General features: G+C 36.8%; 3 protein-coding genes across 9 annotated transcripts; all 3 read left to right on the top strand.

The window, feature by feature from the left end:
- Positions 1-29719: 29719 nt before the first annotated feature.
- LOC132609520 (B3 domain-containing protein REM17-like) lies at positions 29720-58319 on the top strand. 5 transcript variants are annotated; one of them, XM_060323547.1, is made up of 10 exons: positions 29720-29921; positions 31512-31824; positions 32715-32848; positions 33045-33273; positions 34254-34328; positions 34444-34568; positions 55688-55916; positions 57396-57520; positions 57618-57846; positions 58120-58319. In XM_060323547.1, the coding sequence occupies exons 1-10, from the start codon at positions 29856-29858 to the stop codon at positions 58161-58163; spliced, it is 1569 nt and encodes a 522-aa protein (XP_060179530.1). In that variant the 5' UTR covers positions 29720-29855; the 3' UTR covers positions 58164-58319. The 5 variants fall into 5 exon arrangements, with proteins under 5 accessions (XP_060179530.1, XP_060179528.1, XP_060179532.1 ...); XM_060323545.1 differs by having other exon boundaries at positions 34435-34568; XM_060323549.1 differs by lacking the exon at positions 34254-34328.
- LOC132609522 (B3 domain-containing protein REM10-like) lies at positions 38557-49823 on the top strand. 3 transcript variants are annotated; one of them, XM_060323555.1, is made up of 7 exons: positions 38557-39305; positions 42741-43050; positions 43476-43606; positions 43720-43945; positions 47151-47281; positions 47381-47609; positions 49485-49823. In XM_060323555.1, exons 2-7 carry the CDS (start codon positions 42903-42905, stop codon positions 49538-49540), a joined length of 921 nt encoding a protein of 306 aa, XP_060179538.1. In that variant the 5' UTR covers positions 38557-39305; positions 42741-42902; the 3' UTR covers positions 49541-49823. The 3 variants fall into 3 exon arrangements, with proteins under 3 accessions (XP_060179538.1, XP_060179536.1, XP_060179537.1); XM_060323553.1 differs by lacking the exon at positions 38557-39305 and adding an exon at positions 41944-42272; XM_060323554.1 differs by lacking the exon at positions 38557-39305 and adding an exon at positions 41944-42276.
- A 10397-nt stretch (positions 58320-68716) lies between the features above and the next one.
- On the top strand, positions 68717-70385 carry LOC132609525 (copper transporter 6-like). The gene is made up of 2 exons (XM_060323556.1): positions 68717-69048; positions 69993-70385. The coding sequence occupies exons 1-2, from the start codon at positions 68904-68906 to the stop codon at positions 70307-70309; spliced, it is 462 nt and encodes a 153-aa protein (XP_060179539.1). The 5' UTR covers positions 68717-68903; the 3' UTR covers positions 70310-70385.
- The last annotated feature ends 1704 nt before the right edge of the window (positions 70386-72089 follow it).

Here is a 72089-nt window from a genome sequence, read left to right as displayed (position 1 = left end):
TATTTTGCACATTTAAATGATAGCGTTTGTTATTAAATATTATTGCACGGTCATTTGCGACATCATATAATTTTTTACCCGGGTCTTTTTATAATTATATACTTCCGTATTAAGTGATATTCTGGCACCCTTAGTACATCGTTAATCAAGATGTGTCTCCTATTCAAATTTAGAAGCCAAACTATTTCTTGCACTTAGTCCGTATATTGACTTATCGGACCCCAAATCAAAGTCCGATTAATTCCTAATATTTTTGGACTAGACCATATTTTTTATCTCAATTTCTAGATCAGTCCATGTTTAATTTAATAGTCCACTCTTTTAAATACCCAGTCTAAAATTTGACCCGGTCCACAAATGGACCGGGTCCAATTCATTTCTCAGCAAAAATAAGGGAAACCCTCCTTCACTTCATTTTCGCGCCCCCTTTTCCCTTCTCCTTCATCTCCGCCTCCCTTCACCCTTTACCCCGAAACCCTCGCCGCCGCTCCCACTCACCCCTCTTTCCCTCCTTCTTCTCCGCTCCCCACTCACCCTTGTCCCCCAATTTTCTCTCTCTCCCGCTCCTCCTTCCCTTTTTCAGTACAAAAAAACAACAAAACAAAAACCTATAAAGGGCAACAGTAGACGAGAACGAAGGGGGGAGAGGGAAACGAAGGAGAAAAACACGAACAAAAAGGAAAAAGCCTGAGAAACCCCCCTAAAAACATATCAGATCTTGAACCAAGATCCCCTAAAAAAAATCATTTTTTCTTTCCTCTTCGGCAGTAGCAATCTCATCTTGATATCGAATCCGAGTCCAAGTCGCCTTCCTTTTTTTTTTTGTTCTATTTTCGCGGATCTGAGAACATATAAATCAAAGATTCGAGTTTGTTTCAACGAGATCCGAGGTGCTTCGAGCGTACATCGCAAGATTAATACCCACTTCGCTGCCCCTCGAAGAAGGTAATCACACTCGTCTTCACTTCGTCTTTAATTTTGGGAAAGTAGAAATGTAATCGTTCAAGTATTTCTCATCGTTTATTTGGTTTAGTCGGCTGGAATGTGTTCTCTCCTTGTTTGTTATAAATTAGTGTGAAACGACTAATTTAATCAAATATGTGTTTAAATCCTTCGCTTGGCTACTCCTCCGTTTTAGTCATTTTTTTTCTTAATGTATGGTGTCCCTATGTCAAGTTGGTTTAATTTATTTAGATAAGTATGTCTCGTAGTTTAATGTAGTGAAACATGTTGGTGTATTAGCCTTAGTTCAGTTTGATTATCAGTTAAATACGCGTAATAAGTCAGTATAGCTTAATATGTTTTAACCAAGCATGTTGTGATGGTTTGGTTCAGTTCGATCTTGGTACTCATCCTGCCAAGTGTGTTTAATATAGTTAAATCCCCTATGGTCGATTATCTTGCTGTCTGATTATGCTAAATCTTCATTCATGTTGGTCTATTATCTGTAATCTAAATATATGATAAGTTGATTCTTAAATCTTTCTATGTGACAGTATGATTAGTACACTTAATTCTTTTAGATCAGAATAGTATGTTAGACTGATGTAGTATCTGAAATATGCCTATCTATTTGTTCAAGTGCTTGAGTTGAAAATCACTAATGGTCTCTATTTGGATACAATAAGATTATTTTTCTTCACGGTGTATTGAGTTCAATAATGTCTTCATAGTGTTCTACGGATAACCAGTAGAGCCCTTAAGCCTATGAGATTAAAAAAGTGACGAGTTGGCTAGGACTAAATGGCATTTGCTTGATTTGAAAGTAATCACAGCCTCTGTGTGTCTCCTTCTTATGACCCTTTTTTTTTTTTCTTCGAACTATGGGATTTGTGTTTTAGTTTGCAATCTGTCACTCGATTTAATAAGTGACCAAAACTCTTGTATGCTCCTTATTGGTTCCGCTTCAGATTAAGAAGTCCACGATATGAATTTAGGTTGATTGGTTTTGAATGAGTGTAAAAAGATCTAAAGGATTTTAGATGCAACTTGTAGCATCTATGAATTTATCTAGTACTCTGGAAGCTTGTGAAACAAGTGTAGGTCTATATTTGCAGCCTGTTTGAGTCCTGATGATTGCTGACTGCCTATAAATATGATTTGCGTGTTCAAATTGATCTATTTATGGATGTTTGAGTCTGTAATTTGTCTAAATACATACTGCATATTGTCTAGATAAATATGAGCCATTTACTTGTGATGTTTGAGATATCATGTAAAAAATAGCATGTGAGGAATCCCCAAAACCGCATGCCTGGGTCTGCATCATTAGCTGTGTGTTTTCATGGATTCTATAAAGCCGTATGACTTGTAATTTGGGTAATTATCCCAACTGCCACCACTGGTTTAAGCCCGTATGTTCCCATTTAAGCAAGGAGGTGTCAAATATACTTGGTACAATTTGAGGCCCTGGACTGTCGTACTTTGGTCAGCTGTGATTACCATTTTTTTTTGGGCTGCTGCTTGATGCTAACAGCCACAGTGTCTATACTATAATCCAAATGCTGTGTTTTCTGTAGTAATTGTTTTCAAGGGTCTATCCATACCAGTATTGCCATGTTCTGAAACCAGTTAAGACCAGGAGGCGTGTTGGTTTGGATAAGTGGCAAAGGATGGCCCTATTTGGTTAAGATTAAAAAAAAAACGTAAATCTGTCATTTAAATTGTTTTCCCTGAATTAAGTGTTGAGTGTCCCTTTTGCGTTTGACTTTATTCCTTGATTATATTACTAATCCTTTTCCTTTTCATTTTTTATGCGTGACCACCGCGCGTGAGTCCGAGGGACTCATCTTCTCCTGCATTCGATGTTGGGCTAAATCCCAACGAAGCACTTTTATCGAGTCAGCCCCATCAACTAAAAATCTGGGCCATGGCCCACAACAACAGCAACAGTCCGCAGCAGCATACTGGGCCGAAGCCCACAGCAATTCCCAACAGCAGCAGTCCTAAAAAATGGGCTGAGCCCATTTAATTTTATTTATGCCTCTGCTTTATTTTATGCCTTTAACTTGTATATTATTTGACTAACACTTTTTCCTTATTTTGTTTTCCCTTGGCTTAGATGAATTATTGGAAATTAGTATGGATAGTTTAGCAATGGGTAGTTAGATTAAAGAAGATTAACAATCAATTCCATAAGTCTATTTTTTATTTTTTTATTTTTTATGTGTTAAAACTATTTATAATGTCTAATGTTATTTTATTTGGAATGATTGATTTGCAAAACAGCACGACTTTATATTTCGAGTTAAGAGAATCATATTTTATTCTTATTATCCTAGAAAATTCCAAAACGTCACTAATATGTAAACATAAATTCAAGTATATTTTAAAAATAGCTCTTCAAGTTTGAATCAATCATAAAATTTTAGCGAAGCACATTTAATAAGAAGTAATGAAAAGGATAAAGAGGGTTTTTATTAGCTATTTTCGTATTTTTATACTCCTAAAATTAATCAATATCCTGGCATTTCAGTTATTTCAAATATTTATTAAACATTGCACAAATTCACATTTTCTTCTACTTATATATTTTAAGCAATCATTTTTTTTAAATAGCATTATTATCTAAAGTTTTCGCAACATTTATAAGTTTATTTTAAATGGCATTTGAAGTTTCCTTTTATGCAAATTATTATAATTTCTACAAATCCCATTCTAAATAGTATTTTAGCCCTAGCAACTTTTAGAAGTCTTATTTTAAAAGGCATTTAAAATTTTCTTTTTATGTAGATTATTATATTCTTTCTAAATCCTATCTTAAGCAACGTTCTTATATTTTCTTAAAATCTTAGCAACATTCCCTAGCCCTATTTCTTAAATTTCAGGCCTCTTATTTAAGCATTAATTAATTAACCTAAGTTTGGTCGGATAACCGTAAGTTAACGGATTCTAAAGGATGCCTAACCCTTTCCCTTTAGGATAATATGGAACCCTTACCTAGAATCACATTGGTTAAGCAGATCATTAACAGAGGTTTAGTTTTAACTTTACCTTAGTTAATAATTAGGTGTCCTAATTCACCGTAAAAAATCAATTAGGTGGCGACTCCTTAAAACAAACAATATATAGGAATCTCCAATATGTTGTACTCCACTTCAATTCCGGTTAAAATGGGGTATAACAGCTTGGCGACTCCGCTGGGGACTTCTAGGTTCTAACCATAACAAACTTAGGTTAATAATTAAATTGTTGGATGTTTAGTTGTTTTCTTTATGCTTGCTTTTATTGTTGCCTTGTTTGTTTCTTTTATGTTCTTTTAAGTATTTGCTTTATTATGAGAAATTTTCTGTGTAATAATATGTTACCGCTTTCTTTAAATTGGCATTCCGTTCATATTTCCTCCACTTTTGGAAAACTCACACTATCACACGTACACGCGAGGTGTGTTTTGCGCACCCGCAAATTTTTTTCGTAGAATCCAAATTTTAGGAGAGTTGGCGTATGCGCGGGGTGCCCGAGTAACGGGGACCGTGTAGCCTTCTCACTCGAGTAGTCCGCTCGGGAACCTTGTGTCTAGTAAGCCAAATCTCAGAAAACCTTAAGATAGAGCTTTGCCACCAATCTACTTAAGTCATGCATGCATAAGCCTTAGGTGGATCGGTCCTTGGTATCGACTCCGCAGTTAGGAAACCTACCAAAATGTTGACGGGTTTCATAACCCAACAACCATAAGCATATTGTGTGTAACGTGATAATGATAGAAGGGTCGAAGCCTAAACATGACTTTTCGAGTTTGGAGAAAATCTTTATTTTTTCCTTTTCTTTGTAGGATGGATTTCACCCCGCAGACCCCTAAAATCAAGATGGTTAGTGGTGTCCCAAGCAAGTTGAGCGTATGGTGGGAAGATTTAGATTTGGGTAGCAGATTGGCGGTCACAAGGATGATAATGTTCCTCCCTTTGTTGTTTCAGATCACTCCGGACAAGCATATAATAAGGGCTTTACTCCAATTTCGGGACCCTGACCGAGTAGTGTTCAAATTTAAAGACTTCGAGCTAACGCCCACACTAGAGGAGATAAGCTACTTTACAAACTTGAAATACCAAGGGAGGGGTCAGATTATCCCGCACAGTCAATCGGGGAAGAAATTTCTCCGCTATTTGGGTTTGAACCACACAAAGGAACTTCGGTGTTTCGAAAATAATTGGGTATCTCTGGATTATTTGTATGAGAGGTATGGGCGCCAGGATGGGTATAAATTGTTCAAAAAAGAATTTTCATGCACTCCCGCTCATTGGCAAGCTAGACGACCCGTCGTATTCGTTGTAGCCTTACTTGGGATCTTGGTATTCCCGCGTGAATACGGCCAGATCAGCACTTGCATTTGCTCTGTGGCTCGAGCACTTTTTGAAGGGGTTGATGGCGCGCAACTCGCTTTACTTCCAATGATTTTGGCAGAAATATTTCGGGCTTTAGGGAAATGTAGACGAGGGAAATCGAGTTTCTTTGAGGGTTGCAATATTCTCCTTCAGATGTGGGCAATGGAACACTTTTATCAGCGTCCGAATATGGCGAATATATGCTTAGGTGAGTCAAACATGATTACTAGTTTTTATGAAAGGATGAAAGCGTTCGTATCTCCAGTTGGCACTCACGATTGGTATGGGTTCTTAGCTTCCCGCACTGGCAGTCAAATTCAATGGAAATATCCCTTGTTATCCCGTGCCACGGCTTACATAAGAGGAAAGGAAAATTATTACATTAAGCTTATTGGACTGAGGGGCCTCCAGCCATACGCCCCGGTGCGCGTACTTCGACAGTTTGGTATAGATCAAGTAATCCCTCTCCAAGCTGACATGAGCAGCTCTGAAATATCCTTTGGGCAGGATTTTAGAGTCCCTAAAGCTAGCTTAATCCTCGATGAATGGGTTAACATTAATCCCACAGACATTGGGGCTGGACCGGTAGAAAGTAGTCCAGAATATCGCGCATGGCTTCAGGAAGATTATGGTAGCATAGAGCCTAGCCCAGCAGGCGAATCGGGTTTTGAAGATAGAGTAAAAACGATCTGGATAAAACATGCTCGCTTAGGGACCATGGTTGTCACTCCTGAGATGTGGGATCAAATGACGAACATCATGCAATATTTCGGAAATATGGGAGCACAACCTAACGGTGATGGAGCATCATCTTCAGCTCAGCCGCCAGCATAATCAAATTTAAGCCTAGTTTATGGATTGTCTTTGTATTTTGTTTACTTTGGAAGTACTCGCTGTTATTTTATCTAATGGCATTTGGCCTTTTATCTCCAAACTCGAATGGTTACAATTAAATGGCTTGGATCACTCTATCATAATCCCGAATATGTAGCGTTAGGCTTACCTCTGGCGCAAAAAAGAGGTCCCTTGCATGATAGGACGCGTTGATATGTTTTGCTATTCAATATATGTTTGTCTGCTATATGCGTTTCGTTCGCTACACAATATATGTTGTTTCGACATGCAATATGTGTTTCTTTCAACGTTGTTTACTAAATTTTCACATTAATTTCGCAGCAAGCATTTGCCCTGTACTAACGCAGATTTTCTTCATTTTTGAAGGTTTATTTTATTTCTTATTATCCCCCAGAGGTTGATTCGCGTTGACTGCGAACTGGCAGATCACCCATACTTCACGAGATCAAAAGCACGAACATCCGGCAATATGAATGATTCAGGGGCATCCGAACAAACCGGCTTGGGACTCGTCACTCTTCCAAGAGAGGAACATGAGGCTTCATGAGGGGGAAATGATGAGCTCATTGCTCAATTGTTACAGCAAATGGCCAACATGCAAACCGAAATTGAGCGACTACGAAATCTCACCAACCTGTCCATCACCCTGAACGCTCCCCACCCTGAACAAAGAACAAACACGACAATTCCACCATCCTTTTCGCCTGTCGATTCACCCGCTCCACAACCTTCTCCCTCAAACCCTCCGCTTTACACAGTCCATCCAAATACCTCCAATCCCCAACAAACTAACCAACAACAATCCACTTCCCAACAATCGAATCCACAACAGGCCATTCCACACCGGATCCACCCGCAACCCACCATCCCGCAACCAACTGTCCAACAGCAAACCATCCCGCAGCACGCCAACATACAACAAACTACTTCACAACCAAATTACCAGCAACAAGCCAACCTCCAGCAAATTAACTTCCAACAAACCAATTCACAACCTTTCGCTACTCCTTACATTCCTCAACCTGCAGTTACCCAAATTAACCCACATACCCAAAACTACCAAGCAGTTCACCATACACCATTGGCGCATATTGCCAGCCATAACACACAGTATGCGGCAGAAGCTCATCCTTTCACTACCCAGGCACAGGCCTTGCAACATCCAGAAGTTGACCCCTATGAAGAGTTGGAAAGGGAAGCTAGGGCAAGAGCGGACGAAGATGTGGCAAGAGAGCTTCGCAGTCTGAGGGAAGCAGTCAGGAACATCCAAACCAACAGGGGATGTGAAGGACTTGAATATGAAGATCTGTGCATTCACCCGGACATTGAGTTACCTGCTGGATATAAGGTGCCGAAGTTTGACATGTTCGACAGGAAGGGAAACCCTCGGGCTCATTTGAAATCATATTGCGATAAGCTTGTCGGAGTGGGTAAAAATCAAGCTATCAGAATGAAACTGTTTATAAGGAGCTTAACTGGAGAGGCACTCGATTGGTACACATACCAAGACCCGTAGAGGTGGCACAGTTGGGGAGATATGGCCCAGGAATTCATGGACAGATTCAGGTTCAACACTGAGACTATCCCGGACCGGTTTTATTTGATGAAGCTGGAGAGAAAATCAACAGAAAGTTTCCGGGAATACGCTATGCGCTGGAGAGCAGAAGCGGCAAAAGTCCAGCCTCCAATGGCAGAGAGTGAAATGACGATGCTTTTCGTACAATCTCTAAAGGACCCCACATATTATGAGAGAATGTTAAGTGTCATTGGGCAGAAGTTTGCTGAAGTCATCAGGATGGGGGACTTCATAGAAGAAGGGATAAAAACAGGAAGAGTTACAAATCTTGCGGCCTTGCAGGCCACAAGTAAGGCCATTCAGGCGGACCCTGCTAAGAAGAAGAGAGACGGAGTATCCCCGGTCATGGCCATCCAAGATCAAAGACCCACCCCAAAATCAACCCGCTAATATTCTTCACCCCAGCCCTCGCACTACAGCCAGTACACCCAAATACCTCAGCCTTATTACCAACCCCCACTCACCCCGGTCACCTTCCTACCAAAACCCACCACAACACCGTCCAACCTATGCAACGCAACCCCAGTACCATTCACCAAACCGCCCACAAAACACCCCTAGACCACGCCCAAATGTCGAAAGAAGACCAACCAAAACTTACACACCATTAGCCGAACCTTTAGCCCAACTGTACGAGAGGCTGAAAATGGCAGGGATACTCCAACCGATTCAAGGAAGAACTCCTGATCCCATCCCGGGATGGTATGACGGGACTAAACATTGTGCATATCATTCAGGAATTGCAGGGCATGATACCGGAAGCTGCTTTGCTCTCAAGGATAGAGTTGAGACGTTGATCAAGGAAGGGGTCATACAGCTTAAGGAAGCTCCCCCGAACATAAACAACAATCCGCTGCCGAATCACGGCGATGTAAATGTGCACATGATCACCCTTGATGAAGATTGCAATCTGGAGGGGACTATCGTGCCAATTAAAGAAAGGGAGGAGGTTGAATCGTCGGCTTGTGTTGCTCCAATAATCACGGTTCAAAAGAGTGCCCCATTCGAAGTGCTCACCCCAAGGCCCAGGATCACAGCTTTTGTTGCCCCAACACCTTCTCGCAACACCAAAGCAGTCCCCTGGGATTATCAATCTGGTGAAAGAGACAAAGGGAAAGGAAGAGTAGTCGTGGAAGCCGTTGCCACCGGAATGACTAGGTCTGGACGGTGCTATGCCCCCGAAGAGATAGCACGAGGGGCGTCAAGCAAGGAAAATGGTCCGAAGAAGGCCGTTACAGAAGCTGAAGTCGAAGAATTCTAGAGAAAAATGCCAACGAAGGAATATTCTGTTGTAGAACAATTGAAGAAAACGCCAGCTCAGATTTCCTTATTCGCATTATTGATGAGTTCTGAAGCTCATAGGAGCGCTCTAGTGAAAATACTGAACGAAGCCTACGTTCCGGCCGAGACTTCCAGTGAGAAATTATCGGCTATGGTAGGGGAGATCCTTGAGGCCCACCGGGTCTCTTTTCATAACGACGAGTTGCCACCTGAAGGTTTGGGGCATAACAGAGCATTGAACATCACCATCAAATGCAGAGATAAGTTCATCTCCAAAGTATTGGTCGACGGAGGCTCTGCTGTGAATATATGTCCTGTTGCCACTCTACGAGCACTAGGGATAGACGTCGGGAAACTCCGCGACAGTCAAGTCAGTGTCAAAGGATTTGACGGAGCCCAAAGAGATGTTGTTGGAGAGATCGATTTGTTTCTGGAGATTGGGCCTGTGGAGTTCATTGTGAAGTTCCAAGTGATGGACATATCTACTTGTTACAACCTGCTGATCGGGAGACCATGGATCCACATGGCTGGCGCGGTTCCTTTCACTTTGCATCAGAGCCTGAAGTTTGTGTGGAATCACCAAGAAATAGTGATCCACAGAGAAGGCAACAATTTTTTATACCCGGAATGTTCAATTCCTCCTATTCAAAGTGTGGAAAGGCTAGACGGATCGGTTTTTCATATTAAGGAGAATGTGTGCACTGCTCAAGCGAAGAGAATGGAATTGCCACAAGTACTTATGATGGTGGCGTGGGAGATGCTGAAGAATGGCTTCCGACCCGGTCAAGGCCTTGGTCCGAACTTGAATGGAATTGTGGAACCAATTCAACTGCCCGGGCACAAGCATACTTTCGGTCTCGGATATGAGCCCACCCCCGAAGAGATTGCTTCGGCTAGTCTCAAAAGAAGAAGTGACATTCCCTTGCCAAAGCCTGTTCCTTGCCTGAATCAGTCATTTCTTAAGGCTTCCGCTGCCCGAGCACCAGAGGAAACGCTTGAAGACAACCTCCTGGAAAGTTTTAAACACTTATTCATCACCGAAGAAGAAACTGAATGCAGTATGGTTTCGGATGGGTATTCTGAAGACCCGACTATCCGAGATGCAGAGCCAGGATGTCGTTTGAACAATTGGATTTGTAACCCGCCCCCGTTCCTCCGGGAGTCTTGGTAGACTAATTGTATTCAGCATTTGATGAAACAGACACGATTTGAAATTGAGGCCTGAATCGTGTCTATGCTTTTGTTATTTTTGCCTCTAAACTTTGAAGTTCAAATGCAATTTTCAAGCCATGCTTTTATTTATATTTTTTCCGTCTTTGCTTAATTAATTTTCTTTTATTTTTCAGCAATCAAATTAACAAATCTGCCGATACTGTGAATGTGACACATAATGAAACAAGCAAGCCCGTAGGAAATGCCGAGCAAGATTCCGAAGAATATGAAGGAGATATGCAACCCGAGGGATTAACTAAGGATTTTGAGTATTTTGAAAATAAGCCGAAACCAAATTTGGATGAAACGGAAATTATAAATTTGAGTAATTCAAAAATCATGATGGAAGTGAGAATCAGTGTCCATTTGACCCCGTCACAGAGAGAAGAATTGATCAAACTCCTGAAGGAATATATAGATGTGTTCGCTTGGTCTTACGATGATATGCCCGGATTGAGCACTGACATTGTTTCGCATAAGTTGTCTCTTGATCCATCCTGTCCTCCGATAAAGCAAAAGAAAAGAAACATTAAATCAGACTTGAGCTTAAAAATCAAGGAAGAGATCTCCAAACAATTTGATGCGAAGGTCATTCGAACTACGATGTACCCCACTTGGCTAGCCAATATCGTTCCCGTGCCAAAGAAGGATGGCAAAGTTAGGGTATGCGTGGATTATCGGGATCTCAACAAAGCCAGTCCAAAAGATGACTTTCCCCTCCCGAATATCCATATGCTCATTGATAATTGTGCGAAGCATGAGTTGCAATCTTTCGTTGACTGCTACGCGGGATATCACCAAATCCTAATGGACGAGGAAGATGCAGAGAAAACAGCATTCATCACACCTTGGGGGGTGTACTATTATCGGGTGATGCCTTTCGGGCTCAAAAACGCAGGGGCCACGTACATGAGAGCCATGACCACCATTTTCCATGACATGATCCATAAAGAGATTGAAGTCTATGTGGATGATATCATCATCAAGTCGCGAAAGAGCTCAGACCATCTGACGGATTTGAGAAAGTTCTTCGACAGGTTGAGGCGATACAATCTGAAGTTGAACCCCGCAAAATGTGCATTCGGCGTTCCTGCAGGGAAGTTGTTGGGTTTTATTGTGAGCAGAAGAGGCATAGAGTTAGACCCCTCGAAGATAAAGGCCATTCAGGAGTTGCCTGCCCCAAAGAGTCGGAAAGATGTGATGAGTTTCCTCGGGCGTCTCAACTACATCAGTCGATTTATAGCGCAATCAACGGTGATATGCGAACCAATAATTAAGTTATTGAGGAAGGACGCTCCTACCAAATGGACTGAAGATTGCCAAAGAGCCTTTGACAAAATCAAAGAATATTTGTCTAGCCCGCCTGTTTTGGTGCCTCCAGAAGCTGGAAGACCTTTGCTATTGTATTTGTTTGTATCGGAGAACGTGTTTGGATGTGTATTAGGTCAACATGACGAAACAGGAAGGAAAGAGCGAGCAATATATTACTTGAGCAAAAAGTTCACACCTTACGAGGCACGATATACGTTATTGGAATGCACCTGTTGTGCTTTGACATGGGTTGCACAGAAGTTGAGACATTATTTGTCTGCATATACTACTTACCTCATCTCGAGGATGGACCCACTCAAGTACATCTTCCAGAAGCCTATGCCTACGGGGAAGCTAGCTAAGTGGCAAATGTTGTTGAGCGAGTTTGATATTGTGTATGTTACTCAAAAGGCTGTCAAAGGACAGGCGATAGCTGATCATCTTGCAGAAAATCCTGTGGGCGAGGAATACATACCCCTTAAAACCTATTTCCCGGATGAAGAAGTGTTGTTCATCGGGGGAGATATCGCAGAAGAGTACCCAGGGTGGAGACTGTTTTTCGATGGGGCGGCAAATTCTAAAGGGGTCGGCATTGGAGCAGTTTTGATTTCAGAGTCAGGCCAGCACTATCCCATTTCAGCCAAAATCAAGTTCCCGTGTACCAATAATATGGCAGAATATGAGGCTTGTATTCTTGGCCTCAGAATGGCCGCTGATATGCACATACAGGAACTTTTGGTTATAGGCGATTCAGACTTACTGGTTCATCAAGTGCGAGGCGAATGGACCACTAAGAACGGGAAAATACTGCCATACTTGCATTGCGTGAAAGATCTATGTAAGAGATTCATCAGGGTGGAATTCAAACACGTTCCAAGGACACAGAACGAGTTCGCTGATGCTTTGGCCACTCTGTCCTCTATGATTCAGCACCTGGACAAGAATCGCATAGATCCTATCAAGATAAATGTGCACGATCAACAGGCATATTGCTTCTATGTGGACGAAGAGCCTGATGGAGAACCTTGGTACTATGACATTAACAAATATCTTAAGAGAGGAGACTATCCGGAAGGCATAACCAGTGTTCAGAAGAAAACGCTTCGGAGACTAGCAAACCATTTCTTCCTAAGTGGAGAAATCCTGTATAGGAGGACTCCGGATTTAGGATTATTAAGATGTGTTGATGCTAAAGAAGCGGCTCGTTTGATTGAAGAAGTGCATGGCGGTACATGTGGGCCTCATATGAATGGCTTTACTCTGGCCAAGAAAATCCTTCGCGCAGGCTATTTCTGGATGACTATGGAATCAGATTGTATCCGTTTTGTGCAGAAATGTCATCGATGTCAGATTCATGGTGATTTGATTCGGGTTCCGCCAAATGAATTAAATGTGACAAGTTCTCCGTGGCCTTTCGCAGCTTGGGGTATGGATGTCATTGGTCCTATCGAGCTAGCCGCGTCGAATGGACACAGGTTCATTTTGGTAGCCATTGATTATTTCACAAAGTGGGTGGAAGCATCTTCGCACAAGTCGGTAACAAAGAAAGTGGTAGCAGATTTCGTTCGGAGCAACATTATTTGCCGATTCGGAATCCCAGAGTCAATTATAACAGATAATGGAGCTAATCTTAACAGTGATCTAATGCGGGAGATTTGCGAGACATTTAAGATTACTCATCGCAATTCCACTCATTATCGCCCTCAGATGAATGGGGCAGTCGAAGCAGCCAACAAAAACATCAAAAGAATACTGAGGAAGATGATCGATAATTACAGGCATTGGCACGAAAAACTGTCGTTAGCTCTCCTCGGTTATCGCACTACTGTGAGAACTTCAACAGGGGCAGCACCTTATCTTTTGGTCTATGGGACAGAGGCGGTGTTACCTGCTGAGGTAGAAATACCATCTTTGAGAATCATCCAAGAAGCTGAGTTAAGTGACGCTAAGTGGATGCAGAATCAATACGAACAATTGATGCTCATTGACGGAAAGAGATTGAATGTCGTTTGTCATGGACAGCTTTATCAGAACAGAATGGCCAAAGCTTTCAACAAGAAGGTAAGACTGAGGCAATTCAAAACAGGGCAATTGGTACTGAAACGCATATTCCCATGTCAAGATGAAGCCAAAGGAAAATTTGCACCTAACTGGCAGGGACCTTATATGGTTCATCGGGTATTGACTGGAGGAGCATTAATCCTAGCAGAAATGGATGGCGAAATTTGGCCGAAAGCTATCAACGCAGATGCCGTCAAGAGATATTATATTTAGAAACCTTCTTTTATTTGCATGAAATATTCTTCAACACTTTTCCATGTAATAGCACTACTCTCCCGTAGCGGGACGCATGACAAACCTATATCGGGTTAGGTCTTTAAGATAGAATTTCTCTCAAATTTTATTTCTTTTTGTAATATGAACTACGCCTGACCTGATTCCCATGGGGGATACGTAGGCGGCCCGCATAGGCCTCGGTCACATCACTTCAAAATTCCAATTTTATTTTCGCTTGTAATATGAACTACGCCTGACCTGATTCCCATGGGGGATACGTAGGCGGCCCGCATAGGCCTCGGTCACATCACTTCAAAATTCCAATTTTATTTCCGCTTGTATTATGAACTACGCCTGACCTGATTCCCACGGGGGATACGTAGCTGCATAGGCCTCGGTCACATTCTCACAAAACCTCAATATCCTTTTTGTAATATGAACTACGCCTGACCTGATTCCCACGGGGGATACGTAGGCGGCCCGCATAGGCCTCGGTCACATTCTCACAAAACCTCAATATCCTTTTTGTATATGAACTACGCTTGACCTGATTCCCACGGGGGATACGTAGGCGGCCCGCATAGGCCTCGGTCACATTCTCACAAAACCTCAATATCCTTTTTGTGAATTGAACTACGCTTGACCTGATTCCCATGGGGGATACATAGGCGGCCCGCATAGGCCTCGGTCACATCATTTATTCTCCCCAATTGCATTTCCGCTTGTAATTTGAACTACGCTCGACCTGATTCCCCTAGTGGGATACGTAGGCAGCCTATGTAGGCTCGGTCTCGCCATTTTGAAAAGATCAACATCCCTTGCACCAGAAACTGGGACAATTTTTTTTTTTAAAAGGGATCACCGTAAGACAACATCGACAGACTCGGGAGAATATTGTTCAACAGAGTCGTCGGGCAGAAGAAACTTCGGAAAGGGGGCATTCGCTTTGTTTCACAATGTGTCACAGTTTCGAGTTCAGCAAAATTATTTATCACCATACATATAGTTTACTGTGTCTATTTTTTTTCGAAATGATGTGATTCTAATCAGACTGTTTACTAGTCGGCCAAGACTTAAAATGAGCGGAGGTTACAAGTTCATACGAAGCTGGAGGCACGAAGCGCAAGAGCCAGATCCCCAAGTCAACGCGAATCAACCCCCTCCCCAAACTTACAAAATTTTCTTTGGATGCAGGTTGCCAAGTTGCAGGAGCGAAATAGGCACGACCTTGAAATGATGGCGCGCCAAACGGTTTGAGCATTCTTCTATCAATTATGTCTTCAAATATAAATAACTTTCGGCGATCACAATAAGCTAATCTTGCAAATTATTTTCTTCAAATATATATCAACGCACAAATATTTTGTATTGCCTTCGAATACATAGCTTTTATTTTTTGCCACTGCGTGTGCTTACAGCCGCATTGCACTGCACCTGCATTAATCACCGTTTTTCATATGATGCATGGGCTGCGCACCGCCCTTTGCATCGCTTTCATATGTTTACTGGGCCATGCACCGCCCTTTTGAATTTTTGCATAAGGCCATGCACCACCTTTCATATGATGCATGGGCTGCGCACCGCCCTTCGCATCGCTTTCATATATCGCCTGGGCCATGCACCGCCCTTTTAAATTTCAGCATAAGGCCATGCACCGCCTTTCATATGATGCATGGGCTGCGCACCGCCCTTCGCATCGTTTTCATATATTGCCTGGGCCATGCACCGCCCTTTTAAATTTCTGCATAAGGCCATGCACCGCCTTTCATATGATGCATGGGTTGCGCACCGCCCTTTGCATCGCTTTCATATATTTACTGGGCCATGCACCGCCCTTTTAAATTTCAGCATAAGGCCATGCACCGCCTTTCATATGATGCATGGGCTGCGCACCGCCCTTCGCATCGTTTTCATATATTGCCTGGGCCATGCACCGCCCTTTTTAAATTTCTGCATAAGGCCATGCACCGCCTTTCGTATGATGCATGAGCTGCGCACCGCTCTTCGCATCGCTTTCATATATTGCCTGGGCCATGCACCGCCTTTTTAAATTTTCGCATAGGCTGTGCACCGCCCTTTGCATCGCTTTCATATATTTACTGGGCCATGCACCGCCCTTTTAAATTTCTGCATAAGGCCATGCACCGCCTTTCGTATGATGCATGAGCTGCGCACCGCTCTTCGCATCGCTTTCATATATTGCCTGGGCCATGCACCGCCTTTTTAAATTTCCGCATGGGCTGTGCACCGCCCTTTGCATCGCTTTCATATATTTACTGGGCCATGCACCGCCCTTTTAAATTTCTGCATAAGGCCATGCACCGCCTTTCGTATGATGCATGAGCTGCGCACCGCTCTTCGCATCGCTTTCATATATTGCCTGGGCCATGCACCGCCCTTTTAAATTTCTACATAAGGCCATGCACCGCCCTTTGCATCGCTTTCATCTATTACATGGGCCATGCACCGCCCTTTGTAAATTTCTGCATAAGGCTGAGCACCACCTTTCATACATTACATGGGTCATGCACCGCCCTTTTAAATTTCTGCATGGGCTGCGCACCGCCCTTCGCATCGCTTTCATATATTACATGGGCCATGCACCGCCCTTTGTAAATTTCTGCATAAGGCTGTGCACCGCCTTTCGTATATTATATGGGCCATGCACCGCCCTTTTAAATTTCTGCATGGGCTGCGCACCGCCCTTAGCACCGCCTTCCATATGTTACATGGGTCATGCACCGCCCTCTTAAAATTTCTGCATAAGGCTGAGCACCGCCTTTCATATATCACATGGGTCATGCACCGCCCTTTTAAATTTTCGCATAAAGACATTGCACCGCACATGCCTTGTTTTGTTATTATTTATTAGTACCCTGCACATGCTCGCGGCCGCATTGCACCGCACTTGCGTCACTGTATTTCAATATTTATTCTTACTGACTATTTTCATCTAGTTTTAGTTTCGCAGGAGCTTTAGCGCAACGTGGAACTATTTCTTCGGCAGCGAACTGGGGCAATACGTCGGGAAGGACAAGCAGACTTCTCGACAAGGGTCAAAGATCTACCTCGAACACTCAGCTCCAAATTCGAATTTCCCGTTCACATTCCAGCACAATCAATTTTCAGGGTTCTATCACGATACCCAGTGTCATCATAATTCGACACTGGGACAATATTTTTTTGCGAAGATTCGCATCAAATCGTGAGTTGCCAGTCATAGGTGGCGTAGTCTCCCCAGAACTACACACGGCCTGATTCTCGTGCAACCTGAGATATGTAGGCGATTCAGAGACCAGAATTCGGCCGTAATTTTCTTTACCCTTAGTCCTCCACAATCCTTTAGCCGGGACAAAATAGGCTACTAAGTCAACGTCTTTGCCCGAAAATTCTTTCATCATTACCAGGCAAAGAGGGACAAGTTGTTGACACCCAATTTTGTCCCGCCTCTCCTCCGAAATACCTTTTTATACTTCTGGTATTTCGAGAAATTAAAAAATATGCATTTAAGTTTTGCTATAATTATTAGTCTTTTATTAACAACCACGTTTTATTTATTCTACTGCAGTTTATTATTATTATTATTATTATTATTATTATTATTATCATTATTATTATTATTATTATTATTATTAAATTATCATTTATTACTAATTGTCATTAATTATTATCATTCTTGTTATTTCCATTATCATTATTATTATTATTATTATTATTATTATTATTATTAATTACTAATCATTATTATCAGCTTTATTTTGTTATCAATTATTAATCATCATTATCATCGTTATTTTATTATTAATTATTATCATTGTTTTATCAATAATTGTTATTTATTATTATTATTATTATTATTATTATTATCATCATTATTATTTCTTATTATTATTATTATCATTATTATTTTATTATTACCACTATTATTGTTATTATTATTAATTTATTATCATTTTGTTATTACCAATAATTGTTATTTATTATTATTATTATTATTATTATTATTTATTATTATTATTATTACTAATTATTATCATCTTTATTATTATTATTAATTATTATCATTGTTATTTTTTGTTATTAATTATCAATATTTGTTATCTACTATTATTATTATATCTATTATTATTTTTTTATCACCATTATCATCAGCATTATCATTATTACCATTATCATTATTAACAGTATTACTACCGCTATTTATTTGCTACTGTTATTTTAGTATTATTGAAACTTGCATTTCTCGACGTTTCTACCAACTTCCGCACACACATCGCATTTATTTTGCACATTTAAATGATAGCGTTTGTTATTAAATATTATTGCACGGTCATTTGCGACATCATATAATTTTTTACCCGGGTCTTTTTATAATTATATACTTCCGTATTAAGTGATATTCTGGCACCCTTAGTACATCGTTAATCAAGATGTGTCTCCTATTCAAATTTAGAAGCCAAACTATTTCTTGCACTTAGTCCGTATATTGACTTATCGGACCCCAAATCAAAGTCCGATTAATTCCTAATATTTTTGGACTAGACCATATTTTTTATCTCAATTTCTAGATCAGTCCATGTTTAATTTAATAGTCCACTCTTTTAAATACCCAGTCTAAAATTTGACCCGGTCCACAAATGGACCGGGTCCAATTCATTTCTCAGCAAAAATAAGGGAAACCCTCCTTCACTTCATTTTCGCGCCCCCTTTTCCCTTCTCCTTCATCTCCGCCTCCCTTCACCCTTTACCCCGAAACCCTCGCCGCCGCTCCCACTCACCCCTCTTTCCCTCCTTCTTCTCCGCTCCCCACTCACCCTTGTCCCCCAATTTTCTCTCTCTCCCGCTCCTCCTTCCCTTTTTCAGTACAAAAAAACAACAAAACAAAAACCTATAAAGGGCAACAGTAGACGAGAACGAAGGGGGGAGAGGGAAACGAAGGAGAAAAACACGAACAAAAAGGAAAAAGCCTGAGAAACACCCCTAAAAACATATCAGATCTTGAACCAAGATCCCCTAAAAAAAATCATTTTTTCTTTCCTCTTCGGCAGTAGCAATCTCATCTTGATATCGAATCCGAGTCCAAGTCGCCTTCCTTTTTTTTTTGTTCTATTTTCGCGGATCTGAGAACATATAAATCAAAGATTCGAGTTTGTTTCAACGAGATTCGAGGTGCTTCGAGCGTACATCGCAAGATTAATACCCACTTCGCTGCCCCTCGAAGAAGGTAATCACACTCGTCTTCACTTCGTCTTTAATTTTGGGAAAGTAGAAATGTAATCGTTCAAGTATTTCTCATCGTTTATTTGGTTTAGTCGGCTGGAATGTGTTCTCTCCTTGTTTGTTATAAATTAGTGTGAAACGACTAATTTAATCAAATATGTGTTTAAATCCTTCGCTTGGCTACTCCTCCGTTTTAGTCATTTTTTTTTCTTAATGTATGGTGTCCCTATGTCAAGTTGGTTTAATTTATTTAGATAAGTATGTCTCGTAGTTTAATGTAGTGAAACATGTTGGTGTATTAGCCTTAGTTCAGTTTGATTATCAGTTAAATACGCGTAATAAGTCAGTATAGCTTAATATGTTTTAACCAAGCATGTTGTGATGGTTTGGTTCAGTTCGATCTTGGTACTCATCCTGCCAAGTGTGTTTAATATAGTTAAATCCCCTATGGTCGATTATCTTGCTGTCTGATTATGCTAAATCTTCATTCATGTTGGTCTGTTATCTGTAATCTAAATATATGATAAGTTGATTCTTAAATCTTTCTATGTGACAGTATGATTAGTACACTTAATTCTTTTAGATCAGAATAGTATGTTAGACTGATGTAGTATCTAAAATATGCCTATCTATTTGTTCAAGTGCTTGAGTTGAAAATCACTAATGGTCTCTATTTGGATACAATAAGATTATTTTTCTTCACGGTGTATTGAGTTCAATAATGTCTTCATAGTGTTCTACGGATAACCAGTAGAGCCCTTAAGCCTATGAGATTAAAAAAGTGACGAGTTGGCTAGGACTAAATGGCATTTGCTTGATTTGAAAGTAATCACAGCCTCTGTGTGTCTCCTTCTTATGACCCTTTTTTTTTTTCTTCGAACTATGGGATTTGTGTTTTAGTTTGCAATCTGTCACTCGATTTAATAAGTGACCAAAACTCTTGTATGCTCCTTATTGGTTCCGCTTCAGATTAAGAAGTCCACGATATGAATTTAGGTTGATTGGTTTTGAATGAGTGTAAAAAGATCTAAAGGATTTTAGATGCAACTTGTAGCATCTATGAATTTATCTAGTACTCTGGAAGCTTGTGAAACAAGTGTAGGTCTATATTTGCAGCCTGTTTGAGTCCTGATGATTGCTGACTGCCTATCTATACATAGGATTGATCTCAACCATCCTTAACCTGAAGTTAGGCTCTTTGTTCTAAACAAACCTGCTGTATGCTTCATACATGACCAATTGCGATGTTCTAGGCCAACTTGTTTATAAATTTTGGTTTTTCCTGTGATTGGTTGAAATTGAATCAACTTGTGAAAGGTCCTGTACATATCCATGGTCATAAATATGATTTGCGTGTTCAAATTGATCTATTTATGGATGTTTGAGTCTGTAATTTGTCTAAATACATACTGCATATTGTCTAGATAAATATGAGCCATTTACTTGTGATGTTTGAGATATCATGTAAAAAATAGCATGTGAGGAATCCCCAAAACCGCATGCCTGGGTCTGCATCATTAGCTGTGTGTTTTCATGGATTCTATAAAGCCGTATGACTTGTAATTTGGGTAATTATCCCAACTGCCACCACTGGTTTAAGCCCGTATGTTCCCATTTAAGCAAGGAGGTGTCAAATATACTTGGTACAATTTGAGGCCCTGGACTGTCGTACTTTGGTCAGCTGTGATTACCATTTTTTTTTGGGCTGCTGCTTGATGCTAACAGCCACAGTGTCTATACTATAATCCAAATGCTGTGTTTTCTGTAGTAATTGTTTTCAAGGGTCTATCCATACCAGTATTGCCATGTTCTGAAACCAGTTAAGACCAGGAGGCGTGTTGGTTTGGATAAGTGGCAAAGGATGGCCCTATTTGGTTAAGATTAAAAAAAAAACGTAAATCTGTCATTTAAATTGTTTTCCCTGAATTAAGTGTTGAGTGTCCCTTTTGCGTTTGACTTTATTCCTTGATTATATTACTAATCCTTTTCCTTTTCATTTTTTATGCGTGACCACCGCGCGTGAGTCCGAGGGACTCATCTTCTCCTGCATTCGATGTTGGGCTAAATCCCAACGAAGCACTTTTATCGAGTCAGCCCCATCAACTAAAAATCTGGGCCATGGCCCACAACAACAGCAACAGTCCGCAGCAGCATACTGGGCCGAAGCCCACAGCAATTCCCAACAGCAGCAGTCCTAAAAAATGGGCTGAGCCCATTTAATTTTATTTATGCCTCTGCTTTATTTTATGCCTTTAACTTGTATATTATTTGACTAACACTTTTTCCTTATTTTGTTTTCCCTTGGCTTAGATGAATTATTGGAAATTAGTATGGATAGTTTAGCAATGGGTAGTTAGATTAAAGAAGATTAACAATCAATTCCATAAGTCTATTTTTTATTTTTTTATTTTTTATGTGTTAAAACTATTTATAATGTCTAATGTTATTTTATTTGGAATGATTGATTTGCAAAACAGCACGACTTTATATTTCGAGTTAAGAGAATCATATTTTATTCTTATTATCCTAGAAAATTCCAAAACGTCACTAATATGTAAACATAAATTCAAGTATATTTTAAAAATAGCTCTTCAAGTTTGAATCAATCATAAAATTTTAGCGAAGCACATTTAATAAGAAGTAATGAAAAGGATAAAGAGGGTTTTTATTAGCTATTTTCGTATTTTTATACTCCTAAAATTAATCAATATCCTGGCATTTCAGTTATTTCAAATATTTATTAAACATTGCACAAATTCACATTTTCTTCTACTTATATATTTTAAGCAATCATTTTTTTTAAATAGCATTATTATCTAAAGTTTTCGCAACATTTATAAGTTTATTTTAAATGGCATTTGAAGTTTCCTTTTATGCAAATTATTATAATTTCTACAAATCCCATTCTAAATAGTATTTTAGCCCTAGCAACTTTTAGAAGTCTTATTTTAAAAGGCATTTAAAATTTTCTTTTTATGTAGATTATTATATTCTTTCTAAATCCTATCTTAAGCAACGTTCTTATATTTTCTTAAAATCTTAGCAACATTCCCTAGCCCTATTTCTTAAATTTCAGGCCTCTTATTTAAGCATTAATTAATTAACCTAAGTTTGGTCGGATAACCGTAAGTTAACGGATTCTAAAGGATGCCTAACCCCTTCCCTTTAGGATAATATGGAACCCTTACCTAGAATCACATTGGTTAAGCAGATCATTAACAGAGGTTTAGTTTTAACTTTACCTTAGTTAATAATTAGGTGTCCTAATTCACCGTAAAAAATCAATTAGGTGGCGACTCCTTAAAACAAACAATATATAGGAATCTCCAATATGTTGTACTCCACTTCAATTCCGGTTAAAATGGGGTATAACAGCTTGGCGACTCCGCTGGGGACTTCTAGGTTCTAACCATAACAAACTTAGGTTAATAATTAAACAGATTCCCATGCGATCCTTAATAACGTGTTGCCTTAAGTAGTCCGAAAACATACCCCACGTACTAATGCTCTCATTAGCTGCAATTGCAAAAGCTAGAGGGAATATAACTCTATTTGCATCCATTCCAACTGCTATTAGTAGCTTTATGTCATACTTCCCGTACACATGTGTTCCATCAATTGATATTACAGGCCAACAATGAGCAAAACCATCAATGCATGGTTTGAATGCCCAAAACACAAAATCAAAAATATTACCGGGCACACCAAGTTTCGATTTGAGATTCCATTCAACAACAGTACCATGATTGAAGTGTTGTAGAGCCGCCATGTATCTCGGCAACTTCTTGAAAGAGCCCTCCCAATTGCGGTAGACCATCTCATGTGCACGCTTACGCCCAAGATACGTCTTCCTCCTAGTAATAGTTTTGTTATATACTTTCAGGACGGCTGTAATACAATCTTTAATAGGGTACCTGAAAAAGTTGAAATATTAGCATATAGCAACGACGAACATTAAATTAACACCAAAAATAAAATGAACATAGGCGAAGGGGATACCTTGGGATTTTTGCAATGTCGCCAACTAACACACGAGCAATCATATTGGTATCTAGATTGCAATGATCATCTGGGAGGTCACCCATATCACAAGTGTGCTTTGTGTAGAACTTTGAAATAGTCCACATCTTTTCAGCAGTTTCCTTACCACGGAGCATCCATTCACAGCCTTGATATTTTCGCTTGCAGACCAATCGCCAAAGTTTTCATATGGAATCGTCAACTTTAAGCTCCCTCATCCACTGGATGCAATAAATCTTAACAACCCTTTGCAATGATTTTTTCGAGCTGAAAATCATCCCTTTTTCAATATGAGCTCTTTGTTTTAAAAGATCCACTGACTCTTTCCACAAACTTCGCCGAATATGATCATCATCCCTAGTAAAGACAAAGGCATCTGGGCGATCTTAAAGATGATCAAGATAGGGGATCTCATCGGAATGCCACTGAATTGGTGTCGACTCTTGCTGTTGAAATTGGCTTTGCGGCTGAACCGGAGTCGACTCTTGTTGTTCAAATGGTTGCTGTGAATTCAGTTCCTCCTCGTGTGCCGGACTGTCCATCATGTCTTGCAACAGTTCTACTTGATGTTGAGGATTAGTTCCAACCTCAATTTCATCGTCACTTTGCTCATCGTCGCTTTCATCCGCATTAGGTATTTCCTCACTATCACTGGATGATGTCACTATATAATTCGGATAATCTGGACCATCCATGGCAGGACTTTGCCTTTAATTTGCTGCAACCACCACATTCTCCCTACATAAGAAATTAGGGTGTTTTAACTACTACACATCAAATAACACTATTGATGTTAAAAAAATAGACATACCGATAGCAATCAACTGCATCGAAACTTGAGGAAGGACCGTCGCTTTGAGTTGTTGGATAGGCTGAGGATGTTCCAACCTGATTCCTCCATCCTGATTGAGGAGACCGTCCGATATGATCCATATCAGGTGTATAACCCCTAAATAATATAATCGACATCATTAGTAGCATTCAAGTGCCACTACACATAATAATAATAATAATAATAATAATAATAATAATAATAATAATAATAATAATAATAATAATAATAATAATAATAATAATAACAATACTAATACTAATAATAATAATAATAATAATAATAATAATATTGTAAAAAATGAATATTTACCACTGCCCGTAAAATTGCTGACTTAAACTATCCAGAGGCATTTGGCTCGTCAAAATGCCTTCATAAGTACTCATGTCAGGGTAATTGTGTTGATAAGTAGGTTCCGCTTGAGTGACTTCGGCCTGAATTATAGACGGGGCTTCCCGACGAGGTCTATTTCGGGCTTCCTGAGGAGCCCTAGCCATGAATTCAAGTCGATTAATGGGCACCTTCTCTATATACATTTCAAGGACGTTTAAAGTTATGCATTGCCTATAATCATAAGTAGCCTTCAAATAATCAGTCAAAGAATCATCGTCGTGAATGTACCACTGTCCATAACTAGTTACACCTTGCGGCGTAAATGACACTGGATATTTTCCAATTATATTGAGATCAAAATCACTTCTACTAACTTGTAGTCTATTATACAAGGCTTGGAGTAGTTTTGAGAATTTTAAGTCAAGTGGAAACTTAACATGGTATTTTGGGGGAGAATCGTATCTCAAATTATTTTCCTCGAATATAATTTGTCCGTCCCAGAATAAAGAAACTCTAATTCTTGGAACATCTGCCATATTTTGAATAATTGAGGAGGAATACAAAATGCTAAAACTATTTGAAACTTAGAATTTTATGCTTTAGGAATTCGGTATTAATAGGATTCGAAGTTTGAATATAGAACCAACGCATGCATGCAATCACAGTGTCTTGTAGTGTTACGTCAAATCAAGTAAGTGTATAAAGTGTTGCATAACGCATGAAATAAGTGCGTTATGGCAGAATAGCGCAGTAAATTACTGCGTTATTCTGTCACAGAAGCCTCACAACGCGGTAAAATAATGCGTTATGTCAGAATAACGCACTAATTTAATGCGTTATATCGGTATAACACAGTATTTTACTGCGCTATGCCGCCACATCGTATTGTCACCTCAACTGTCAAACAAAAAAACGTCATGATTCGAATCAAACTTTATATAACGTAATTTGACGAATAACTTACCAACACAACATTCCACACAAAATTGAGTTACGATGTCATTTTTTGACCAATTTAGAGATATTAATCGTGTTATATCGTTCACTCCAGCAAACATCTTTGAAGCAATGGGTAGGATCTGGGAACTAGGTGATGATGATTTTCATTACTCAAATAACCCTAACGACAGATTCAATCGAGAATACAATAATAAAATGAGAGGAGTGGGATTGGCGTGTTAGGGAAGCTGAAGCACTGGAGTACAAGTGTTATATCCCGTATTTTTATACGTCGAGTTATTCGCAAGAGAATCGACTCAAATTAAAGACGGATCATTTTCGGATACGAAATAGAAACCCTTAATTTTCAATTTTAATTAGAACCTAAATTGTTTACAAATTTTATTTAGTGTAAAAATATTATTGGAGATTAGGGATTAATTAATTGTGATTAGATTATCAAGTAAGAATTAGTGATTAATTAAATTAATTAGCCTAATTATTATTGTGGGCCCCACCCGATTTAAATTAAAAAGAAAAGAAAAAAAAACAGAAAAAGAGATGGGTCATAAGGGGTGAGGGTACGTGTCCAACATAAGGACACCATATATATATATATATATATATATATATATATATATATATATATATATATATATATATATATATATATATGTCAATGACTAAAGTGAACAATTCACTTTCATTTCCAAATTAGAAGCTTAAGAAAAGGAAAAAAATATGCATAACCATGGCAGCCATGGTTCGGCCAGCCATGGTTTTTAAGAAAAAACAAAATTGCTTTCTTGTTGTTGATTGAGTTTCAAGTGCAATACAAGTTCAAGGAGGTGATAGCAACATTGGATTTTCAGTTGGAGAAAGAGAAATTGAAAAATTGGAGCAATTGAGCGTAGAAATTCCTCCGAGAAAAATTTGGTAAGATTTCCTTATTTTATGGTGTAATTGTGTTAATAATGTTGTAATGGAATTATTAAAATTTTATTGGACGAAAGTGGAAGTAAGAATATGCATAAAATTGATGTTATAGGAAATCGTGGGTTGAAATGGATTTAGAAAAGTTATTGGGTTGTTAGAATTGTTATGGGCTGAAAAGTGAGAATTTTATATGTATATCTCTGTTGTTGGTATTTCTGTGTTAACAGGAGGATAATTGGAAATTCGGGTTAGACGGATATATAGGGGAAATGCTGCCCGATTTTCGTTAAGTCCTTAAATAATGAAAAGCCCTTAACGAGAAAGTATAAGCCAAAGAATAAATTCTACAAGCGATGGGCTACGGATTTATGGACTATAAAGTATAGTTACTAACGATAACGTTACTCTTATATTAAATAGGCTAAAAGAGCGACAAGGCGAACGGGTTTGCGAATAGTTGCTAACAGGTATGTAAAGTTGTCCCTTCTTTCTTTTGGCATGTCTTAGACTTAAGTGATGAATGATATGAATTTTGGGGTAATTCTATTCATAAGTCTTGAGTGTGATTCATGATTCTTATTCATTTCTTGATGTTAGAACTCTTAAGTGATTGAGTTTCCCTCGAGTCCTCTATACGTTGGATAGTAGTTGATGTGTAAAAGTTCCTATTCTTAAAGACTATATAATGATTAATGTCCTTGACTTCTAATAGTTGTTTCGCATTATCTTGATATATGACACATGATTCCTGAGGCTCTATTTGATATAGTTCTTATTGAGATTCATACTTACCATGACTATTGTCTTGATATTCGAGTGTTAGTTGATCCACTTATTCTATTGAGTCTCAGATGATGATGTAGTGGCATATGGTTGCTCATGATATTCTACTCGTGCATACTGTTATTGTATCATTCACCAAGTCCCGGTCCGGGTATGTTATCGTGCACAGTGTCGTTGCATTATTCACCGAGTCCCTTACTAGAGGGCCGGGTACGGTATATGTATATGATGATATGATTATGGCACCGAGTCCCATGATGGGCCGGGTATGGTATACGTGTACACGAATTTATTCACCGAGTCCCATAATGGGTCGGGTACGGTATATGATGATATGATAATATGACTTTATTCACCGAGTCCCATAATGGGCCGGGTACGGTATATGATGATATGATAATATGACAAGTATAATTGTATTCCGTAAGGCACAGGTGTAGTGATTTCTTGATTATCATATTTGTTCCCTGGAATCTCTACTTCAGTTATGATCCTTCTTATTGTATTTTATGTTTTATATACTCAGTACATATCTCGTACTGACCCCCTTTCTTCGGGGGCCTGCGTTTCATGCCCGCAGGTGCAGATACTCGCTTTGGTGATCCGTCAGCTTAGGACTTCTATCCAGCTGTCTTGGAGTGCTCCATTGTCCCGGAGCCTAGACTTTTGGTACAGATCCTTCTTGATGTATATATACGTTTATCCAGGGGTACGGCGGGGCCCTGTCCCGTCATATGTTACTGTTGATACTCTTAAAGGTCTGTAGACATATGTGTGGGTTGTAAATAGATGTTGTTCGGCTGCGTTAGTATGACTTATATTTTGGGACTTTCCCATTCGTAGTGGCAGCCTTGTCGGCTTGCGTATATACATATTTTGGGATGTTGTATGTAGTGGTAGCCTTATCGGCTTGCGTATGTATAGTTGGGACGTTCCCATATGTGATGACAGCCTTGTCGGCTTGTTTATTATGTTATCCTCTGATGGTTGTGACTCCTCAGGAGACAGGTTGCCTATATATATATATGTGACCGTCTGAGACGACGTTTTGATTTTATAAGTTCCATATTATGTGTAGTTGCAGATTGATTATAGATAACAGGTGTGTACACGAGTCTCCAGCTCGGGCACTAGTCACGGCCTACGGGGTTGGGTCGTGACAACAAGTTAGCGTCAGTAGGGCTTAAACGCCCAAAAAAACGTGTTATGTCAATGTCTCGCGGAACTCCACAAGAGTTTAATTTGGCTCTTAATCGTTTTCGTGAAGAGAACAATCGGATGCAAATGCGTTACCATAGGGTAGAATATGGTTTACATGGTAGCACAAGATTTAGATCCAAGCCCCCCGGGTACTTAGGGGTTTGCAACTATATAAGTAGCCCTTTCTTTTGTTATTAGACTACACCATATTCAATGTCAAGTAGTAGAAACTCACCTTAGAGCCCGTTTGGATTGGCTTATAAAGTTGCTTATAAGCTGATTTCAGCTTTTTTGAGTGTTTGACTGGCCAGCTTAAAGTCATTTTGTGCTTAAAATAAGCTCAAAAAAATAATTGGGCCCATTTGACTTAGCTTATCTAAAGTAGCTTATAAGCTGAAAACAGCTTATAAGTCAAAAAAAATAAGTTAGACTACCCCAACTTATTTTTTTTAGCTTATAAGCTGCAAACAACTTATAGGCATAAGCCCATCCAAACAGGCTCTTAGTCTTTACTCCTTCCAAAAGAACCAAATAGCAGTGATGATGAGAGTTCAAATCATAGCAGCTTTTCGAGCGATACCAGTGATTTCAAACTAGATGAGCTAAATCCCCACCTTCTTATAGAGCGTAATGATGATTTCTGCAGTGTGAAATATTCAGATCCGCGGGAATATTATTGCAGTTTACGCCGAGAATGGTCACATCGGCTTGCCGAATCAGAACGTCTTGTTCGTGACTTGGAAAATCTCAACGCTCCAATCCCAACAAGGTACTCCTTAACCATGCCTCAAGTAGGTCCAGAAACTTGCGAGCTTGCCGTGCAAAGGATTAGAAAAGAAAACAACAGAATGCTGGCAAGACGATGTAGATTTTACATACAGTTGGCCGAAGAACAAGCATCATCAACCGGTAGAGAACTAACTGCTACTGAAAAAAGATGTGTCTTAAGAAACCGCCAATATTTTTCTGAGGACGATATTGAGGACTTGTACTCTGATGATGATTAAGAATGTTGTGATTTTAGTTTTAAGTTAAATTTATGATTATGCTGTTATTTCTCATTAATTAGTATGTTAAGTATTTTTCATCTACTCAAGGTTATGAATGAATGATGCAATTTAATTTTTTTTTTTATATGAATGCTGCCATTTTGACTAACTTTTGATTAATTATTAATGAACAAGTTTAAGTATTCGTAAAGAACTTCAAGCAAATGTCATCGAGCCTTCAAACAAAAATGGCGTTCGAGCACTTTTCAGCCACTAAAACGGCCACCCGAACTTTTGCGTATCCTTGATGTCTTGATCCTGCCTTATTAATCGCACAAAAAAAAAGTAGGGTTCTATATAAAATATTGAAGTTTCGGGGTCCCGAAGCATAATTAATCTATGGTCAAAATACGTTAAAAAGTGTAATGGAAGAAGGGTTAACCAAAAGGGCCGAAAAAAAAAAAAGAGGACGAACTATAGCGCAGTAATTTACTGCGCTAAAGGTATTTTGATAACTTTTTTTTTTTTGTTGGGATATTTTGATTCAAAATATTTTTTTTTAGGACATTTTGGTTCCGGGCTCAGTAAAAACAGACCACAATTATTAGTACTTTATAAAAGAGACATTTAAACATGTCCTGCACACGATTAGCACTTTCACTCCATTTGTGTTGCTTCCAAAGCCCCTGAATTCTTTCATTTTGCCTGTAATATAAAACAAAGAGAGCACCATCTCTTTAAACTAATTACATTTAATTTCTTGAGCCTCCATGAAAATCCGTCCAAAGAAACCTCATTTTTTCAAACCCATTGTGCCAGGTTTCAAGAATGGACTTGTAAGTAGTACTACCTCTGTTCCAAAAAGATTGTCTACTCCTTCTGTTCAAAAAGATTATAAGTAGTACTACCTCTGTCCAAAAAGATTGTCTACTCCCTCTGGTCAAAAAGATTATCTTTATTTCCTTTTTAGTCTGTCGTAAAAAAATTATCCCTTTCTATATTTAGAAATAATTTAATTTTATGAGATGATTTACAGCCACACAATTATTGACTTGTTTTGGATCACGCATTTCAAAAGTCTTTCCTTTATTTCTTAAATTTTATGTCAAGTCAAAAGATGTCAAGTCAAAAGAGGACAATCTTTTTTGGGACGAAAGGAGTAATACTTTCAATCAATTGTTTCATCTTTCCTTTTATTTGTCTGCTGCATGTGTAATACAGAAGTGAAGGAGGGAGTTGATCACAGAAAAGAATATGAGATCAAAAGCATAAACTAATTTACTTTCATAGGAATAAAATATTTTTCACTTTATTTAAAATTTTTGAAGTTGGAGTTGTGTTTGGTTATATAGTTTTTGCAAATAATATTTGGTTGTTTGAATGTACTCAAAGTGGAAAAACAAATGTGAAAACAGGGTTTTAGGTGTTTCTCAAATTCCAAATATGAAGGTGTATTTGGAATTTTCATGGCCAAATACTATTTTTCAAGTAAAGTGAAAAACAAAATCTGGAAAAAAGTGAATAATCATGGCCAAATGGGTAAGTAAGTAGGCGTTTGGCCATAGAAACCAAATATTTTTCACTTTATTTGGAATTTTTAAAGTTGGAGTTGAAGATGGGTTGTGTCTTGTTATAGTTTTTGCAAAAAAAATTGGTTGTTTGAATGTACGTGTTTTTCAAATTCCAAATACAACTTCAAGGTGTTTCCCAACTTCAAGTTGTATTTGGAATTTTCATGGCCAAACGCTGATTTGCAAATAAAGTGAAAAAATTCCGAAAAAAAAGGTAATAATTCTCATGGCCCAACAGATAAATCTTCTTTTATTGATTATTGGGTAGAAAATATTTGGGGTGACAAAATTAGTCCATGAAAACATGACAAACCCAAACCCCACCATTTATTAATTAAGTCCATTTTGACTCACTCAATTTAGTTCATCTGAATGTTCGGCCGATATCTAGCCCAAATTGATCCATGAAAAAAGTTTTCATTTTTTTGTTTGATATGTCGAAATATAGGTGTAATAAAGAAAAAAAAAGTATTGCTATTTGGTAATTAAAACAAACTATAAGAAAGCACACAAAGAAATTAAAAGTTGGTAAGAGTTGGGAGGGTTGTGCTATGACCCATTATTTAGCGCATTTTTACCCAACCCATTTCAGCCCAAGTTATCTTTGGGTGGGTTAATGATCCGCACATTTATTAACTCAGTCTATTTTGACCTACACAAATTCAACTCAACCCGGCCAGTTGACACCTCTAGAAAAATTGTATTGTCTTTGATCAATACACTTTTGAAACCATGGAGTCAGAATTTAATATTTTGTCGACATTTTAGGAATTTGACATGTATATTTGCATTCTGTGTTGAACATGATAATGATGGGACAAGGCCATTCTAATCATATATATTGTTGTACTGCAGACAATTCCTATAGGTTTCTTGAAGTATCTGAAGGGAAACAGGAATGAATATGCTATGCTGAGAAGGGCAAGTAAAAAGTGGCACGTGAAGGTGAATGGTCGGCGACTAGAAGAGGGTTGGGAAGAATTTGTAAAGGATCATGATATACAATTGGGAGATATTTTGGTATTCAGACATGAAGGAGACATGGAATTTGTGGTCACTGTCTTTGATTTAACTTACTGTGAGAGAGAATATGAACAAAGAGTTCATGAAAGAGAAGAAGAAAAAACCCATATTATTGAAGAGTCTTCCAAGGAATTTGAATTCAAAGGTGAACTTCATTTGTTCTGTTTTTGGTTTCCTATTGTGTATTTGTTATTTATGGAAATTAATTTGCTTATTTTAATGGAAAGTATAAATGAATAGTACTAATAATGCATTGCCGGTATGAATATGTGGAACAATTTTGATGATGCTTATTTCATTAGTTTATTTTTCTACCTAGTGCTAGACAATTTGAAAATAGTACTCCCGCGTCCTATTTTATGTGATGGTATCACTATTTGGAGGGTCGAACAACTTTTTCTTTGACTTTCTCAAACTACTTTTGAATATTTTGAATTATTAATTTTGTTTAGTTATAGTACTTTTCATGTAGTTTTCAAATATGTAAATTTATTTATAAAAGAACATCGAGAATGTATGCTCTAATTCGCACCCAAAATTAGGTGTATTGACCCTCGTACTCCGTACCCTTTCACATAAACTGGAAAAGAGGGAGTGGTTTATTTAACTCCAGAGGTTATGCAATATATTTGCATTTAGCTGAAATTAAGGACATGCTCTATCTCAGTGAAGCTATTGTTTTGTAATTCTGTTCATGAAGTTTTATTTTTGAAACATTAACTTAAATAGCCGTCCGCCCAAAAAAATAGTCAATAGAGGTATAATATATGTATATCGGCTACAACAACATACCCAATGAAATCCCCACAAGTGGAGTGTGGGGAGGGTGGGGGTGTACACAGACCTTACCCTACCTTTATGAGGTAGAGAGACTGTTTCGAATTGACCCTTGGCTCAAGAAAAGCATATATATATATATATATATTGGCTAACGACTGTAAATATTTTTGGTCGAGCGGCCAAATGTGTAAGTTCCCTTTTGTTTTTTGCATTCTTTTCTTACATGACTTTGTGTGTAATTAACAAATGTAACAGAAAAACCAAAGCCCTACATCAAGACATCAGGCAAGGGTTTCCCCAGTGTAGAAGCTGCTTATAAGGACATGCATCTCAGTCACTCTCATTTCATTTGTACTATTATACCTTATTGCCTTTCAAAGTACTGTCTGGTAAGTTCACAAGAACATTATACTTTGACTATATTACGCTGAAAAAAATCAAAGAACGAACCCAAAAAAAAAAAAAAAAGATGAATTCATTTCTTGCATAAGCTTATGAGAACACTTATCTCTTCGATAATTCAGAAGTGTAAAACACAGATATCATATTGACCTTTTATTTGCAACTGGTTATAAATTGTTTCAGTGTATTCCAAAGCAATTCGCACAAGAAAACAGACTCAACGACAGGAAATGTATGATAATTATGAGGGACGAGGAAAGGTCATTGACGTTTAGTCTGTATACAAACGGCAAAAACACCTACATAGGAAGTGGATGGCGTGAATTCTGCATTACAAATTGCTTAAAGGAAGGAGATCGCTTAATGGTTGAAATAGTTTCCAATGGAGAAACACCTATATTCAGAGTTCATGGCAAGTTTCTCATCTAAGCCCTTGTCTTAAAATTTCGTCCTGTTTTCTACTATTTAACTAATATGTACTACTTTAAATTTATGGCGAGATGACTTTATAGTTACAAGGATCCTATCTAGCTAGTTATTAACTTTTTTATATTCACGATTTCTGTGGTTTGAATCATAATTACTGGACACACATTAGAATCGATATCCAAATTGCACATAACAATTTGAGGTGGTGATGTATAAGACAGATTTGCAACATACAAAGTAGCACCCATATTACCTCTTGCTGCTTTGGATAGTCATCTATCATGTTTTTGTGTGTTCTTCATCTACTCTTACTTTGTCTTTGTCAATGCTCCTCCGAATTTTTGGGTCCACGCATTTTCTGTTAACTGACCTTGGTTGATATTCTTTTCAACGTAGATCTGCCTTTGCTTTTTTTTTTTTTAGCGCTGATCAATTCCATTTTGTTGCCCTGGTTTGTAGCATTATCCTCTGCTTATTTGGCATAGCATTCTGCTGTTAATCTTATTAATTTATCTGACATATTTCTCTAGTTTTTATGAAGTCTTACAAATTCCGAATTCCCGTGGTTCATCCGACGACAAAGTCTTATAATGTAGAGACTTTTCGTTCTGAAAAGTGTGTAGAGGAAGTATTTTGCTTGGAAACAGTGGACAAGCAAATAATACTGCTGCTTTTTTTTTTCTTTAGAAAATTACATTTACTGTGAAAAGCTTTTGAGTCTGGTAGAAACCCCTACTCTGGTTACAACAACATACCCAGTGAAATCCCACAAAGTGGGGTCTGGGGAGGGTAGAGTGTAAACAGACCTTAACCCTACCCTGGGAGGTAAAGAGGCTATTTCCGGTAGACCCTCGGCACAAGAAAGCTACTCTGGTTAGCTCTTCAAAAAAAAAAAAAAAAAATGGTTTTAAATCCATCTTTCATTTTCAGTTCTAAAATTGTTTTTTCAATTAATAAAACTAGATTTGAGGGGAAGTCCATCCCTCCAGCCTGAAGTAAAGAAGAAGAATTTGGATGCTGAAAGAATGTCAGATAAAGGTCTGGAGAAAAAATAACCTTTCTAGTTGTGTCAAATACCCGTGTCTTTTCATTCCATTTATGATTGTAACATTTCTTCTTTCTCCTTTTCTTGGTTACTTTAAAGGAATAACAGATCTTAGGCTTAAGACCTTGGACGTGACTACTTCCAAATCACAAGTAGCTGCTTCAACATCTGCTGATGCCAACCCTCATTTTTTATCTACTATTAAACCTTACACCAACAGATATCCTTATTTGGTAAGAGTGATTTGAACAATTTTTTTTTTTTTTTTGTGATAATGCGGTATTTATCTATGTATTGGGATAAATTTGAGCAGTATCTTCCGATGGATTTTGTAAAATCAAATGGCTTACTGAATAGACATGAGTTGATTCTCGTGGATGAAAAACGGAGATCGTGGTCAGTGTGCCTAGGGCGAATTGACAATAATCATTATGGAATCAAAAGGGGATGGCGACAGTTCATAAATGCAAATGGTGTTCAAGTAGGAGATACTTACAAGTTTGAACTCACCAACAATGGCAGTGGCAGAATACCTATAGTGCATTTCCATTGTGAGTTTTTTTTTTTTTTTTTTGTCTTCTTTTAGTTTCATGACCATACTGTGTGTTAGTATGTTGTCATTTTTCCTATTTGTCCCTTTTGTTATTAGAATATGGGAGTTGTTGTGGAACCAAAAGCAATTTTTAATGTTATGTTAACTTCTGAAGTTGCACGAAATTTGATTGTTCCAAATTGTGTTGATTGTACTGTTAATTGTAAGCTGACCCTGACTAGTGATAAGGGTAAATGGAGTTACTCAGGGAAGTAATTTTATATCTGATAGTGTGTGAATTTGTGCTCTATGTGAGTATCCGTCCGTGTATTGTGTTAAAACATGTTTGGATTTTGTTTTCTACTGGAGGTGAGTGGCTACAGTTTGTCATATTTTTTACTTAAATTGTCAATGCGGGCCAATAAGAGGAAGATTGGGCTATTTCTTGCCATTATGTTGGTCGGTTGTACTTGTATGTCAATTTCTCTAACAACAGATATGACTATCTGATGTGAAAGTTGAGGTCAACTTTGAGTGAAAAGATAAAGTAATTCCAGATAAGTTCTCTCCAGATCTCCTTCTGTTCTCTATATCTCAAAACCATTGTTGAATTTGTATTTTAGGGTGTGAAAAGACCAGATTCGCTTTCCGATGAAACATTCTGGACTTGCAGCCATTTTCTTTTTTATCCCCTGCTAAAGGGTCACAAATTTTTGTGTCCATAATATTTTGATATTTCATCATGCATCAAATTTCCTAACAATTGCTTTATGATTATTTTCCATATAAAGGATCTATCTCAGATCTCTATGATTATATAATGCTCTATACTATTCAGTTTCCAAAATTTAGATTCAAATCTGTGACTATGTTTTGTTTGAAGGTAAATACACTGGCAAGGATGCCAAGCATCACAGAAGCTATTGACAAGATAATATGAAGCAGTTGGTGATGGGAAAGGAAACTAGCACTAAAGTGGATGTAATGTTTTTGGATCTAGTACATTTTGCTAAATCTCAAAATGGCTACTTTGATCAGCTGTATGATATGTCCTACTTCTTTTTTGAAGTATCCTTTCATGCATGATTAGTAATTAGATTATGGTTGCCTTTTATATTCTTGTCCATTGTAATCAAACCAGGGAAAAATGAGTAGAAGTAGAGTTCCTGTGGGCCCACATGGTTTTGGTCTAGTGATAAGAACGCAACAATGGTTAGACGCACGTCACAAGTTCGAACCATGCCTCAAAAAAGGTTTTGTATATAGGTGGATAAGTGTGGAGGGGAAAAGTTTTATCCACCGAGTTTTGAACTGTGTGCCATTGACTCAATAAATTTTCGGTGAAAAAATAGAGTTTCATGTGGAGGATTCTTATTTCAGGCTGTTTCAATAGACTGTCATATAGCACATTCTTACATGGGTTGAACTATGCATTTCAGTAAATCGTCCATAACCAACTCATCACACTTCATCATGACCACCATCTCAACAAACAAAAGCACGTAAGAGTTAAGACAAACAGTGCAATTAAATTATATCAAATTGGTAGACATGAAGTCATGTTATGATCCTCAGACACGTATATAAAATGCACATATCATAACATGTTTCCTAACTAGTGCAACTAGTATATCTTGCTTAGTTTATCAAATCGATAAAGAACATGCTTTGTAAACTCACAGTAGAGGAATAGTGCCTCAATATATAACATATAATAAGTCGATAAGCTTGGAGCGGATAGAAGAATGTTGGTTGCTGATCATGGCCTAAATGCCAGATTTAAATTGTGATACATCACACTTAAGCTGAGGAGTTAATTTGTGTACTAATTATAAAAGATTGTATATGAAACTAGGCAAAAAAAGGACATTTGGAAGAACATTGGAATGTGTTAAAGCTAAATACCCTTGCAAGTTACTTTAACCAATTAGGAAAAATGATTAGGTATGCAATTCAAATTTCAGGATTTTTTTGGGAATTTCAACTTTAATCAGTTTGAACTTAACAAAAGAATTCATTGAGCTTGAGTTCACTTTTATAAATTTGAATCTGAGGATGTTTTTATTATAATTTTATTACAAAGCCTTGAAGTTTCAACTGTATAAGTATGAATCAGGGGACTCTCCAGAGATTTCATTGATCGAAAAAAATTACAACAACAGTTGTTTGAACTTCAGAAAACAATCAACGAAGTAAAACGACCTTTTAAAATTTCTTTTTTTTTTTCGTTTTCATGAAACTTGAGGACATTGCCCTGGAGTTCAAAAGATGTATCATGAGTGAAATGATATTTTCATGTTTTTATCATATACATATTTCACTCATGAGATATATTTTAAAATATATATGTATTATCATTATTTCACTCATGATACATTTATTAAAATTTTATCACGAGGTATCATAAGAGAAATAATCTTTTAACATTATTCACTCATGATACCTATTTCAAACTTCATGAGAAATTCATGAAGTTTTAAACTATACAAACTTCATGAATTTTTTTAAGCTTAAAATTTCATGAAAAATTCCTAACGTTTGAAATGCAGTTAAAAATTGCCAATACAAACTCCACAACGAAATGTTGGAGGGTATATTGCCACAATTCAAAGATCTAAAAAAAATTCCTATGTGCTTAAATTGTTCCTTGATTTAGCTGAGGATATTTTTATTCAAATATTATTTTTAACTTAAGCAGTATTTAGCTATTTCTCCAAAAACAAACAATCCTACTAATTTTTGCTGCTTTTGATGTTTGTATCTTTTTCTGATTGATTATAAGTTTACGGCTGATCGACGAGAAATTTTACAATTTTATTCAAATTTGCTTAATTAACCTATTTCTCATGAATCCTCTTTTCCGTTGCCAACCCATATTTAAGAAATGGCATGAATTACCCTTCAAATGGGTTGGTCTTTTATTTTTACCCTTTATATATGGACGGGTCTTTAATTTTTATCCTTTGCAATGGAGTTTATGCCTAGTGGACATAAGTTTTTATGGGCAATGAGATATTACAACATAAAAATATAAACTTAAAAAAAATTATTTGTTACAGGGGGTAAAACTGTTTGGATGGTCCTTATCCATGGTTTCATAATGTATAGTATGGTATTGTGTTGTACTGTATTATTGAATACAATGTTTGAATGGGTGGCATCGTTTGTTATGGTTTAATAACATTTTTATTATTTGCTTTGACGGTTTGGTACTGTATAATAACACGTAAATTTACTAAAATACCCTTAATCCTTAATTATAAACTAATATATATATATATATATATATATATATATATATATATATATATATATATATATATATATATACTATTAAGTTAAAGGATAAAATGGGAATTTTAAAAAATAAGTAAGTGGTGAGGGGTGGGTGGTTATGGGGTGGAAAAAAGACAGGGTAGTGAGCGTGCTTGGTGGTGGAGTGGGTTTTGTGTGTATGGAGGAGGGTGGATGGGGTGAGGTATAATGAAAAAATAAAATACGTAACCACGCAAAAATCACCAAATTGTAATTATAAAAATTAGGTTTTTCATGGTGATATAACTACGAAATTACAACGAATTTACAACACCATACAATATAATTTTAAAAATAACGAAAATAAACATGATTTCGTAGAAAACAAAACAGTCACGAACCACAAGAAACAACCATCCAAACATGGGGTTAAAGACCAGCACAATAGGGACAAAAGTTCAAATGACCCACATTTCTTCCCCACGACTTCCGTTCTCTTTCTTCTCCACAGGTAACAACAAAAATGTCAAATATTCAGACCGTCACTTCTGGAAACTCTCTTCAGAACTGAACCATCAGTGTTCAATAATGACTTTAAAAAAGTGTTGGGAGAAATAGAAAACCAGCCCACTAGATGGGTTTGGGCTAAAGGAGAGACTGATATGGAAATGTGTTTTAAGGAAGTTGATGGAGAGAAGGAGAGTTGGGTATAAACATTGGTATCTTGATAAAGGAGAATGAGTGCTTGATGCTGGATAAAAAAAAAATGTAATAAATGAAAGGGCCTGTTGAGGAAAATGATACACAAATGGGGTTGCTCATAAGTGTAAGGTTGTGTAAGGTTAAAGAAATAGATCTTAGGTGTAATTCAATCCAAAAAAATAATTTATGCGGGGATGATTGTCTAAGGGAGTTCACAATCCCTTAAATCATGATGTTGGATATTTTAACGGTAGGCGCTCTCCATTTCCAATCCGACTTTGTGGATTCTAGTCACCTTAGGAGCCAAAAAATGGTAGCTCCTTGGAGGGGATAGAAAATAAATTAAAAAAAAAATACACAAATAGGATCCACAACTTTCCATATTTTCAAATTTGTACTGGGCCGGAACAAACTATGTTCAACTTTTCTTTGGGAAGCTGCAAAATGTCGTCTGCCTTACACTGTTCACTGCCTTGAAAAGGTACCTTTGCTGTCACCATTTCCATTTATAACTATATTCCTCAGTCCCATACATTTGTCCACATTTTACTAAAAATATATGTCCTAATTATTTATTTATTTATTTATAAAATTAAAATAAAATTAATTAAATATTTCTCATCTTATAAAATTAATTAAATATTTCTCATCTTATAAAATTAATTAAATATTTCTCATCTTATTCTTCATATTAAATGTTCTTGAAAATAGTCGATACTCCCTCCGAATAAAAAAAAAGTGTCCATCTAGCCTTTTTTTTATCAAAAAGAGTATCCACTTATCAAATTAAGAAAGAATTAACTTTTTTTTTTCTTCAGATTTTTCTATATTAAGTGTCATATGATCAAATCTCAATGCTTATTTAATTAGGGGTAGTTTAATCAAATTACTTATTTTTGTCTAGGAGTTGATATTTTCTTAAAGAGTGTGCAAATAGTTAAGTGAGCACTTTTTTTTTGTTCGGAGAGAGTATTGATTACAGTATATTTATTTGAGATAGATAAGAATAAGGTAGTAAAAATACATATTTAATTATGATTCCTTTAGGAGCATGCAAAGAGAAAAATAGACAAGTAATATGAGACGGAAGGAATGTAGATTGTAACAATTGTTAAGACATTTAGTGATTATTTATATATGTGTAATCAGAGGCGGATCTAGAATTTAAATTTTAGGGATTCAACATTTTAAATTTTTATCATTAAACCATTATTTTTCTAAAGTTATGAATTTATATCTACTATTTATTATAATTTTAGTAATTTTTTACACATAAATTTTTACCCTGTATCAAAAATTTGAGGTTCAATTGAACCTCAAATTATAATGTTCCATCAACAGTAATCTTTTTTTTTTTTAATCGGATGTCTCGGAAGGGACAATATGTGTGTAATTCATTCTTCATGTCTTACATGCCAAATCATTGCATCCCCGAACTGAGGTTTCAACTTTCAATTATATCAATCACAAAACGGGTAAATTTCTCAAAATATTACTCCCTTCGTTCCAAAATAAATGTTCTTTTAGACTTTTTATTTTGTTCCAAAATAAGTGATACTTTAGGATTTTAAGAAGAAATTAATTCTATTCTTCCAAACTTACCCTTATTTATTATCAAGAATCATTAAATAACTTTTCTTTTTCTAAGCATTAATTAGGGGTAAGTTGGTAAAAATACTCCTAATTTTCTAGAAGTGAGCAGTTTCTTAAAGGGTATGCATGAGCTAAAAGAGACACTTATTTTGGAATGGAGGGTAGGGGTGTCAATGGTACGATTCATGCAGTTATTTTATAAAATTTATACCATATCAATTTTTCGGTTATTTCATTTTGTAGAACCAATATTAGACTTTTCGAAACCGTCCCATCATGTCAATTTCTCTTCGGTATTGGTACGGTTCGGTTAATTTTCGATTTTTTTTTTTTAAAAAGAACATCATATTATAGTCAGTAGTAAAAGTTAAAGACATAATATCATACATACTTCTATAGGACTTTGACAAACACTCTCTAAATATTTTTACTGATTAAAAGGTGATGAATCAAGAAAACATGAAAGACAACGATAATAGAGATTGATCCTACTATTCTATGGTTGCGTAAAATAATGTTAAGCAACAACATAAAATATATTTTAGATCGCACGAGGGGGGATCAATCGAGATGAGACTCAAGAACTGAGACTACTAAGATTGAGTATCCAACAAGAGAAGTTAAAATCATACGAGAGAAAAGATATCTAATACTTTCTAGCTTTCTATCCAAGATCGTTGTAATACCGTGTAGGTTACTATTTACTACTCAAGGTGCTAGAACTAATTTAATTTCAATAGAAGCAATATAATAGGTTTCAGAGTTAGAACTTTAGGTGTTAATTACGTTGCCTGCTTGTAGTCATTTTCATCATCCCAAACCCAAGTCGAACATTTTAATATTTTATTATATTTAAATTTACTATGTAAAATATATTTTGCATATATAAACTTATTCGGTTCGGTTCGGTATTTTTTCGGTTTATTTTTATAAAATTAAAAACTTACCTAATTATTCGGTACGGTTATAAATTTATACAAAAACCGTCGGTTTTATTAAAAGAAACCTAAAAATCGGTTCGATATAGTACGGTTCGGTCGGTTAAGTCGATTTTTTGAAAACCATTGACACCCCTAATGGAGGGAGTACTATTTACTCAGTTATGAGAAATTACATAATAAAGTCAGTTAAATTTAATTTTGTATCAATAAAATCACTCAATTTGTGCTTTTTCTCTTACAAAATCACTTGGTCATATTTGTAGATATGGATCCCATAAATACTAACATCCTCCCCCGGCTAAAAATAAGAGAAGAGTTTACTTGCCAAAATCAATTACGAATTAATTTAATTTTTTCATATCTGTCTATTTACTTAAGTCAAATAAATAAGCAAGAGTCTTATTAAATAACAATAATTTAAACAAAATACATATTTTGTTCTTAGAAGTTGGTGTTTTTCTAACGGATATAAAAAAAGACTAAGTGAACACTTGTTTTGAACCCGAAAGAAGATCCATATCAAAGACCTTGAAAACCCGCCCACCCAACAAATCAAAATGGGTCTTCCTTGAAAACCCTATTTTTTCCCACCGTAGCTGAAAAACTGAGGCCATTAACATTAATGTATTCTAATCCAATTAAATTATTCTTCATTCCTTTCCCATTAATTATTATAAGATTAATAAAGTTCCTCCTCCTTACTGTTCTTGTTTTAGTTTTCTTTATTTATAAACAAACAATTGAAGTCAAGTAATTTTATTGACTTGACTTTACTACATAATTTGTAGCAGTTAGAATAAATTTACTCTGACAAAACAGAAAGGGGCACAATTTTTAAAGTAACTGCCATGAAAATCCCTCCAATGAAACCTCATTTTCTCAAACCAATTCAGCCAGGGTTCAAGCATGGTCTTGTGAGTAAGCCTTTCATTTTCTTTTTCATCTTTCCTTTTGTCTACTCTATGTTGCAATGTATGATAACCACAGTCCTTATGAACTTTTTATAATTGTTTAACTAGGTAGAAAAATAGTACAGAATAGTGATCTGGGACAAGTTCATTTTATTTAGTATGATGATGAGCTTAAATGAACAAGTGGGGGATCCATATAGCCGAACTCAACTTGTTTAGGACTAATGGGCAGCCCGGTGCATAAAGCTCCCGCTATGTTTGAAGCGTTGCCTTGCATTTCTGCATACTAAGACATAATCATTATTGTGTATATGTATACATATAAAAACTTGTTGAATCCCCTCTATATAAAGAAAATCTTTAGTGCAGTGTTTCTTAAATCCCCTTTTAGAATTTCCAGCTAATTAATACTAAGAAGGATATCATTTTTGGGACAAGGTAATTCTGATTATACATATTGTTGTACTGCAGAAAATTCCTATAGGTTTCTTGAAGTATCTCAAGGGACACGAGCATATTAAACGTGCAGTACTGAGAAGGGCTGGTAAGAAGTGGCTGGTGAAGCTGAATGGACAGCGATTCGAAGAGGGTTGGGAAAAGTTCGCGAAGGAGCATGATCTGCAATTGGGAGATATGTTGGTGTTCAGACACGAAGGAAACATGGAGTTTGAGATTACCATCTTTGATTCAAGTCATTGTGACAGAGAATATGCAGAGTATTTGCAAGAAGAAAAAGAAGCCCATACTGTTGAAGAGACTTGCAAGAAATTTGAATTCAAAGGTAAGATCTTTAGAGCCCCTTAATCTTAACATAAGTTTCAGCTAGTTTAGATTAAAAACTACTCCCTCCCTCCGTTTTAATTTGTTTGTCTGGTTTTGACTTGACACGAAGTTTAAGAAAGTAAAGAAAGACTTTTGAATCGTGTGGTCTAAACTAAAGATATATAGAATGTATCAAGATGCGTTTTAATCTTGTGGTGTTAAAAATGTCATGTGAAAAGTTGGAATTAAAGAGTTGCCAAAAAAGGAAAGAGGCATTCTTTTTTTAAACAAACTAAAAAGGAAAGTCAGACAAACAAATTGAAATTGTGGGAGTAACTAATGTATGGGGTGGATGTTTAGATGCTATTCATGTTTTGATTGTAATCAAATTTTTCATATTTAATTTTCTTGACATGGAGTTGTCTACAATTATCGATGTAACAGACAAACCAAACTCCAACATCATGTCAACAAGAAAGGCTTTTCCCAAGGAAGAATCTGCTACTTACAACTCTTTCGGTCAATCTCATTTTAAGTGCCCTGTCAGATCATATTTCCTTTCAAAGGGTTACTTGGTAAGTCCCAAAAATCATTTCTTTTAACCCGTCAAGAAATTTCAGGCTAAAGGAAACATTTCAGCAAAAGTATGAAGCATATCATATGTGCAAATTGTTATAAACCATTTCAGCGCCTTCCTAAAAAATTTGCAACGGCAAATGGTCTCATCAACAAGAAAAGTGTGATTATCAGAGATGGAAGACAAAGATCATGGAACTTGAGACTAGCTACCCACAATTCTATAGTCCATGTAGGTGGAGTGGGTGAATTTTGCATTGCGAATGACTTAAAGGAAGGAGATTATATGAGTTTTGAGGTTGTTGCTAATGGAGAAAAACCAATATGGAAATTTCACGGTAAGTTTTCTCAATTTAAGCAACCTCTTTTTGTCAAGATCTGTTTACTTTGTTAAATGCACCATGACACTATATTGCATCTTCGACAAAATTATTACTTTATTAATGTTTGATTCTCCATACTGTAAAACATGTTCTTCATGAATGACTAACCCTTTTAAAATTTTACCCAAGCAAACTGTTTGAAATTTGATTTCAAAGGTAAAGATCTTTAAAGTCCGTCAGAGATGCAGTTTAGTCCTCCACTTTTCTGGAGATATATTGTGACATGAGAATAACGCAGTAGTTTATGATCTTATAAAGGAAATTAGAACTTCAAAACAGTAGATCAACATAGCGTAATTACTGAAATGAACATTAATAGCATCACAATAATAATCAATTTCCACGTATTATAATACAATTATTTTATACGTGATGAATCTGCAAGTTAACAACCTCGTGTGCATTCTTAGGCACCATTAGACGTCGTCCCCATTCGCATTACCACTAACTTATGTAACGTGGCCATGATGGTGGCATGAAGATTTACTCGGTTTTTACTAAAACTGGGAAGTGTGCTTCTCGACATATCTTTCCTTTTCATCATGAAAACGTACATTCAATTGTACTTAACACTCTTATAGGTGCTTCTTCTTACCGAAACCACATAATGTCCGTTACAACCTTAAATGATTTGCGTTACTTTGACCAATTGGTCCTCATTTGTGCTTAGATCTTCTCCATATAATCTTGGGATATGAGCCTCCTCGTGCACTTTTGGCTAATCAATCTTTGTTGTCAATATCTTGTTTAATCTCATTGGTGGTGGCCGTCGCGGTGACTGCCATTCCGCTATTTCGACAAAACACGAATATAACTTGGGGACCGAATCTTTTGATGTGTCCCTAATCCCTATCCATTCCTTATCAATATCTTTTCATGAGTCCCAATATGACTTTGATGGAGTTCGATAATATCATTACTGCATCTTTCTTCAAGCAGACCATTGGCACTTTTAACACTCCATTGTGAGTATTTTTTTAATCTTCTTTTAGTTTCATGACCTTCTCTGTGTTAGTATATGTTGTTATATTTCCTCTTTGTTCCTTTTATTAAAAGATATGGGAGTTGTTGTGGAACCAAGACAATTTTTACTGACATTTTTTAGTGTTACGTTAAACTTTGCACGAACTCTTGAAGATTTCAAATTGTGTTGATTGTACTGTTAATGATTAATTTGGAGCTGACCCTGATTGTTGAGAGTGTAAATGGAGTTACTGGGGAAGTAACTTCTATATTACTATGTTATGAATGGGCTCGAACCAGTATAAGCCAATGGGCTATTTGAAGAACTGTGTAGGTGTCTCAGGCAGAAGCAGCAGCCCAACACTATATTAAGTGGCTATGTTTGGGATCCAGGTTAGATAAATAGAGCCTTGCCGGAGCAATAGGGGCATGTGTATAGTTGATTAAATTCGTATGTTTCCTCTCATCACCATTCTGAGCTTGTGCCTCTCATCCTCATTAGTCTGAGCTGTTATCCCCCTTCTATCTATTCTGCACTAGCTATTGTCAGTTGAATTGAGCTGTATTTTTCACTGTTCAAAGTAATAGAAAAGGTACTCGCTGATGAATCTGATTTGGAAGATGGTGACTCAAAGAAAGACACGGTGCTTGCAGATAATTCCCAACAATATCTACGCGGGTTGCCTAGTCAAATTGTAGATATGCCATCATTTCTAGTTTCTTTTGCTGAACATGTGTATGAGGTGGAAAATAGGACCGCTATAATTACTGGAATCAGTTGTCCATTGGCAGACACCTTAAGGTTTCAGGTTTCTAGTACCCCATTCAACAATGATTCAGCCTGCCGAAGCCATGTCAATCCTGAAGATAGGTATGTCATTTTTGGTATTAAGTGTCCTGTGTGGCTGGACACATGGGGCAACTTAAGGAGGTGCAGTCGCGGACTCAGGATTTTGAGTTCGAGGGTGCTCTATTAACTATTTATATTTGTTTCCTTTATATTTTCTATACAGCTATACACTCCGTGATTGAGTTTAATGGGTGCTGGAGCACCCAAAATTTGCACATGGGTCCGCCACTGAGGAGGTGTGCAATTCCACCAGTGCATAAACGCCATTTGTGCACATGCGCAGCTGAACGTGCATGGGTTCAACATTATGAGAGCAAAGAATTGGTAATTTAGAAAGCAAAGAGCATAGCTATCATCATTATTCCATACTCTGAAAGGGATAATAAGGATAGTTCAAGATTATTATTTTTTCGAAAATGCTGAAGTAGTTCAAGATTATTCACACATCATTTAAATTTTTTAAGGACTTCCTGCATTCGCTTGACATCGTTTATCTTCTTTAATACACATATCAAGGAAGCAACTAAAGCTTGTTATGGAACCTATTTTGATGGCCTCTCTGCCCCCTTGGAGGAACTTGGGTGAAGTTGGACTTAACCTTTTGTTGGCACTGCTAAAGAAATTTCAGATGTCGGTGTCCTAAGTTGCATGGACTCTTCATATTTGTTGCAAAATAAAAGATAAAACGGATTGAAGACGTGGGAAATGACATACCTTCAATCCTTTTTAACTTTTCCTCTTGGTCAACATTTGCTATTTATAATGTTTTCTTTCTCATAGGAAAGAGGGATAATTTCTAATTTAGTTATTAGCACGTTGATTTGTTGACAATTAATTTGTGTTTTTTAATGCCCATCTTGGAGAATGAAAGATTGAATTCTACAACATACATGTAAGTTTTCCACATAATATCTCTCAAAATTTAGAATATCTTTATGGCACTATTTTTATAATTTTGAATTTTGTTAGCCGTCTCCCAGCACTCGTATCCATACCGGATCCGTACATCCGAATGTTAAAATTTAGATTGTGTTGAATCCGACCCTCAGATCCGCATCCATGTCGGGTACCCTCACCAGAGTCCGAGCAACTTAGTTAGTGTCTATCCAAGTCTCATTTGCGGACTAAATTTCTCTGGGATGCTTCAGCAAAGACTCTTGAAGACTAGAAGTGTTGAAAAAAAATAAGCTTGATATGATCATTGGTATTTTTACTGTTATGAGAAAACAAAGTAAAGAGTGAGCTGGCAATACTAATGTCACTTTGGATTTCTTCTTTAATATTGCTACTATTATGCGCATTATAATTGTAAAGTTTCTTCTTCTTTTCTTGGTTTCTTTAAAGCAGTAATAGACCTTACGCTTAAGACCTTGGACGTGACTACTCGGATATCACAAATACCTGCTTCAACATCTGCTGATGCCAACCCTCATTTTATATCTACTATCAAACCTTACACCCCCACAAAAGCTATTTTGGTAAGAGTCATTTGAACAAATTTAGTAATAACATTTGCTAATTGTTTGTTTTTTGTGATAATGCCGTATTGATCTATATATTGGGATAAATTTGAGCAGTATCTTCCAATGGATTTTGTAAAATTAAATGGCTTGATGAATAGAAGTGAGATGATTCTTGTCGATGAAAAGCAGAGATTATGGTTAGCGCAGCTAGGGCGAATGCAACGCCACTTTGGAATTACAAGTGGATGGCGACAGTTCGAAAAAGCAAATGGTGTTCAAGTAGGAGATACTTACAAGTTTGAACTCATCAACAATGGCACAATACCTATAGTGCATTTCCATTGTGAGTATATTTTTTGATCTTCTTTTATTTTCTTGACCATGCTGTGTGTTAGCATATGTTATTATTATTCCCCTTGTCCCTTTTGTTGTAAGAATATGGAGTTCTTGTGGAACCAAAAACAATTTTTACCGAGATGATTTTAATGTTAGGCAGCCTAATTGACACTTGTACTTGTTATGTTTTAACATTCCAGTCCCCTACTTCACGACGTTCCATCCAAACACCTGAATTCCATGAATCCTAATCTTTTAAACGCTGTGTGTCGCTCACTTACCCTTGACGTGGAGGACACATCAGATCCACCTCAGATAAATACTGTCATATCATCATTTATTTTCACAAAAAAATATTTTTTTAAGTGTTCCAAATTTATCTATTTTTCGCAAAACTAAAGAATAAAATATTCCCAAACTTTCTCCTCTCTCTCTCTCTCTCTCCAGGATTTCATCTCTTCCTTTTCCATACACCACGACTTCATTTTTTCTTTTCAAGGAGGTGGAGGTTTGTAAGAGCCAGCTTTTAGCAGCCTTTTCTTCTTTTGAAATAGATGAGTAGAATCATAATTGAAATGTGATAATGCCAAGTATTTGACACGGGAGAAACTTGAAGCTCCTGAGCCGATTGGAATGAGGAATTCTACCACTCAAGGTCCCAAACACATCAAACCTCCTTCTTCTTGTTGACTCCCCAACCCCCCTCCCCTCTCGATCAAATTTGGACTGACCTTTTAAAATTTTCGTTCGTGATTTAAGACAGAACCTATTGTCAGAAATGCCTAAAATGGAACTTTCTGACTTGCAATTTGTGGGGACGAGATTAGTAAGAAATTGAAAAATATTGATTGGAAAAGGAAAATAAATAAGAAAATGGATGAAGACAGGGAGATGATGAAGCAAAGGTCTGACAGTAATGGCGGCTTAAGGAGAGGATATTTTGGTTAGAATTTAATATTTTTTTTATGTTTTTTCATTCTTTTGTTTTAATTTTTTTTTTTTTCCAGTAAAAGTTAGAAGGTGTCGCTCACTTTATATGCGTGTATCTCACGCGTTTTGTCCACCTCAGCCATGACAATGCCACTTAAGCCCGGTTAACAGTCAGGCGTTTTTAAATAAATTCGTATTTGTTGAGTTTAGGGGTGTGGATGAAACTCCGTGAAGTAGAGGACCGAGATGTCAAAACGGAACAAGTAAAAGTAAAAGGATTATTCTGCCTTAATGTTAACTTTTGAAGTTACACGAAATCTCAGAAGGTTTCAAGTTGTGTTGATTGTACTGTTAATGGTCAATTTTGAGCTGACCCTGGCTGTTGAGAGAGTAAATAGAGTATATGACCTATTTGATATGAAAGTTTTCAAACTTGAGTGGAAAAAAGATATAGGAACTCCAGAAAAATTCTCTCCAAGTCTCCTTCCTGTTTTCTATATCTCAAAAACACTGTTGAATTTGTATATTTCCTCCGTCTCAAAAAGATTGTCTTAGTTTGACTTGACACGAAGTTAAAGAAATAAAGAAAGAATTTTAAAATATATGATCCAAAACAAGCTTAAAATATTTATTTGACTATAAATTATTTTTAAATATAGAGAAAATTAAAACTATTTTTGGGATGGAAGGAATATTAGATTGCGAAAAGACTAGATTCGTTTCCCGATGTAACATTGTGGGACTTGCAGCTATTTTCTTATTTATTCCCAGCTAAAGGGACACAAAATTTTGATATTTCATCATGTATCAAATTTCCTAACAACTGCTTTATGATTTTTTCCATATAAAGGATCTACCTTAGATCTCTATGATTATATAATGCTCTATACAATTCACTCTCCCAAAATTTAGATTCAAAACTGAGGCTCTGTTGTGTTTAAAATAATTGTAGGTAAATATACTGGGAAAGGATGCCAAGTATCACAGAAGCCATTGACAAGAGAATAAGAAGCAGTTGGTGATGGGAAAGGAAACTAGCACAAAAGCAAGTAGATGACAAAGTCCACAAATTCGAGGCTTCAAGAATTTTTCATGGAGTTTAAGTTCATTTTTATAAATTCGAACTTGAAGATTTTTTAACTAATGGTCCTATTATTTCGCAAAAGCTTTTTTATAGTCACACTTGTTCGAACTTCAAGAACAATCATGAAAGCTGGAACTCTAGGACATTGCCGTGGAGTTCAAAAGAGGCATCATTAGTGAAATAATCATTCCACGTTTTTATGATGTATATATCAGTCATGATACGTATATTTTTTTATTCACTCATGATACATATTTTTAAATTTTTATAGAGGTACCATTAGGAAAATAATCTTTTAATATTATTTCACTCGTGATATCTATTTCAAACTCCGTGAAATCCTAACCTTTATTCAAACTTCATGAATAATTTGAAGCTTTAATATTTATTCAAGGCTTAAGTTATCGACAGATCCTCAAATTTATCCGTGAAATTCATTTAGATCCCCCAACTAAGACTCCTACCATTTGAACCCTCCAAAATCACTTTTACTGTGCCACTTGAATACAAAATAAATATGCAACAATATACAAATGGTGCGTGCAAGAATAGCAAATTACGACAGACACGTGGATTTTAGTTTTTAAAATAAAAATAAAATGGAGAAATGGAGAAAAAAGAAACAAGAAAAAAAAAATCTCTTCCATCTTCCTTTGACCCCACCAGCCCGCCCAACGAACATCACTATAGATATTGCCAATTTTAACTCAATTTCGGCTCATCAATCCATTACATGTCATCACCAGAAAAATCATCAATTAGCAAGGATTTCGTCGGACACTATGAAGTTTTGCTATAAAAATGATTTTTCCGTCTAATTCAAGGACCCAAATTTGACTCCTTCTCTAAAGACAAAGCATTTAGACGAATAAGCAATCCTTAATGGTTCACAATACCATCCACGAACAAGAATAGGAAGATAGTTGGGTTTTACAAAAATTAAAAGGAAAAATATGATATTACATACATTCACTCGCTTAAGAGTCGTGAAACACAATTTTCTTATTTTGTGTTTAAATGACACAATAATAGTGGTTTTTGAGGGTTCAGATGGTTCGAGTCTCAGTTGAAAGGGTTCAATGAATTTCACAGATAAGTTCGAGGGTCTGTCGATGACTTAAGCCTTTATTCAAATTTCATGAAAACCTTGAAATTTGACATGTAATTGAGAAATGCCAGTACAAACTCCACAATGTAATAGTGGAGTTTTAACTTTAAATTGCCACGTTCAAAGATCCAAGGATTTTTCCTATGTGCTGAAATTGTTAACCTGTTCGCTAAGGATATTTATATGGCTTAGTATATTGGTAGCCCCTTAAATATGTCAATAAATTTCATTTGGACAATTGAATTATGGGTTATTTCAACAGAGCACCCGAATACATGATAAAGCGTTTCTTAAGTAGTTAAGTTAACCACATAAAATATGTTATTTTCTTTAATTATACATATCAACTCTTAATTAGAAAATACATGAGGTTTTACGACTTATTGAGACGAATGCATATAATTAGAGGAGATGACATATTTTAAGTGGTTAACTTATCTACTTAATGGACACTAGAGAACACCCCAAAAAAATTTCTATTTGAGATAATAGATCAAAATCCCCTTAAACTATCACAAATTTATTGTTTCATACTCAAATTATGTCTAGTTTACGTTATCCCCGAACTATAATTTTCAGGTGCTAAATCCCTCCTTCATACTTAAACTATGTCTAAGTTATATTAACCCGCTGAACTATAACGTTCAGGTGCTAAATCCTGAGATGTTTAAATATGAAACTAATAAAAACACGATAGTTTAGGGGGTAGTTTTTGATTGACTCAAGTCATCGACTGACCCTCAAACTTGTACGTAAAATTCATTTAGACCCCCAATTGAGATTCCTATCATCTGAACCCTCTAAAAAGACGTTTACTGTGCCATGTAGACACAAATTTAACAATTATATTGTCATGTAAGTGCGTGGATATCACTTGCTGGGACATGGCAAACAAACCAATAAAAAAAATACACATCGGCAAAGTAAAAGAAAAATACTAAAAATTTATTCTCTTCCCCAAAACCACCATCCATTCTCTTCCCCAAACCCTAAATAAACCTAGCTCAAATTATACTCGGAGGTTTGATGATTTGGAGAGTAATAGCCTGTTTGGTCAAGTTTCTAAAAATAACTTATTTTAAAAAGTATTTTTTTTAAAAGTGTTTTTCTAAAAAAGTATTTTTGACTAAAAACAGTTTGTGTTTGGCCAATTAATTTAAAAAATACTTTTGAGCAGCAATTAGTGCTTGACCAAGCTTTTAAAAAGTGTTTCTATGTGTATTTTTCTCAAAAGTACTTTTCAAAAGAGTGCTTTTGAGCAAAAGTTTTTTTTTTTAGCTTCTGAAAAACTGCTTCTACTGCTCCCCAAAAACACTTATTTTCTCCCAAAAGCTTGGCCAAACACCTCATTTTTTTTAAAATAAACAAATAAGCTTGGCCAAACAGGCTAAGTGTCTTGCGGGTAGCCAATGTTGAGTATTGTTGAAAATATTGGAATCAAAGGAAGTTTTGAGTTGAAAGTTCGTGTATACCAACTTAGAGCTGAAAAGAGAAAGGGGAGCTTTAGCTATTGTTACTCCTGAATTTAATTTAGACAAAAAAATTATGGAAAGATCTAACGTGCTTGTGTAATGGAGTAATAGTTTAATTGTTTTGTCACTAAAGTGAAAGAAGAAATTTTCTCCTGAAAAAACTTGTGAAAAACTGTTTTGTAAAATTTCAGAAACTTTTTTCAAACAAGTGATTTTGTAATTATAGGGCGTGCTATCTAAAAATTACCTTCACTTGAAAAAAAGAAAAAAAAAGTTAAAAAGTTCGGGTGGTGCTATTGGTGAAGTAATGGACGGTGGTAGAGAAGATGATGGGGAGATAGAGAAAAAAAAAATTGTTGTCTTTTTTTTCTTCCTGTTGACACTTGACATTTGGGACCCACATCAATGGCATATTATATGTTTGTCACGCTCTTTAAAAAAGTGAGCAACAGGCATAATGACATGTCAGCTCAATGTGTCTTTATGGCACAATAAATGTCATATCGGAGGATACACGTGAACTCTCACCCTTTGAATTTTTTTTTTATATATATATATATATATATATATATATATATATATATATATATATGTATATATTGAGAAATTAGTATATATTTAATTGTATATCCTAATAAATAAAAGTGTCTTTGGAGCACGGTGGCTGTAACTGCTGCTTCCCTTACATGTCACCCCGAATTGAACCCGAATGTCACTTTTAATTATTTTTTTGAGTCTATTTTTAGGAAAATAATAATCGTTAAATGAGCTCGTCCAGATTCTAGCCTGCACTGTCACCACATGTTACACAGCCTTAGCCATTGAGTTATCTCTTTCATTTGCTTCACTATGTTAAATTTTATTTATTATAGATATTTGACCTATATACTTATATTTTCGTCACTGCTACATTATTAGTGATCGATCCGATACAATATTATCCCTCAATCATCATTAAAATTTTTGCTGGCGTTTATATTAAGATAATCGTGCTCCACGTCTTAAAATTCTGGATCGCCCTCTTGTAGGAATCTCAGTTGGGAGGTCTAGATGGATTTCACGGACAAATTCAAAGGTCTACTGATGACTTTAGCCTTTTTGATTCATTATCTCATAAAATTTGCTTATAAGTTTAAGGGGTCGGTAAATAAGCCAATTTTTATTCATATATTATTTCTTATTTAAAAAGTTATTTCTCCCAAAACAGACAATCTGACTGAACTCTGTTCAACTTTTCATTGGGAAGCTGCAAAATGTCATCTGCTTTTGCTGTCATTTTTCCAATCTAATTCCAATAATTTTTATAAAATTTAGTGAATTTTCATATATGTGTGCTGTGTCAAAAATGTTAGAAATCAGTTTAACCAGGTGGTAGACATTGCATTCTTCAAGTCTTACATGCCAAATTACTGCATCCCCCTGAACTGAATTTCAACTTTACACAGTATCTGTTTTTTTTTTTTTTCTGACTGCCATGAAAATCCCTTCAAAGAAACCTCATTTCTTCAAACCCATTCAGCCAGGATTCAAGAATGGTCTTGTGAGTAATCCTTTCAGCTTCTTTTCATCTTTCCTTTGTCTACTGTATGTTGCATGTATGATATGTAGGTGAAAGAATTTATCCCAGTAAAGATGAAACACTAAATTTAGAAAACCATAGTCATTATGTGTTAGAAAAATATGAGGACGGAATTGAAGAAGAAAGGCTTTGACGTGATACCGCTGTCCTTGAGATATTGCCGGTATATTCCTTAAGTTACAAGCAATTCACTACTAAAAAATTTCTATTTTTCCACTGAATTCTCGCTGAAAAATGTTTAGTGGCTATTTTCACTGAATATTGATCAGAAAAACCTAAATAGTAGTGTTTTCACACAGAAAAATTAAGAATTTTCCCAGCGTTTCAATGGGAACCCATTTCCCACCGTGCGTTTTCGCAGTGAGTTGGTTCAGTGGAAATGATGTAGGAAAATTATGTTCTATAGCACTAATTTCCCACTGAATGTCGGTGGGAAAAAACATCTGTTTCTTGTAGTGATTCCTTCAGCAGTGGCCGAGCCAGAATTTTCATCCAGGGGTTCAAAAATTCTAAAAGGTAAATACACGAAGAAGTCAGGGGTTCAACATCTACTATATATACATAACAAAATAATTTTAACTTTGAAAATACACTGTAATTTTTTGCCGAGGGGGTTTGGATGAACCCCTGGAGCCAATGTGGCTCCGCCCCTGTCCTTCAGTATTCAACAAAGCGCTAGTATACTGCAGATTTTTCTTACGCTACTTCAGGATAGTCCTTATATTTATAGAACTAGAGAGCTAACTTTCCAGAATACTCATGCTCTTTCACGAACAGATGTGTCTGTTCAATTTAAGACCTAATATTACAAACTAGTTCAACATATTTAACTAGGTAGAAAAATTGTACAGTTTCAGGTCATAAACAGAGCAGAACAGTGATTTGAGACAAGTTTATGTTGTATTGTAGAAAATTCCTATAGGTTTCTTTAAGTATCTGAAGGGACATGATCAGCATGAACACGCAATACTAAGAAGGGCTGGTAAAAAGTGGCCAGTGAAAGTGAATGGCCATCGACTGGAAGAGGGTAATTGGAGAGAGTTTGTAGAGGAGCATGATTTGCAATTGGGAGATATATTGGTGTTCAGACATGAAGGAAACATGGAATTTGATGTTTCCATCTTTGATTCAACTCATTGTGACAGAGAATATGCAAGGTGTATGCAAATGGAAGAAAAAGAAGACCATACTGTTCAAGAGACTTCCAAGAAATTTGAATTCAAAGGTAAGGTCTTCTTTTTGGTAATAAACTGTGAAATATTAACATACCAACAAATAAAAGTCAATACACCTAAAGAGCACTCACTCAGGGGCGGAGCCAGCATACGGCTTGCGGGTACGGCCGAACACAGTAACTTTGGTTCAAATCCTGTATTTGTCTTGAAAAGTTCATTGCATAGGTATAAATTGTTACTTTAGAACTCAGTAACTTAAACGAATTAGCCTCCCGAACCCACAAGCTTCAAATCCTGGCTCCGTCTCTGGACTCACTACACCCAACCACCATCTAGGAAGGGTGCCAGGTATAGTAAGCCTCAGGAAGAGAAACACTAGTTACAAAGTTATTGCCTAGTTTGTTAAATACCCGTCTCTTTTTGTTTCATTTCTGATTATAATGTTTCTCCTTTCTTCTTTTCTTGGTTACATTAAAGAAGCAATAACAGATCTTAGTCTTAAGATCTCAGACATAACTACTCCGAAATCACAAATAGCTGCTTCAACATCTGCTGATGCCAACCCTCATTTTATATCTACCATCAAACCTTACACCATCAAACATCCTGTTTTGGTAAGAATGATTTGAACAATATTAGTAATTACATTAGCTAAAAGTTCTTCTTCTTTTTTTTTTTTTTTTTTTTTTTTTGTGATAATGCGGTATTGATCTATATATTGGGATAAATTTGAGCAGTATCTTCCAATGGATTTTGTAAAATCAAGTGGCCTGATGAATAAAAGTGAGATGATTCTTGTCGATGAAAAGCAGATATCATGGTCAATGTGGCTAGGGAGAACAGAAAGTCACTTTGGAATTAAAAGGGGATGGCGACAGTTCAGTAAAGCAAATGGTGTTCAAGTAGGAGATACTTACAAGTTCGAACTCACCAACAATGGCACAATACCTATAGTGCATTTCCGTTGTGAGCACTTTCTTTTATCTTCTTTTAGTTTCATGACCACACTGTTTGTTAGTATATGTTGTTATTTTTCCTCTTTGTTCCTGTTGTTATTATAATATGGAAGTTATGGAACCAAAAACAATTTGTACTGAGATTTTTGAGTGTTACATGAAATCGTGAAGGTTTTAAATTGTGTTGATTGCACTGTTAAGGGTCAATTTTGAGCTGATCCTGACTGTTGAGAGTGTAAATGGAGTTAATGGGGAAGTAACTTAAGGTAACTTCTATATGACTGTTATTGATGGCTTGAACCAGTATTAGCCAATGGGCCAGTTGAAGAATTGTGTAGGAGTCTCCGGTGGAAGCAGCAGCCCGACACTATATTAAGTGGCTATGTTTGGGATCCAGCTTTATAAATAGAGCCTTACGGGAGCAATAGAGGCATGCGTCTTGTTGAGTAAATTGTTTTTCCTCTCATCACCATTCTGAGTGTGTGCATCTCATCCCCATTCTTAATCTGAGTTTCTCATTCCCCTTGTATCATCCTTGTTTTTCCAATTCCAGTACTTAGATTCTGCAGTAGCTATTGTCATTTGAGTTGAGTTGTATTTATATTTCACTGTTCAAAGTAGTAGAGAAGGTACTTGCTGATGAATCTGATTTGCAAGATGGTGAATCAAAGAAAGACACGGTGCTTGCTTACAGTTCCCAAAAATATATATGCGGGTTGCCTAGTCAAATTGTAGATACGTCATCATTTCTAGTTTCTTTTGCTTAACATGTGCCTGAGGTGGAAAATAGGACCGTTAATTGGCAGACACCTTAAGGTTTCTCGTTGCCAGTACGCCATTCAAGAAGCATGCAGCCTGCCGAAGCCATGTCAATCAGTGAACAAACGCGATTGGTGCACATAGGCAGCTGAACATGCAGGGGTTAACATTATGAGAGCAAAGAATTGGTAGGGTATGAAAGAAAAGAGCTTACTTATCATCATCATTCCGTACTCTGAAAGGGATAATGAAGTAGTTTAAGATTATCCACAGCATCATTTAATTTTTATCTTTTTTACTTCTGGGTTCACTTCACATCGTCTATCTGCTTCAATATACCTATCAAGGGAGCGACTAAATCTTGTTATGGATTCTATTTTGATGGCCTCTCGGCACCCTATAGAGGAACATGGTTGAAGTTGGACTTAACCTTTTGTTGGCACTGCTAAAGAAATTTCAGCATGTAGGTTGTCTATTCAAGTTTCATTTGCTTACTAAATTTCTCTGGGATGCTTCAGCAAAGACTCTTGCAGACTTTAGAAATGTTGAAGAAAAATAAGTTTGATATAATCATTGGCATATTTACTGTTAGGTGCAAACCAAGTAAAGAGAGAGCTAGCAATACTAATAGTACTTTGAATTTCTTCTTTAATGTTGCCACTATTATGGGCATAATGATTGTAATGTTTCTTCTTACTTCTTTTTCTTGGTTACTTTAACGCAATGACAGATCTTAGGCTTAAGACCTTGAACGTGACTACTCCGAAATCACAAGTAGCTGCTTCAACATCTGCTGATGCCAATCCTCATTTTATATCTACTATCAGACCTTACAGCATGACAAAAACTCATTTGGTGAGAGTGATTTGAACAAATTTAGTAAAAACCTTTGCTAATTTTGTTTTTTGTGATAATGTCGTATTGATCTATATATTGGGATAAATTTGAGCAGTATCTTCCAATGGATTTTGTAAAATCAAATGGCTTGATGAATAGAAGTGAGATGATTCTTGTTGATGAAAAGCAGAGATCGTGGTCAGTGCAGCTAGGGCGAAAGGAACGTCACTTTGGAATTAAAAGGGGATGGCGAAAGTTCAGTAAAGCAAATGGTCTTCAAGTAGGAGATACTTACAAGTTTGAACTCACCAAAAATGGCACAATACCTATAGTGCATTTCCATTGTGAGTATTTATTTCTAGATCTTCTTTCAGTTTCATGACCATACTGTGTGTTAGAATATGTTGTTATTTTTCCTCTTTGTCCCTTTTGTTATTAGAATGTGGGAGCAGTTGTGGAACCAAAAGCATTTTTACTGAGATTTTTGAATGTTATGTTTACTTTTGAAGCTACACGAAATCTTGAAGGTTTCAAATTGTGTTGATTGTACTGTTAATGGTCAATCTCCAACATTTAGATTCAGAATTGAGGCTATGGTTTGTTTAAAACAATTGTAGGTAAATATACTGGGAAGGATGCCAGGTATAACAGAAGCCATTGACAAGATAATAATGAAGCAGTTGGTGATGGGAAAGGAAACTAGCACTAAAGCAAGCAGATGTAATGTTTTTGGATCTAGTACATTTTGCTGTATGTCAAAAAACTACTTCGATCAGCTGTATGATATTTTCTACTTCTATTTGAAGTATCCTTTCATCCATTAATAGTAATTAGATTATGGTTGCCTTTTATATTCTTGCCCATTGTAATCAAACCAGAAAAAAGGAAAAGAAGTAGAGATATTGTGGGATCTTAGGGCTTTGGTCTAGTAATAAGAACACAACACACAAATATGGGTTATACGAATGTCACGAGTTTGAAACATGCTACAACAAATGTCTTGTTTATAAATGAAGAAAGGTGAAGGGGCAAGTTTCAAGGTTTGTCCACAAGAGTTTTGAACTATGTGCGATTGACTCTCGAGAAATATTCGGTAAAGTTCATGTGGAGAAGTCTTAGTTCAAGTTGTTTCCCATGAACCACTCATATTACCTGGTCTTGGAAGCATTGATTCTACTAAGTTGACATTATCACAATCTAAATTCATGAGTCGTGATAGGCACCTAAAGAGTTACTACCGAATAGACGAACTTGATACTTCTCAGTTACTGCTGTTAAGATTCAAAATGATACCATAAGAATGTATAAAAGTCTCCAATATGTTATAACTAACAGCGGAAGAAAACCATAAGTACAATGTTGCCATCACAGTTAAGTGGCGGAGCCACACTATGCCAAGGGTGTTCATCCGAACCCCCTCGGCGGAAAAAAACACTGTTTTTATAAGGTTAAAATTATTTTTTATGTATATATATATATATTAGATGTTGAATCCCTTAGGCTTCTTCGTATGTTTACTTTTTTATATTTTGAACCCCTCGGCGGAAATTCTGGCTCTGGCCTGATACCTAAAATCAAGTCAGGAGCTATCTAAACAATTCTGGATACAACTTTGGAACATTGTTCAAAAATTGAAGTAAAGCAATACATAAGAAAGGCTATGCCACTACCATAAACAGATGTGGTTGGCTCACCTCAGTTGCGATCCAAGATTATTGCGAACTATATCAACTATAGCCAGCAGCTGTATTAGTACAGGATCTGCACAGAGCAATAAATGATCTGGTGAGCTAATACCTAGTAAATCACTGACCCGTCCCCCTGTTATACCCGTGGAGCAAGTCTTCAAAATACAATGCATACTATGATCAAGGTATAATACATACATCTAAATAGATAAGCATGTATAAATTAACAAACCAAATATACATGTCACATCACAGTGTCTCAACATTTAATATCGCTTATGTGTTTCAACATATTATCCATATAGCACAGCTTTGCCTGGATTGAGCTATGTGTTTCAGTAGATTGTTCACAGCGAACACTTATCTCATAAAACCTTAACCATAGTGCGTTTTACCAGCAGTCTACTGTGGTAACAACCTGACTATGCCTAGAATATACCATCCACAACTAGAATGATGCTAGCACCATCTCATAACATTTCTTCAAACAAAAGCACATAAAACAAACAGTGCAATCAAACATTATCAATTGATAGATATGAAGTCATGTTATGATCCTCAAACATGTATATCTCCTAATCAGTGCAATTAGTATATCGTGTTCAACTTATCAAAATGAACAAAGAACATCATTTCTAAAGTGTAAACTTACGATGAGAAGTTAATTTGTGTATCAATAAAAAATATGTTTTTGAAATTAGGCACATAAAAGACATTTGAAAAGAGTATTGGAATGTGTTAAAGCTAAAGTACCCTTGCAAGCAGACGCGGATTTAGGATTTGAAGATGGCGGGTGTCATAATTTTCTTCAATATACATCTTGTTAGGAATGTTTACCCCGGTTTTGGATAATCAATTAAATTTGTTGATGAGGTATAGGATATGTGGTTATATCTTGAATTTATTTGATAGAGAAAAGAAATATATGAATATGCTATAAAGAGGCAACTGATAACCAATGGTTTGCTATAGACTCGTATATTTACTAATATATAAGCGTTATTTGATTTAAGAAATGTAAGATGAACACAACAACTGAGGACCAAAACCAGCTATTTGAGAGAGATTTTATACATTTTGCTATTACAAGAGTTCTTGAAAATGAAGAAGCCAACCCCCTAAAAGGAGGACAATGCCCCTTATTTATAGTATTGCCCCATGGGCCTCATACAATAAGAAAAATAAATAATGAAAAAGGTCTGAGTTGGATTAGGTTGGGTTAGGTTGACCGTACGATATGACACCCGTACGATTGGCAGTTGGACATGGCAGGACGTTATCGACGCGTGGCAACCGCGCAACGGATCTCCTGGACCAACAGCCATGATCAAACGGACTAACGGCCTCGACCAAACGGACCAACGGTCAACGACCAACCCGGTCATGGGGGAACCGGACCAAATGGTGCCCTTCCTTTGCTTTGGTCCAAACATTCCTCCGATTCAGAATGGTAGCCTTCGTGCACGTTCTTATTCTTTTCTTCCTTCAGTCTTTGGTCTTACCGGTTTAATATACATCCGATTTTTACCGTATACAGATAGTCCCTACACTTCTCGGACCGAAGATTTATCGGAGTAACGGGAAGTGGATGAATCACAAACCGGTGGTTCCGGATGCCCGCTCTTATCTTTTCATTTTGGCGGGAACAGTTGCGTCACGTCCCGTCTGTCATCAGCCACGTGTCTCAACCTGGGCGGTCAGCTCTGACAACCGCCGCAACGCACGTCGCCTCAAGTCATTCCTCATTAATGATGGGGCACGTGGCGCTCCCCGGTTGGCTGGGGAATTGTAACTGCCACAGTCCTTACCTATATAACTCTTTTACCCCTCATTTGAACATTTTACCTCTTCAGCTAAACTCTCTGCTTCAAGTTATTTGCCTCTTTACACATTCCATAACTTCACTCATAATCATCTGTAAAACTCACATTTCTTGTTGATCTGCTGCTTGCTTTGCGTGAAAGGAAACGACACTGCCAATTTCTCCACTAGTCGTTCTTGTTTGAGTGTTGCTGCTTCTTATTCTATCATTTTCTTGAACCGTCTGTCCTCTCACTCTTTTTTAACTTTCCTTCCGAATCCACTCAACTTCTTCTTTTCATATTTTCAAATGTCTGAAACCACTTCCCACGATATTCCCTCAATTTCATCTCAAGGAACCGAGCCTACATCTCCAACTAAAACAAAGAGCACCTTCGAGCCCACTGCCTCGGACATTATACCGGCCAAGCCTAACTTCAATAAAGATCTTGAGGTCAAAAAACCTTCTTCGGTATCCGATAGGGGATACGATGTGAAGCGCTATCCCTCATCCATTACTGCGGAAAAGCTCGACTTAGTCCGGGCTGATTGCGGGTGGGACACCAGTCCGGTTCAAGTTCTTTCCCCCAGGCCAAGTGAATCAGTCACTGACCACCGGGAAGGTTTTCTGTATGTGTATACTTATCCTTTCACCCTCAAGATTGACCCTCCGGTCGATCCGGTCATTCTGGACATGTGCCGGACCTACGACGTGACCTTGGCACAGATTGGTCCGATCGTTTGGAGGGTCATGGCGTGGCTCCGGTTGTTGGCCAACAATGCCGGGAAGGAGCTCATGCTAGCCCACTTGATACGCTTATATTCCCCAAGGTTGTTCCGGGGTGGCGTAATAAAGCTCGCAAATCGTAGCCGGAATCCATTTTTCTCAAAAATGGACGAAGACAGAGACAGGGGCTGGTTGGAGCGATATGTCCGGGTGAGGACCGTGGACATCATTCCGGACAATTACATGCCCTTTCCAGAAACGTGGAACAACAAGCGTAAGCCTGAACTCTTAAGTAATTGCTTTTGTATGTTTTGTCAAACTTTGGTCCTACTTTCTCACCGCTTTTCTTATTTATATCAGCCAATGGATGGATTCCTCCGGTCGTCCGGAACCTGAACGACTGGGTTACTGCACTCCTTAGCCAGCATGTCCACGACGTTCGGACGTGGGGCCACCTGTCACGCAGCCGATGGGTCGCCCAGAACCACGGTAATACTTTGCTTCTACCCGCGTTCACTGTATCTTCTACCGTACTCATTGTGCCTTTGATCTTCAGGTTTGCCCAAGGGCTCGGTGGATCCCAGATCGGAAACGGCAACCGAACCTACAACATCGGCACCCTAGTTCGATTCAGCAGGTGCATCTCGCATCCTTGTTGCTGCTGCTGCCAAAAGAAAAAATCCCTCAGACAAAGGGCAGAAAGCAAAGAAAAGGGCGAGGAGCGTCGTTAGGACTCTACGGGACGAAGCATAGTCCGAGCTCCTCGTCCGGCGTATCGGTGCGGCCCCTGCCGTGGCTTCTGTTTCGGAGGAGGATATCACCGCTTCACCACTTCCTTCAGCCGGTGAAGGACCTATGGTCCCAGCGTTACCCACAGGTGCAGAAGAAGTTCTTCACCCGGCTCTTCTAAGGTCGATTGATTTCGTTGACATTTCAGGTGAAGCTTCCTCCGAAGAGGCCCCCCTGCAAAGGGCAAGTAGATCTGGGGGGCGGCTGCTGCCGAAGCTGATCAAAGAACCGAGCCGGCCCCCGAGAGCGAAGCTCTAACAGTCACTGGCCCATTGCCCGACTATGAGGCCGCTACAACTACGGATCCCCCTGTCTTTGCTAAAGCTGCTGAGGTCTCTCCAAGTTCTCCAACTCCGGCTTCGAGGCCTGATGAATTTGAGGATATGTTCTCGGGCACCCCTCCCGCTATCGGCGAAGCTGCAGGATTCGGGCATCTCCCGATCCCTCGGGCCATGAGGATAGCCAGCCGGACCTCCGAATATGGCGCCAGGGACAGCTTGGTGCGTATCTTTCCGGCCTCAAACATGGAGCCGAGGAGGATAAGATCGGTTACGGTCACCGTCCCCGAGGACTGCAGCTTTTTTTCTCGCCCGGTGGGCGTAGCGAGCTATCTGAGGCCTCTTGTCTCGGATTCGGACAAGCGAAAGATGACCGGGGTCTCTTGGCAGTGCCTCATTAACGAGGGCATGCACGCGATCAACCGGGTAAGTTTATTAGCCATCTTCACATAATTTTACTGAGAATCTTAACCTTGTTTTGCTCAATTTTTTGACTTGCTCCATTTGCAGAGTGTGGTGCTTGTCAATGAGGCCTTCGTTCGCGCCCAGCAAGAGGTAGACGATCTCAAGGGCCAACTGGATACCCAGGGTCGGGAAACGGAGAAATATCTGCACCTTCTTCGGGAGAAGGATGAGGAGTTGAACCGAGCAGTCGCTCTTTCCAACCTCCGACCGGAGCTTAACGCAGCAAAGGCCAAAAACCGTCAGTTAAAGAGTGAGCTGGCCGTGATGGCCGAATACAATCAGAGTCTCAAAGTTGACAAGATCGGTCTTAGCCGAGACAACGCTCAAATTTCCTCGAGGCTTGGTGAGCTCGAAACCACCTTCTCTCAACTCCGGGGGGAGCTGGATTTGGTGAAGTCTGATGCTGCGAGCTTGACCGAGAGGAATCGGCTGCTCGAATCTGAGGGTGCCCGATACAGAGAGCGTGCGAGGGTTTTCAAGGAGAAGGCGGAGAAGAGGGCCCAGATGTGTGATGATCTAAAAAACGAACTTACGGAGGCGGCCGATGCTAATGACACACTCTAGGCCGAGCTTGAATCGGCCATCCAAATGCAGAATTTTCTTGGAGAGGTTCGCGATGCTCTAGCGGCGAAGTTAGCCCAAGCCGAGGCTGATTTGGACGAAGCTTTGAAGAGCGTCGAGGCCGCCAAGGCTCATGCTACCATTGCCGCTAAATATGAAAAATGAAAGTCTCGGAGGATTACCCTTGAGCAAGCCGAGCACGGCTTTACGGATCTTCCGGCCCTTATTCTCGAGGCTAAAAGAATCGAGGAAGAGAAAAAGGGTTCCCTCGGGACCGACTCTGACTACTCCGAGCGGACAGTGTCCGAGCACTCCGGGTCCATCCATCCCGAATAGATTAGGGCCTGTACTTAGCCTTTTGTTATTTATTATTTTTGCCTTCGTAGGAGTTTTCAATGTAAAAATCCTTTGTATAAATAGAACATGTTTTTTCCTTGACTCTTTACTTTGCTTGAATGTTTGTTATGGTTTCCGCCCGAATTGTCGGTTTCGTTTTTAAAGAGTCATTATTTCTGACTGTGCCTACATATCGGCTTTTCTCCATCTCCGGTATGCGTCGTCCGGGAATTTTATAGAGTTTTTGCCTATGGGTCTTATCTTACGCTTTTGTGAATTTGGATGTCTCCGAATCACGACGGGCGTTGTTAAGGCCGATATTTTCGGCTACTTTTAGGGCCAATATATTTCAGCTACTTATAGGGACGGTATATTTCGGTCACCTGAGTCTTAGCCTTAGCTGGATCTTGATGTAAAAGTTCCCATTTGTGGGGTTAACAATTTTGGCTCGGTTCGCTATGACCTTGTTGCCTTTGTCGAATTTCGATCGTATCGCCCGGTATCGGGTATATGAATGAAGTAGTGCCGAAATACGGCAGTAATCATCGAGTCAAAGTGCTTTACTATCATCAGGGTAAAGTGCTTTACCAGTAAGACATCTCGAGATAATGTTATCCGAACTTTCGATAACTTTTGCATTGCAAGTATTTATATACATGAGAATGAACTTGAACTTTTTCCTCCTGCCTTTGCTGTAGCAAATACTAAATGGACACGATTCATTCTGATCGTTTGGTCCTTACATCGGAACCTAATGCAGAAGGTTTGGTTTTTTGTTTTGCCGTAGAAAATATTGCGTGGACACGATTCATTTTGATCGTTTGGTCCTTGCATCGGAACCTAATATTTTAGGTACGGTTTTGTTTGAGTGCTCCTTTGATTTCCGCTAACCGAGGTAACCCATTTCGAAGTGGGTATTATAGTCCCCTAGTTCTTATCCGAGCTGCAAGATCGGGTGAGTGCTACCCCGAGCATTCGGACGTTTGTCCTTTATCTTCGTCGAGTAACACGTTGTACTTGTTGCCTCATTAAAAACCTTGTCGGAAAACCCATTTCGGGACAAAACCGTACTAAGGAAAAGAGTGCAACACGTGTTTTCAGATTTAGATTCTTTTCTTTGCCTGGTACTCGACTTCCTGCAAAAAGGAGAGGTTAAAATAGAAAAACATGGGGAGTTCATACCTTAGCAGTAGTATCTTTTCAGACATTCCAGTTATTGCGCAACGTTGCCCGTCCATGGACTCCAACTGGTACGATCCTTTGCCCGTTACCTCGGTTATCTGTATACGGTAAAAATCGGATGTATATTAACCGGTAAGACCAAAGACCGAAGGAAGAAAAGAATAAGAACGTGCATGAAGGCTACCATTCTGAATCGGAGGAATGTTTGGACCGAAGCAAATGAAGGGCACCATTTGGTCCGGTCCCCCCATGACCGGGTTGGTCGTTGACCATTGGTCCGTTTGGTCGAGGCCGTTATTCCGTTTGATCATGGCCGTTGGTCCAGGAGATCCATTGCGCGGCTGCCATGCGTCGATAACGTCCTGCCATGTCCAACTGTCAATCGTACGGGTGTCAGATCGTACGGTCAACCTAATCCAACTCAAACCTTTTTCATTATTATATTATTTTTCTTGTTGTATAAGGCCCATGGGGCAATACTATAAATAAGGGGCATTGTCCTCCTTTTAGGGGGTTGGTTTCTTCATTTTCAAGAAATCTTGTAATAGCAAAATATATAAAATCTCTCTCAAATAGCTGGTTTTGGTCCTCAGTTGCTGTGTTCATCTCTTACATTTCTTAAATCAAATAACGCTTATATATTAGTAAATATACGAGTCTATAGCAAACCATTGGTTATCAATTGCCTCTTTATAGCATATTCATATATTTCTTTTCTCTATCAAATAAATTCAAGATATAACCACATATCCTATACCTCATCAACAAATTTAATTGATTATCCAAAATCGGGGTAAACAAGGAACGTATATTTGGGTCGGGTCCATCTCTTTTTAGTTTATTCGGCTTTTTTTTTATTTGCAAATATGAAAATTACATCTCAAAAATCAAGAAACGAACATAATTAACATCTTAAACAAGGAATCACACTCATTAACACCCATTAACAACAGAAGTAAAATCAACATTTTCACCAAGGGACTTGCATCTCTTATGTATATTAAAAAACAAATTTGCACAAGTAAAATAACATCTTCAATAAGGGAATTACACCAATCAAAATAAGAAAAATAATAGAAAAACTCTTCAATAAGTAAATACTCCCCATAAGTAAATGTAGAATTAGATAAACTAAAAAGTTCTCAAAAATAAATCATAAATTTCATGTTCTTTCTAAGCAGCGCTTACAAAATATCTATCACAATTTAAGTAGTAAAGTGATTTAAATTGAATTTAACAATTATAGAATAGCATAAATTTTTATAATACACTCCCTCCACCCATTTATATTTGTTCATTATACTAAAAATATATGTCCACTTTTATTTGTAAGTTATATAGTTTGGAAAATCAAGACATAATTTATCATTGTATACCTATTTTACCCTTATTATTAAGTACTCCAATTCATTTCTCATTTTATTTATTGCTTATTGAAAGTGTCTCAGGTCAAATGTAGACAAGTAAACATGGACGGAGGGAGTAATAAACAAAAGAAATTATAAAAAAAAAATGGAATTTTGATCTCAATCCACAATTCCCATTGAGACCCAAGTTTTTCAATTTAAATACTCACGGATTTGAGATTAAGAGAAACACTTAATTTAAGGGATTTTAAATTAAGTATTTCTCTTAAGAGATTTTGCCTCTTGCAAAAATGCAAGGCAAGGCTGCGTACAATAGACCCTTGTGGTTCGGCCATTCCCCGGACCCCGCGCATAGCGGGAGCTTAGGGCACCGGGACTTAATTTAAGGGGTTTTGAAGTTTCTATTTGTGTGTTCTCGCTAAAGATCACAGATAAAATAATAGAAAAGAGAAAAAATAATATAAATAATAAAAATATAAATAGAAAATTGGGAGGGGCGAAAAGGGAATTACTGATACAAAGGAAGTAAAAGCGCAAAGGAAAACGGGAGTCGGAAAATATTCAAGATAGATTCAAACTTGTGTCCATCAGCCGTGACACCTTTGTTTGATTTACGACTGGGGGTGGCAGGATCAAATATTTAACCTAATTTAAGCAAATTACAATACAAATATATAAAAAAAATTATTAATTGAGGGGGTGTCATGCCACCCCAATTGTAAAGGGTGGATCCGCCCCTGCTTGCAAGTTACTTTAACGTTGTATCCACTAGGAAGTGTGACTTAGGTATGTTGTTCAAATTTCAGGAAAATTCTTGAAGTTTTAATTTTTGTCGATTCAAACACCAAGAATTTGCATGGAGTTTGAATTCATTTTTATAAGTTCGAACTCGAGGCTTTTTATAGTGAACTCCGTAATAAAGTTTCGGAGCTTTAACTTTATAAGTTTGAACTTCAGGGGACGGTTCTGGAGTTTCATTGTTTTTTTTATTAACTTTTTCCCAATGTGTCTCACTTCCACACATTGTTATACACTTTTTATTTTTTATTTTTGTAAATAAACATTGTTATACACTTAATATTACGTGGTGTGTTATGATATTGGTACTTAGCAATTATTGGCACGCTAAATGATATTTCTACGGTGAGTGCACTTATAAGTCGTAAAACTTCGCAACATTGTTATACTCATAAATGTTGTTTCATTAATTTACTTCACGATAGTTTTATTTACATATACTATTTACCTATTGAAAAATGGGATGGATTCACGATGTTTTGACTTGTGGTTAGTCTTCTTTGCAATCTTTAACAACCGATATTACTCCCTTCGTTTTAGTTGGGCATGGTTTGATTAGACATAATGTTGAAGAAAGAAAAAAATACTTATAAATTTTTCATCTAAAATAAATTTTAAATATTTATGTGACTATAAATCATATTAAAATTTAAGAATAAAAAAAATTAAAATTTGTGAGCTAAAATAAATTATAAATATTTATGTGATCATAAATCATCTCGTTAAAAGTAAAATATCAAATTTAAAATTAAATTAAAAAAAATATCACATAAATTATAACTACGGGATAAAAAAATACTGAAAATAGTTATAGCTTTCGGTTCGAAACAGGACGATGATACGAAGAAGGGAGCTAATTGTAAGTACTCCCTCTATATTAATTTAAGTGTCTTATTTTCATTTTTTTATTTATCTCAAAAAAAGCGTTTATTTCTATTTAGTAAGTTGATAATTCAAACATCCTGTATGTCAAGTTTATAATCATAATATTGAAAGAACATTTTAATACATTATACACATTTTTAATTTAAAATTATAAAATTAATTAAAATGTCTTTTTATTTTTTAAATTTTATGTCTAATTAAATTAAGACAGGACGGAGGGAGCATTAGTTAATCAGCCCAATACGTGTTTTCCATTTCTAGGAGGCGGAACACGTGTCTGACACTAATAAATATTGAAACCATTTTATTTACCCAAAAAGTTAGATTTGCATTTTGGGCCAACAAAAAAAACACACACACACAAAGTTACATTCTTTTCTTGTACTACACTAAACAGCATTTACTGAAGTGTACTGTCAATTACTTATCTAAATATCTATCTATACACCTCCATCACCCATTTCTTCTACCCCAATTGATGACTTGGAAGAAAATTCAAGAGAGAAAGTCATTAAAATTGCAGAAATGAATAACGCTATGGATATGACCATGTCACCACCACCATCATCAACATCAAACAACCACAACCATATGACGCACATGACGTTTTTCTGGGGGGGAAACGCTGAAATTCTCTTCTCCGGTTGGCCTGGATATAACAACAACATCGGTATGTACATCATTTTTCTTATTTCCTTTTCCGTCAGAGTGTAATTCATGTGACTCTATTTGATTGTACACGAAGTTTAGAGTATTTTTGAAACGGAAAAGGGTCTATTTGCCCTTAGTACTCCAAATAAAAACCATATTTGTCCTGATTCAGAATTTTTACTAAGTGATCGAAAAATATAAAGAATTTGGACTATTTACCAAGTTTATAGCGTTTTTTGAAACAGAAAAGGGTCAGATTTGCCTTTGTACTCTAAAAAAAAGATATACTAAGATATACTCCTACCAACTGATGTGGCATAGTTTGAATTTTGAGAGTTAAATAATTTAATTTTGATCGTGAAATCGGGTATGAATCTTTAAGTTTTTGAAATAAATTTATATATTTGAAAATTACCTTGAAACTATTATAAGTCATAATAATTGACAGTTTGAAATATTTAAAGGATACAAGAAAAAAAATTATGGTAAAAAAAGACTTATTTGAATATCAAAATTCAAAAGGTATCACATAAATTGGGACAGAAAAAATATTTGTCTTACGTTATACTTTTTTAATAAATTATCGTTAAAAAAAATTTGTTTGAATATCAAAATCTAAAAAGTGTCACATCAGAGAATATTTTTACGTTATACTTTTTCAACAAATTATGGTTAAAGAAAAATTTTTTGAATATCCAAATTCAAAAAGTGCCCCGTAAATTGGGGAGAAGGGAGAATTTGTCTTTAGTTATACTTTTTCATGTATTTGTCCTTTTTCTTTTTTTAATAAATTCATCCATCATATATTATTATGCATAAATATTACATAGTAAATGATGTGGAGACTAGAGATACGTGATAGATGCATGAATGGGATTTCCTCTCTTTTCCAGCCCACAAAAGAGGTCTGATGACCAACTTTCAGACCATATTTATCCTTATCATACAACTTTCACCTTTCAGGTATGTACATCTTAGCACTTTTCGTCATATTCCTACTCGCCTTCTTCATCGAGTGGCTCTCTCACACAAATTACATCAAAGAGGATGCTAACCACGTGGTAGCGGGTTTGATCCAGACCGGTTTATACGGTGTTAGAATTGGTTTGGCTTATTTGGTCATGCTAGCTGTGATGTCATTTAACGGTGGCATTTTTTTAACGGCGATTGCTGGGCATACGTTAGGGTTTTTGGTTTTTGGGAGTAGGGTTTTTAAGAAGAAGTCGTTGACTGCTTATGCCAAGGCATCGGATCTTCCTTCTATGCCTTGTAATTGTTGACAAATTGATATAAAGATATTTAGTAGAGTGTATATTTTTTTTTTTTCAAATTATAAATAGACGTTTTGGAATAATATTTGAGTTGTGTTTAAACATGAATATATTCGTGAGTTGTTTTTGAATTTTTGTTGAGTGATTTAATTTTAGGTGAAAATTGTGAAAATAGCTTTTTTGAATTTGAGAAAATTGTAACAATTTTATGTCAGAACAGTTTTTTGGAATAATATGTGGGGAAAAAGTAATAACTATGCATAGGGCATCTTTGTGGGATATCTTGTAGGGCTACTCACTTTTTTGATGACCAAAGATTAATTCAATTACTGCAATCTAAGAATATGCTGATTAGGGATGTAGCACTAAAGTACATACACCGCACCAAATGGATAAATCGATTTAAGTGGGAGAAGAAAATTGAATTAGTAGTTTGATTTGATTTAATTTCGTAATAAAAAAAGAACATAATTAGTTCGGTTTTGTATTAATTGAAAAAAGGTCAAATCGATATCAAACCAACAAGTAGATGTTTACATACGCAGTTTTGAAGTTAGTTTGCGCTTAAAAATAATAATTCTTTAATATTTTGTTTAAACATTTTAACATTATTAATATTTTCATAATATTTTTTTAAACATTTTAACATTATGTTTTGGCTTGTAATTGTATCTCACTATTCATATAAGTAACTTAAATAAAGTCGGACCAAAATCAAATGTTTTTACCTCTGTTCATATATATTTAACTTAAATAAATAAAATTATTACACGTGTCTCCTACAACAATTCATTCATTTTATTGAGAAAAAAAAAATCGTGTTTAAAAAGTTCGAAAGAGTTCCTTCTCAAAATTGAAGTTGTCGATGTATAATGTACTCACTCCATTCACTTTACCTTGTCGACTATGGACTTTATGCATAAATAAAGTGCATATTTTATTATGATACCTCATATTAATTGATGTATAGTTGCATTGGATTTGGAAAATAATTCGGAATGAGTAATTAATGCTAAAGGCGAAAAAGGAAAAATAAATTATTTTTCTCTTAATATGCGAAAGTGAATAAATAAAAGTAAAAATTTATTTATAAAATAATGGGCAAGTAAAAGTGAACGGAGGGAGTACTATGAAAATTTGCTCCTTTTATGATTGTGGTTGAAAATTCTGCGTGTAAATAATTAAAATCAACTGGGCTAAAGTATGATTGCAAAAAGCAATATGGCATTTATATGTTTTACAAAAGTCAAACAAAATTTATTGTAAATGCTTTGCATCAAACCACAAAAAATTCTGAATAATCGAGAAAACCTAAAAGTCAGATTCTCATTAGCTTATAGTTTGTTTGGCCAAGCGTCTGAAAACAGCTTATTTTAAAAAGTATTTTTCAAAAAAATACTTTTGGCTAAAAACAGTTTGTATTTGGCCAATTAATTTAAAAAGTATTTTTGAGCAGCAATTAATGTTTGGTCAAGCTTTTAAAAAGTGCTTCTATGTGTATTTTTCTCAAAATTGCTTTTCAAAAAAAGTGTTTTTCGGCAAAAGCTATTTTTTTTAGCTTCTGAAAAACTGCTTCTGCTACTCTCCAAAAGCACTTATTTTCTCCCAAAAGCTTGACCAAACACCTCACTTTTTTTAAAATAAGCACTTATTGAAAAAATAAGTATTTTTTTGAGGAAAAATAAGTTTGGCCAAACAGGCTATAAAGTTTGATTTAAGTTATAAATATAAAAGATGAATACAATTAATTTGATTAATAGTAAATGAAAGATCCCAAACCAACGAGATA

This window comes from Lycium barbarum, chromosome 9, assembly GCF_019175385.1.
Source record: "Lycium barbarum isolate Lr01 chromosome 9, ASM1917538v2, whole genome shotgun sequence".
NCBI lineage: Eukaryota > Viridiplantae > Streptophyta > Magnoliopsida > Solanales > Solanaceae > Lycium > Lycium barbarum.
The sequence above is the reverse complement of the archived record's forward strand: the minus strand, read 5'-3'. Positions and strand labels throughout refer to the sequence as shown.

Bases quoted from the DNA above. Each gene is read 5' to 3' on its own strand.
- LOC132609520 (XM_060323545.1), top strand. From the start codon at position 29,856: ATGAAAATCCGTCCAAAGAAACCTCATTTTTTCAAACCCATTGTGCCA. The intron at 29,922-31,511 runs GTAAGTAGTACT...GTTGTACTGCAG, and splicing joins CAGGTTTCAAGAATGGACTT to ACAATTCCTATAGGTTTCTT. The intron at 32,849-33,044 runs GTAAGTTCACAA...AAATTGTTTCAG, and splicing joins GCCTTTCAAAGTACTGTCTG to TGTATTCCAAAGCAATTCGC.
- LOC132609522 (XM_060323553.1), top strand. From the start codon at position 42,207: ATGAAAATCCCTCCAATGAAACCTCATTTTCTCAAACCAATTCAGCCA. The intron at 42,273-42,740 runs GTGAGTAAGCCT...GTTGTACTGCAG, and splicing joins CAGGGTTCAAGCATGGTCTT to AAAATTCCTATAGGTTTCTT. The intron at 43,607-43,719 runs GTAAGTCCCAAA...AAACCATTTCAG, and splicing joins TCCTTTCAAAGGGTTACTTG to CGCCTTCCTAAAAAATTTGC.
- LOC132609525 (XM_060323556.1), top strand. From the start codon at position 68,904: ATGAATAACGCTATGGATATGACCATGTCACCACCACCATCATCAACA. The intron at 69,049-69,992 runs GTATGTACATCA...TTCACCTTTCAG, and splicing joins TGGATATAACAACAACATCG to GTATGTACATCTTAGCACTT.